A 72,089-nucleotide genomic window follows, 5' to 3' on the forward strand; every position below is an offset into this window, starting at 1 on the left:
TAATTGCAATTCTCCATTCTGCCACTCTCCTGAAAGTGAGACATTGGGTAGCTATTTAATTTCCACAATTCTTGAGTTTTCCCTATTAACACCCTATATTTGGAGATCACCCAACATGCATTCCCCCTTGCCTATGAGTCCTGGCTTTGTCCATCCACCCACCCTCTCCATGGAACCCAAGGGAAACTGATTCTGTTTCAAGCCCCAAATAGTTGATCCTGACTTGTCTAAAACAAATATAACACTCTCACACTTTCCTGCCAGCAATTGGTTTACAGCTAGCCACAGCCAAGACAGATCACTCAAATACAGAATGAACACATTGCCTAAACTAATCAGGAAAGGAGAAGGCCTTCTTTTCCATGGTTGAATGACAGTTTCCTTCTTACGAACTAGATTCAAACATTAAGATGAGTAGCCCCCATTTCTTTCTTTTATTTTAAGATCTTTGTTGTTGGAAAGGCAGATCAGATTTATGGAGGGGGGAAACAGAGACAAAGATCTTCCATCTGCTGGTTCACTTCCCAAGTGGCCACAAACAGCCAGGGTTGAGCTGATCCAAAACCAGGAGCCAGGAGCTTCTTCTGGGTCTCCCACATGGGTGCACTGTCCTAAGGCCTTGGGCCATCCTCTGGTGCTTTGCAAGGCCACAAGCAGGGAACTGGATGAGAAGAGGAGCAGCCAGGACACAAACTGGCTCCCTTACAGGATGCTAGGGCTTGCCAGGTTAGTATTTATCCATTGAGCCATTGCACTGGGCCCAGCTAGCCCCAGTTTCTACAGAGATCTGACTATCTTGACAAAGGGTGTCCACAGATACAGCTGATGCCATAAAGGACAAAGTGAAAAGGCAGCAATAGTTTAGGGCTTACCAATCTGCTAATTAGCAGTCCTGAGACTTCCATGGCTCTGTATTTAAAGATAAGACAATTATCTTTCCTTATTATTTAACACAGTTTGGGCCTACGCTGACTAAATCACAAGGCTGGAGTGATTATTTTATTAGATAACTTATATAAAAAAACATTTTGTACACTACAATTTTTACAAATGACAGCTTTTTCCAATTTTATGAAGTTTCAACTAATCTAGATTGAAGAGATTTTTAGAACAATCCCTTAGCTGTTTTAAGCCTCACCTTTTTTCTGTTGGGAAATACTTGCCCTGTCTCTTGGCCTCTAAGCAGGAATTGTATTTGGTACAACACCTAGTGCATTATCAACACTTAATAAATGCAAAATAATGTTGTGTTAACTAATAAATTGCCACCAGATGTTCTTAAGAATTTGGAACCTGCAGGTGAAACTGATTGTACAAAATAGTAGTTTAATTATTACATCATCCATCTCAGTAATGGTGAGCGTCTGTCTTAAGGCTGAAACCTCAAGTTAAACTGCTGCTGCAGTGTTTAAATGTTCAATATGTGGTCCCTAAAGGCAGATTTTGGGAAGAGCTAACACTCGGTTTCTTAATACATCACCATCTTGAATTATTTTGTTCAAAGACAAAGCTCAACATCCAAAACAAGACGTCAAATTAAAAAAAAAATTAAAAAAGATTTCAAAAAATGTTTCTGGTTAAAATAAAGTTTAAAAAAAATTACTCCTAGGAGTTTCAGACAAATGACCAGAAGCATTATTCATAAGTGGTTAATGAGAAGATAGGATGACAAGACTTTTGCATAGAAGAACTAAAAGGAATAACTTCCTCCAATAAAAAGCATAAGGAAAGGAACTGAATCCTGGCATCCTGAGAAGATGTGCGTACTAACCAGGGGTAGTCAACCCCGGTGTAGACTGCAGTCACCTGGGGAGCTTTGGGTGTTTGAGTTGTTGGGGGGTGTGGGAGTGTGAATAGATATTTTAGAATCATATACCTAAACCCCTGTCCAACTCATTACACCAGAATTATTGGAGAATGAGCATAAACTATATATGGACCAATGGTGTTAACATTTTCCAGGAACTTGCAACAAATTCAGAACCGTCAAAGCCTACTGTATCTGGACTTTCATTTTCACAAGATCTCAGGTGAATCTGCTGATATTTAAATTACTGAAACATAACCCTGGGAGATAAAGAAGCCATTCTTCCTCCCATAGCAATTCCAGACCAGGCAATCCAAGATGAAACCCAGCTCCAAACAATCTCTCAGGTATCCACATTCCTTCCTTCGTGTTCCTCAGTCATACTCCAGGACATAGCATCACGCCAGGGAAAAGGGATTACTATAGGGTTCCAATCATCAGCATGGAAGGAGACCATGGAAGACAACATTTTGTTGTCCTGAGGTCCAAGTAACATTTCTGCTCTGCAGGTAGTTTACAGGGACATACCTAAAGCAAAGGAGGCTGGGAAACATAGTCTAGTCCCATGTCTAGGCAGAAAGGAAAGAACAATTTCGGTCAGTCTCTAAACCAGACACAGAGTAAATACTCAACAAATGATAGATAGCTACTATTAATCCAGAAGTATACTTCACTAGTCATAGAACACAGTTTTATTTTACTAGTGAGTTGTTGAGACCCAAAGATCTTACACCAGAACATCTATAATTGCTTCCTTAAGGCCTTTCCCAATACCATGTCCTTACAATGTCTAACACTGCAGGGCCCCTCTCAGTTCTAAAGTGTCAATTATACTTCCAAGTGCCAGATAACAGACAAAAAGCTTCCATGACCCACCAGAACCACTGCTTTTGTGGCAATATCATAAGTGTACTGAACACTGATGCTACCCAGTCCGGTGACTGATAATGTTCACTATGGAGCTGTGAGGGATCATTACTATAATTAAGCAGCTTTGGGGTTAGTTACCTAGAAAATATTGGGAAAAATATAGAAAATTTAGAATGTTGTAAGTAAAACATTATACAGGATAGTCTGATGAAGGGTCAGAGGATAAAGAAACTAGGAAAGAGCTGAAGCATCCTAGACTAAACAGTTGTGAACAGAATGCTGATCGAAATATGGTAAATAAGGATCATGTGATTAGGTCTCTGGTGCAAAGGATTCTACTGGAAGTTGTACAAGAAGTTACCCTTCTTACAAGGTGGCACAGAATTTGACTGAACTGTGTCCATATCCCAGACCTCAAGAAAGGTCCAATTTAAAAGTCATGGGATGGAATACTCGGCACCAAAACACTTGGTTGCTTTAGTAGAATTTGAAAGTAATGGCATAATTAAAAAGGTAAGTAAAGCAAAAAGATTTGAAATTCTCATGAAAGAAAACCATGTTAAGAATTGGAAAACACTGTGTACAAACTGCCTTTGAAAGAGGTTAGCACAGGTAAAAGCAGCCATGTGCTAATTGGCAACACAATAAGAAAAGACAGGAACATCTCAGAAATCCTCAAGGTTGCCCTCCCATCACTAGAAGCACGAAAGTGTTTCTGAGATCTTACAGGGGCTGAATCCTTCCAAGGAGGAGTCATGGCATATCCTGCTCTCTCCAGGCCAGCGAAGTGCTACAAGGCCATTGCAGCTGTAGCTCAGATAGGGGCAGGTGCAGTTTCTACTGCCAGCAGACCTCAGTGTCATCCACATTGTGCCGGCATTTTTTTGTGCAAGTGAACAGAATGCAAGACTTAGGAGCCCATGGCAGCTTCCACAAAGATTTTCTAAAGCCTGGGAAGTCAAATAGAAGTATCCTTCAGAGTTGGCGGAAGTCTCTGCATAGAGCCCCAGTGGGGTGACATAGTGAAACTGTGGGAGTGAAGCTGATGTAGCACTACACTAGCCTTGGGGCAGCCATAACACAAAACAGTGCCCACATGAGATGCCAGTGATTGCAGGCAGATGATTAGCCAACTGAGCCATCATTCCAGTGTATCTTCACTTCCCTGAATGCTAGTCTCAATTGTACAGTTCATCTATGAGAATATATTTACCTACAAATCCATTTATCTTGTATTTTGCATGAAGTTTGCCTTATTGCAGAGAGAACATACAATATTTGTCCTTTTTCATTGGCTTATTTCACTGAGCATAATGGTCTCTAGCTGAAACCATTTTGCTGCAAATGGTAGTGTTCCATGGAGTGAGAAGTGAAGATACACTGCAGTATGCATCCTACTCCAAAATGAAAATAGGAATCCCAATGAAATGGCCAAATATACCTTAGCAATAGGATACTAGACTTTCTACCATATTTTATATCCACAATACCATGTAGAGTAAAATAGCAGAATGTTGGATTTGTGACTGTTACTGAAGGACTATACAAGGAGAAACAGTGGAAATGGGGTTGGAAGGGAAGAATCCCTGTGTCTGTGGAACTGTGTTGTGAAAAATAATTTTTATAAAAAGGAGAAAAAAATCTTCTAAAAATGTGAATTTTTAAAACACACACAAAAAAAGACTATTTTTCCCTCACCTATAGAAACATCACATCATGAGGAAATAACATGTTCACAAAGTCTGATCTTCATGCCAAGGATCAATTATTAGAAGGCAAATTAGACAGGAGCCTGGAAAGACCGACTCCCAAATCTGAAGTTTCTCCACTTTCTATCCCTCATACTTTGAATTATTAGTAATCAAAATAGTACTGTTTGTTGTTTTTTTTTTAAAGTGTCAATTTAACAAAACAGGAGCCAAGCTGCAGGATGGAAGAAGGGAAAGACTTATTGCCAGAAAAACCTGAGGTTTTTCTAGTTATGGCAATGGGGAGAACCCAAATGGCCTCCCATTTAATCAACACACAGGTTGATTTAAAAAAAAAAAAAAAAGTGCTTCAGGACAAGCCGAGGCTGATCTCAGCAACCACAATGCACGCTGAGTAAGATTCAGTCACTTGCAGAAGTAGTCTGAAAAGACAAGTCTGAAACAGAAAGATCTAGTTCTTCAAGTCAAATAAAAAACAGAAGATGCTTGCAAGAAAACACAGGACAAAACTTTCACATAAGATTTGGCAATAATTTCTCAGATAAGACATGATAGGGAAAAGGACAATAGACAAATTGGAGTTCAAAAAATGTAAGAATTTTGCACATCAAAAGAGTAAAATAGTACCCCATAGAATAGGAGAAAATGTTTGCAAATCACATATCTGATAAAGGGTTAAGAACCTAATTATATAGAAAATTCTTAAAACTCAGCAACAAGAAAATCTGATTTAAAAATTAGACAAAGGACCTGTATGACTGTTTCTCTAAAGAGGATCTAACAAATGGCCAATAATCACATGAAAAGATGCTCAACATTAGTAATCACCAGGAAAGTGCAAATCCTAAATATAAGATACCACCTTGTACCCATTACGAAAGAAATTTAAAAAAAGAAAAGAAAGAAAGAAAAAAGTGTTGGTAAGGATGTGGAAAAACTGGAGGAAATGGAAAATGAAACGGCATGGCATATCTCAAAACTTAAACAGAGTTACCATATAATGCAGTGATTCCACTTCTGGAAATATAGCCAATAGAATTTTGCCATATGCTACAACATGGATAAACCTTGAATACATTATATTCATTTAAATGAACCAGCACTAAAAGGCAAGCCCTGTACGATTCCACTTTCATGAGCTATGTAAAACCACCCATATCACAGAGACAGAAAGTAGAATGGTGGTTGTCAGGGACTGATGGAAGAGAAAATGGGGAGTAATGGTTTAATGGGTATGAGCTTCAGTTTTACAAGGAAAGTTATGAAGGTGGATGATGATGATGATGAATACATAACACTAGGATTCTATTTAACACCACTGTATTATAAGCTTAAAAATAATTAAGAATATACTTTTTATCGATTTTACTACAGTAAACAAAAATTGGGGGAAATAAATCTGATGGGCAAGATATCCCCAGTAAAATACATGGTACCAACCAAACATTCTGTCTATGGGAGAACTGCACCTATCCTAACTTTCCCTGGCAAACAGAAATTGACATTTTTTATCATTTTTGTCCTTGTCTATTCAGGATGCTATCACAAAACACCTTAAACTGGATAATTCACAAAAAATTGAAATGTATTCCACTGGTTGACGCAAGTGCCGAGTACGTGCTAGGCAGAACCAACCTAGTCTGCAACACCCACTGGTTCCAGAGCAACTCCAGTCCGAAAACAAAACCAGCCCAGGAATTGCACCTACAAGCTGATTGTGGCGATCACCAGCTGGACTCAGAACCCTAGCCAAGAAAAGACAGAGGACAGAACGGGTCAATCAACCATCTCAGATATATGCTGGCAGCGAAAACTGGGCGAAAGAAGACTCTATGATGGACAGTGTCAATCGGTGAACTCTGCAACGACCTCATCGAGCTGGGAGTGGCGAGACTGGCAGTGATTCATAACTAGAGAAATATTAAAACCACTAGGGGTTGATCGCAGCTAAATAGTCTCCCCAAGAAGCTGTTCAATCCATCTGGACAATGAGCAGCTGGACTATGTGCTTGGCATCTGTTTGCAAGGGAAGAATCTTGATTGAATTTGAACTGTAATGCTGCAACGGGGCAGGGGGTCCACCATGGGGGAGGGGTCTGGGGAGGGGTGGGGGGGAATCCCAGAGCCTATGAAACTGTCACATAATGCAAAATAATTAATTAAAAAAAAGAATGCCAACCAAAACAAAAATAGAAATGTATTGCTCACAAATTTGGAAACTGAGACATTAAATTTCAAAGCACCGACAGAACTGGTGTCTTGCAGGCTCACTCTCTGCTTCAGAGACGGCTCTTCCTCACTGCGTCCTCACACAGTGGAAACAGTAAAGGAACCTACTTAAGTGTCATATATAAGGGCACTCATCATATTCATGAGCAGAGTCCTCATAACTTAATCACATCCCAAAGGCATCCAATTTTAGCTGAGTCATAAACAGCAGACAGGTTTTCAAAAAAACATGGGAGGGTCAAGGAAGGCATAACAGACTCATCCACAAATGCACAAATACAGGAGGCTACCGAAGGCTCTAGGAAGCACACACAGCAGAGCACCCTGTTGGGCACCTATTGGGCATTAACAACCTCACTTTTAACAGTACTCATTATGGTGCACACTCATCTGACCTTTCACACAGCATTCCCTTTCACACGTGAGGGTGAAAAGTTAGAATAAATTAAGAACTTTTCCAGGGCCACAGCAGTACCAGTATCAAAAACTCACCTCTAGTTCTGGCCCACTTGTTCCCTCCTTCCGCAGTTCATGGAAAATGGATATGGAGGACTGGGAAGGGAATAGGACCCTCCCAGACAAAGCAACGTAAAGTCACAGAGATTTCATTAGAAACTTAATGACATGATCAGAACAATACTCTAAGAACATGATACTTCAAATTGTGAATAACTAATTAGTGGATCGTGCAATGTATTTAAAATGGTTTTTTTTTAAGATTTATTCATTTTATTACAGCCAGATATACAGAGAGGAGGAGAGACAGAGAGGAAGATCTTCATCCGATGATTCACTCCCCAAGTGAGCCACAACGGGCCAGTGCGCCGATCCGATGCCGGGAACCTGGAACCTCTTCTGGGTCTCCCACGCGGGTGCAGTGTCCCAATGCATTGGGCCGTCCTCAACTGCTTTCCCAGGCCACAAGCAGGGAGCTGGATGGGAAGTGGGGCTGCCGGGATCAGAGCCGGCGCCCATATGGGATCCCGGGGCTTTCAAGGCGAGGACTTTAGCCGCTAGGCCATGCCGCCGGGCCCTTAAAATGTTTTTGACTAACTTTTGTTCAAAGGAAAGGACAGAATACATTGGAAAAAATGAATAGAAATAAAATTCAATAGAGAAGACTATAATGAATGAAAAATATTAGATGCATCTCACATAAAAATAGTTTCATAGCATTTGTAGCTCTTTAGATAACATATAAATAAATAGACAATGATGCAGATATACATTCATGGATAGGTAGACATAACAGATGGATAAAAGATACATCGATTGTCTGACAGACACAGAGCTGGAACTATGGTTTCAACATCTCCCCAATTCCCAACACTGGAAATTTAATCCCCAATATAACAGTGCTCAGAGGTCAGACCTAACAGGTATTGAGTCTTGAGGACAGAGACGTCATGAATGGTTTAGTATAATTATCATCAGAGTGGGCAGGATATGCCTCATGGTAATGATTGTGTTGGTTATTCTGTTGTTCATAATAGTTTATCACACAGCTATGATTTTTGAGCTCTTTAAAACTTATTTTATATAACCATTATAGCTGAAGAAACAGATCCAGAGAGACAGTTATCTTCCCGTGTTCATATCAATTTACACTTGGATCTAACTGCAAAATTTAAATTCATTCTGATATTGTACTATATTTTACACATTATTTACTTTATTGTTATTATTTGTCTTCCTCATTTGACATAAACAATACAATAAAGCAAACTAAGGTGAGAGTGAGCTCTATTGGATTTTCTGATGACTTGAGAGGACTTGGCAGACACATTTACTCAATTAGACAACATAATTCTTAAGTTCTTATGTGTTTGTTTGGGGGCAGTGGACAGGAGGAAATCTTCCCAGGTCAAGTTGTGTGAGTGTAAGGTAAGCTTATAATGCTCTTGCCAGGGCTTAGCATGGTAGCCTAGTGCTTAAAGTCCTCGCCTTGCACAAAGCCGGAATCCCACATGGGCGCCGGTTCGAATCCTGGCAGCCCCACTTCCCATCCAGCTCCCTGCTTGTGGCCTGGGAAAGCAGTCGAGGACGCCCCAAAGCCTTGGGACCTGCACCCGCGTGGGAGACCCAGAAGAGCTCCTGGCTCCTGGCTTCAGATTGGCTCAGCTCCAGCCATTGCGGCCACTTGGGGAGTGAACCATCGGACTGAAGATCTTCCTCTCTGTCTCTCCTCCTCTCTGTATATCCACCTTTCCAATAAAAATAAAATAAATCTTTAAAAAGAAATAATGCTCTTGCCAGCTTGCCTTTTTATTCTACATTTATTGTGATTCTCCTCTGTGTGTACAAACTGTCAGTCTGTCCCAAAGTCCCCCAGTAACTTCCCTGTGTAGAGCAAAAATGAGGGGTGAGAGTGAAGGAGGATGCCAACAAGCTTGGCCAGTCGGAGGAGATTGAAAGTTTGTATTTCAGGGAATAAGTCATTCACTTGCTACATGTTGCTCTCTGCCTGAATTTCACACCAACATCCTTGCTCTAACTATAATCAGAGTAAAACCTTAAGACCTGAAGTTACTTAACCTACTTAACCTTCTGAGTGTTGGTTTTAGTTGTATACCTCTTTGTATCACAGTCTTGGATGAGACGTGGAGCCTTCTTGGTTTTGAGTTTCCTTGTTATAAACTGTAGCTAGCAAATGCTTGCTATGCTTACTGTGACTTAGCTTCCTACAGTCTAAGAAACTGATATAAATCTAAAAGTGATTGTTTTCTTAATCTAAAGGAAACAGCTTAATGAAAGGCAGTGCACTAATGGTGAACAAATGGCTTTAGAAATCACAAGAGTTGGATTTCAATCTCATTTTAACTGTTTATCTTCTCTGTCAGTTTCTTCAGCTGCTACAAATGAGCACAGAATTCAGGATTTGGCAACCATGCCATGAGGAGCTGGAGACAATAGAATTGAGGAGCTACGCAGAGAGAGTGAGCCAGGACGGCCTCTAACAATTCTCTTCAGAGGCAAAGGCCATCCTCAGGGCCTCGCACCTGCTCTGAGCATGCCAAATGCATTCTCACCCAAGCCAGGATGCTGCTATGGAGATTACTTTGCCAAGCACAGAGGAGTGGATCTCATTGTTTTTCCTTTCTTTCATTTTCTTTTCTTTCTTTTTAATAATTTATTTATTTATTTGAAAGGCAGTTACAGAGAGAAAGGAAGAGACCTCTAACTGACAACCACAGCCAGGCCTGTGTCAGGCCAAACCCAAGTCATGGGACTCCATCTGGGTCTCCCCAGTACTTGAGCCATCTTCCACTGCTTTTCTAGACACATCAGCAAGGAGCTGGATGAGAAAAAGAACAGCCGGAACTCAAACAGCATCCATGCTGGGATGGTGGTATTGCACACAGTGGCTTAACTCACAATGCCAGCCGCAGTTTGAATGCTTTGTTTGTTTGTTTGTTTGTTTAGAATATTTATATAGTTGGAAGTGATGCATGCCCATGTGGGTTTCCAGTTAGGGTGGGGAGGGTCAGGTATGAAGAAAGCTGGTTGGACAAATGTTTAAATTTTGTCCTCCTGTTTTCAGAGAGGAGGAAGGGAAGGGAACTGCTCCTTGCTGTCAAATCATACCAGCACTCAGAGACGTCAGTTGATGACGCCTTAGAGACCCTGATGTGAAGAATAGTTTTCTGAAGGCTTGAATGGTTGAACCTGAATGGTTTTGGTAGTTCTAAGATGTCATTGGCTTTGTTGTGCCAATGTTGAGAAAATCTTTGCAAGATCTACTTGCTACCCAAATCCACCTTAGTGCATTCACAGGCCCAAGAAAATATTACAAAGCCTGATCAAGAGAGTGGTCCAACCTGTAATGCTTGCCATCCTCTGAAGAAGTAGTCGACATCCTCTGCTGGCCTAGATCAGTTGGCTGCCATGTCCCTTGAGTGGGCTTGCTGTCCACTTCACAGACATCAGCAACTGAGCAGGCCCATCCCGACACAAGCACTCCAATGTCGGACCACATATATTGTGATTTTCCTTGTGGCTATGGTTTGAGTCCAGCAGTCTAGCTGAGGAATCCCCGAAGAAACCTCACCCCGGGTGATCTCAGACTTGACTCTTGTATGTTTCAGTCAGTGCAGAGTCAGGTTTGGTCTGTCACCTGCACCAGCCTACCCACATACCAGTGGATGCAGCTGCTTGTTCGGATCTGCATCTGTCCGCATCTCTCATGTGAACTGATGGGTGCTGTGGTCTAGCCCAGCCCAGCCTCCACAGACCTGGTCTTTCTGTACAAGAGTGGATGCTGTGGCCTAGTCAGGGTGACCCTCACCAGGCCTGCCCCCAGCACTGGTTTTTGTATGTGCCAGTATTTGCTCAGTCCATCCCATATTCTATCGGGCTCTTATACACACCCATGGGTGCTGCAGCTTAGTTCAGCCCAACCTGACCCAGACATGGCACACATATATACTGATGGGTGCTGCCACCTTGACCTGCTTTGCCTATCCCCAGCCCTGGCTCTCACGCTCACCAACAGTAGCTGCAGCCCAACAAGGCAGTGCCCACAGTTCTCCTACCAGGCTTGATCCCTGCTCCAGATACTGCGTCTGCCAGAGGATATGCTGCGGTCTAGCCTAACATGACTCACACCCACTCAAGCACTTGCCAGTGGGTGCTGTGGCCTAGCCTAACTGACCTGCACCCAGATCAGCATGCCACCAGTGCCAGCTTCCATCAGGATGCACCAACCTAGGCCAGCCTGGCTCACCCCCAGCTCTCCTGTGAACTAGCAAATGCTGTTGTCCAATCCAGCCTGGCCTGCACCTGTCTTGGCTGTTGGTTGTGCCATTTGTGCTGCTGCCTGGCCCAGCCCCATCTGCCCCCAGACCTACTCCACACAAATGTTGAGGAGTGCTACAACCTTGCCTGACCCTCCTCCAACCCCAGTTGGAATGCTTTCAATCAAATCTATACATCAAGACTTGCCTGAGCCTGAAAGACGAGTGTGAGATGGCACTGGAGTCCCCTGATATCTCTGATAGAGAGAGATCAGGTGGGCAAATGAGAAAGAGACCCTGTGGGACTCTACACTAAAGGCAGGGAGAAAAGGCAATTGCTGTTCTGCTACAGATTAGGTGAGCAGAAACTTGTATCAATGGCATAGAACTTTCCATTAAATGCCACTGATATCACTCCAGTACAAACTTGTGTCTGCCACCACATTTCACACATCTCTGGTAATTGGTCCCCCTGCCTCCAGAAACTGTCCCTCCAGTTGGATCTGTATGTCTGTGCTCCTGGTAATCTTCTTAGAGGCTTCCACACTGATCACCCACAACCCACAGCAAGAAATACACTTTAGAGGAAGATGTTTTACCTAGCAATTAAAACAGCTACATGCACACAAAAATATTCAGATTTGAGTTCTGCATCTGGTTCCTGATGCCAGCATTTCATATTAACGCAAACTCTGGGAGGCAGTGATGTTTCAAGTAGTTGGATTCCTGCCTCCCACCACAGGATACACAGGCATGTGCAGCTCTTGGATTCAGGCTCTGCTCCGTCCCCACTGCTCCCTCCCTTCCTTTCTTCCTTCCTTCCTTCTTTCTTCCTCCCTCCCTTCCTTTCTTCGTTCTTCCTTCCTTCTTTCCATCTCACTGTTCTCCAGAGACAATTATTGAAACGTGTGTAGATCCTGAGAGAGGGCATTTACTAGGAAATTGGCTCACTTGATTATGGAGGCTCTAACACATTCCTGCAGGCAAAATCAAACCTGAAGGCAAAGAAGCTTCTGTGTGAGAGAGAGTAAGAGGAGACAAGAGACAGTAGAACGGAGAAGGAGGAGAGAAGGAAGGGAGGGAAATGGAAGAGGGGAGAGGAAGAAGAGAGGTAGAAAGGGAGGATGGGAGAGAGGAGGGAGAGAAAAGAGAGAGGGGGGAAGGCTGGAGGGAGAGAGAGAAAAAAAGAGAGAGAAAGGAGAGAGGGGAGAGAGAGGAGGGAGATAGGGCATGAAGGGAAGAAAGATAGGATGGTGAGAAGAAGGGAAAGAGAAGGGAGGGAGACAGAGGGGAGAGAAAGGGGGCAGGAGAGAGAGAGGTAGGGGTAAGAAAGAGTAGAGAGGAGGAAGAGAGGGAGGGCAGATTTGTTTTCAGGACAGCCTGCCCACTCTGATGATAATTGCACTAAACCATTACTGCACCCATGTGGGAGATCTGGAAGAAGATTCTAATTCTGGCTTCAGATCAGGTCAAACAGGCTCAGCTCTCATTGTTGTGGCCATTTGGGTTGTGAACCAGTGGATGCAGAATCTTTATCTCTGTCTCCCCTTCTGTCTGTAGATCTGCCTTTATGATGAAAATAAGTAAATCTTAAAAAAATAAATGGCCTCCCAAAAATATATCCACACCAAATCCCTGAAATCAATAAATGTCACCTTATCTGGAAAAAGAAATCTTACAAACATGATTAAGAATCTCAAAAAGAGGCATTTATCATGAATATTCTGGCAAGGTCCTGAATGCAATCACTTGTATTCTTGTAAAATAAGCACACAGAGAAGAAAATAAGGGGAAGATGGAGGTAGAACTTGGAGTTCTGATACAGCTACCAAAAAGTTCACCATAGAGCCTTCAATTTTGCCCCAACAAAACTGTATTAAATACACTTTTTAAATTTATGTGTGTGTGTATAATCTTAAATTCTTAATTTTATTAGAAAGGTGAAGAGACAGAGATCTTCCATCTACTGGATCACTCTCCAAATGTCCACAACAGCCAAGGTTTGGCCAGGTCAAAGTCAGGAGCCCAAACTCAGTCCAGGTCTCCCACAAGGGTGCCAAGGACCCAAGAATTATGGTTGCCATCTGTTACCTCCCAAGGTGTACATTATCAGAAAGCTGCATGTGGGCCCGGCACAATAACGTAGTGGTTGAAGTCCTCGCCTTGCACACCAGGATCCCGTGTGGGCGCCGGTTCGAATCCTGGCAGCCCCACTTCCCATCCAGCTCCCTACTTGTGGTCTGCGAAAGCAGTTGAGGACAGCCCAAAGCCTTGGGACCCTGCACCCGCGTGGGAGACCCAGAAGAACTCTTGGCTCCTGGCTTCAGATTGGCTCAGCACCAGCCACTGCAGCCTCTTGGGGAGTGAATCATCGGATGGAAGATCCGTCTCTCCTCCTCTCTGTATATCCACCTTTCCAATAAAAATAAATAAATCTTAAAAAAAAAAAAAGAAAGCTGCATGGTAAATCGAGGCCTTAACATTCAAACCAGGCACTTGGCTATAGAATGAGAGGGTCCCAAGCAGCATCTTAACTGCTGCACCCGAGGCCACTCCCAATGCAGGGCCTCAGTTCGATATTCTCAAAAGCCATACCTTCTCCTAAACACTATCAGAAACACACACAACAGCCGCTCTTGTCACCTGCACCAGCCAGGGTCCTTAAGTATAATATAAGATACAGATAGGTTGCTAACGTACAGAGCCCTGGAGCCTAACAGTGACACCCTACATCAAAGTGGAGAGGAGGCGATGCCTTTCTACCAACATGGAAAGCATGGAAGGAGTCTAAAATATGGCAATTTTGAAGTTAAATTTCTGTCATCCATCTATGCCTCTAGAAATACCATTCTTTGAAATAACCAGCATGAAAGTAAGGCAATAAGTGGTGGCAATAAAAATCTCAGAATAATCAAAGAATTTCTAAATTATTTCCACCTTGCTAGCCTTTATCACATCACATATAAAATGAAACATTGGTTACATAACCACTGAAGTCCCTTCTAGCCACCAAATATGTTTTGGGCAATGCGTTGTAGGGTAGATAGCAACAAGTACCTCTTCCAGAGCCATACAGACTGGCTAGTATATGGAAAGGTTACTGAGGAACAGCATGATGTGGTCTACCCCACACCTTGGGAACCTCTGTAAAAGCCATGGGGCTAATGGAGGGAAAAGGAAGACAGGTAGGCTTGGAGACATTTGCAATCATTTCCATTACTTTGCTCTTACTTTGCTTTTATTGTAAGCCCTATTATTCCCCTCCCACATTTCTCCAACTGAACCGTTCTCTCTCTCTCTCTCTCTCTCTCTCTCTCTCTCTCTCTCTCTCTCTCAAATCAGGTTTAACTTTGCAGAGGTTAAAAATTACAGAGCAGGGCCCAGCAGAGTGGCCTAGTGGCTAAAAGTCCTCGCCCTGAATGCTCCGGGATCCCATAAGGGCGCCAGTTCTTGTCCCGGCTGCTCCACTTCCCATCCAGCTCCCTGCTTGTGGTCTGGAAAAGCAGTCGAGGACAGCCCAAAGCCTTGGGACCCTGCACCGGCGTGGGAGACCTGGAAGAGGTTCCTGGTTCCCGGCTTCGAATCGGCACAGCACCAGCCATTGCGGTCACTTGGGGAGTGAAATCATCGGACAGAAGATCTTCCTCTCTGCCTGTCCTCCTCTCTGTATATCCTACTTTGTAATGAAAATAAATAAATCTTTACAAAAAAAATTACAGAGCAAAAAAAAAAAATGATGTAAAACAAGGAGGAGGAAAGAAGATCATGGAAATGAAAGACACATTTTCACATGAAAGCCTCTGAAACGGGCTGGACTACTGCCCCGCAGAGGACTGATGGGTTTGAGCCACATACATTACAGACATTACCACTTGCTCCTTTGGCTGATCTGTTGGTTGGTTGCTATGTGGATGATGATAAAATATCCATCTGGGTGGGGTCAAAAATTAGACTGCACTCTCACAGCACATCTGTGAATCCTGCCTTTTGAACAAATGACTATAGTTCACAGGCCTCTTTGCTGTCAGAAGCCACTTCCCAAATACCAACTTTGAACCTATCCCTACCATATGGACACATGGGGTCAATGAAAAACGGATGTCTGAGGGGCCCCAAAACATGAGAAGGTCTGACACAAAGTGACAGGTTTTATCCAGGCTGCTGAAGAGAAATGTATTGAGACTGGAAAGACTAAGAGATGCACGCCTTCGGAACGTGTCTGTAGATGGAAACACACCCTAAGCAATGCCTGAGAGAGCCCCTGGTGGCTGTGTTAACCTTGGCATTGCTATCATTAAGAGGCTATGCTCATTTCTGGCACCTAACATCAGACACATTGACAGCAACGGGTTTGATGGAAGAGGAAAGAATCTGCTGTGCACTTTAAAAAAAAAAAAAAAGGAAAGTTCTCAGATTTCTCCAGCCATTTGAAATCATGCCAGAGAAATACTTGATTTCAGCATTCTTAAGCTCTCTGCGATGATGCCGCAAGTGGTGTCCCCCACATGTGATGATGTATTTCAGAGCCAGAGCTTTCTCAAGATGTTCCAAGCCTGCAGGCTCCTGATCCTTTTTCAAATTACCAAGATGATACTATCCCAGTGAGAGTTGTGATTAGTCTAAACTCTCCACAGCTGTGAGAGACGAATGTACAAATTCCAATAAAGAGTCCGCGTGTTCTGGACTGAATTTACCTACATGACATCGAGGCCTAACTCAGAGACTGCTACAGTGCTATTCCATTTCTTCCTTCAGCATCAGCTGCTGGCAGGCTTACAGCTGAGCCAGGAAGATGCCTCTGCTTGCCCCAGGGTCACTGCCCAGCAGTAGGGGATTTATTTAGAAGACCTGTGCCATGAGGGGAGAGCAACAAGGCTGGGAAAATCAAACCTAAGTACATGGGAATTCAAAGAAGCCTTGCAATTCATTATGTGAATAGGCAGGAGGATTATAAAACACCTTGTAACGGAGGGGTTGGCCTGGAGCTGCACTGGACAACAGAACCAGTTACATCCCCACCTCTGACTCATTTCTAAAAAGCCAGGCCCAGAGTATTCTTCAGTTGCTTGGAAAACCCAAGACTTTGTGTTTTTAATCTGAACACTTCTTCCCTAAAATATTTCCTGTGAATACTGACTCAACGTAAAAAAGACAGAGAATGCCTCCTTCTACCATGTTTAATAATTGTATCCCTTGTAGGCATTTGCCCCTTATTTGTAAACACCATACTTAGCACGCTTTCAGAAACTGAAATTTAGGGGATAAGGATTCACAATATTGTTGACACACATTAACAACTACAGAAATTTTTTAAAATCATTTCCTTTAGGAAGCAAATAGAAAATACCAACGAAATAATACAGCATGCTTTTAAAAACAGTATCTACTAATATGATTTGCATGAATGTAGAATAATCTAAAGCCACGTGTACTTTCATCATATAAACCCCCGGTATCACTCCTGACACAAGGGAATTTTCATAATGTTCTACCATTTTGTAGCTTAGCAAACAGCATGCAAATATGTGTCACCCTTAGGAGATGTATGGCATTTCGCCTTGTAGACTCTGAACTTCATTTTGTCAGAAGCAAACCAAAAGCAGAACATGAAGTCAGGAGAGACCCACTGGAGAGTTGAATGAGATTTACATCAAATTCTCCAAATAGAGTGCCACAGGTCTGAATGGTCTATGCATGAGTCTATCAAAGTGGAGGTAGGAACCAGAGGAGCGAATATGTTTCAATTTTTTTCCTAATATTCATTCAAGCTGCACACACACAAAAAAACCCACTTTTTCTTCTTTTATCTTTTTACAGTCTCTCAAATATATACACCAAGATTCTTACACCTCAGATTTCATCTTCTCTAGAGAAAAATCAAACCATTACGCTGACCCTATGAAACTCCTGACAACTGCCTTAATTCTGAAGCCGTTGTTTTGAAGGCAGCTTTTTCAAGACTTTCACCAGTCTTTCTGCAGGAGGCTAGCTCCCACAATGGCCAACCTAGGGAGGTGGGGGAGAAACTTTAAAAAAACTGATGCCTGGGAAGTCACACAAAATGCCAGGATTCTAACGGCTGAAACAAAGCTGCACGGCCTTTGCAGGTGTTTTCATAGTTGTTCTGGTGGTCAAATGAGTGTCTGTGCTGGTACACGACAACCAGTTGCGACAGAGTACGGGCCATCCTGGGCAGCTTTGCCATTGCGCAGGGAAAATCCCCACCCCGGGATGGACACACCATTGGGAAGCTGAGCGGGACGCACAACGATGTAGTATTTCAGATACCATCGGTCTCCATAACCTCAGCAGCAGGCACACAAATAAATTACTTTTGTTTTTAATATCATTGCACTGTAAGTTTACAGAATTAAAACCTAAATAGTGCTTGTGTTTAACAAACAGCTCCCAAACTTCACGAAAATTCGAAGCGGGGCTCTCGCGAGCCCCAACACTGACTCCAATACGCTACTGCAGGCTGTTCCTTGGGAACATTAAACACACATTCAGTAACTAAACTCCCCGAGTTTGAAAGGGTGCAGACCTCTTCCTTATCCGGCTTTGGAAACAAACCACAGGTGAGACCCGTGGAGAGAATTTACAGCAAGAACCACACTGCTGTGCCTGACATTTCTATCATGCATTCCACTTTTCCCAATAGTGTTTTCACAGCACCAGGGGACAGTCTCATCCTGCGTGGCAATTTAAATCTGTAGGCAACAATATTTTAATTCCTAGGCTTTGTCCTCAGAGCTGACTGCCAAGAGAACAAAAGAGGAAAGGTGGCCTGGTAGCTACGCCAGGAGGCCCGGAGGTCAGCTGGCCGCCCCTACCGTGCCCGGTTCCATCCTGGACACGGCTCCTCACCATGCAAGCAGCAGGTGTACGGCAGCTCCCGCTCCCTGGCTCGCTGTGGAAAGACCTCGAGTTTTTTTCTTTGTTTGCTTGTTTGTTTGTAATTGGATAAAAAGGACTGGACGAGATATGTTGAGTCCTTCAAACAACTAAATTCTTTATATTGTTAGATTCATAACATTCAAACGGATCTCCTCAGAGAAACAAGCTTAGCAACGTTTTTCTCCAGAGCCAATCTACCCATTTCCGCGGACGCTGCTGAGGAGTATACCCAGATTTTTCCAGCTAAAACCTCAGCAGTAGTCGTGGCCGAGTGGTTAAGGCGATGGACTAGAAATCCATTGGGGTCTCCCCGCGCAGGTTCGAATCCTGCCGACTACGGCGTGTAAAAATACTTTTGCCCTACACTTTTCCTTTAGAGCCTTATCCTCCCAACTCCCGCAATTATTTAACAAATTTATTACAGGTTAGAATGCAACGTGGGTCGAAATCGGAGCATTTGTTAAAAAAAAAAAAAAAGGAAGAAGAAGCAAGAGTGTGCTTGTGTTTACAACTCGGGTCCGGAAGGGGGAGATGAGAGGAAAACAACCAGATTACTTTGAAAGAAGACAAAAGCAAAGCGAAGCTGGGTCACACAGGGTCGGGGAGCTCTGAACCCTGCCTTGCGCACAGCCCCGTGTAACCCGGGCCCTCGCCGCGTCCTTTTACCAGAGCCGGTCAGCGCCCACCGACGAGTCCTCTCCGGCTTCTCAGGCCGCCATGAACGATGCGCGCCTGCGCGGAGAGGGCGGCGGCGCAGGCGCACGTGCGCCGGGGCCTCGCGTTGCTCTGGAAACCATCGTCCTCCTCCGCCAGATCCCAGGGAAGACGTGATGATTCAAGATGGCGAAAGACCTGGACGAACTCCTGGATGAAGTCGAATCCAAATTTTGCAGACCTGACCCCCTGAGACTGGGCATGGGCGAGGTGCCCAAAGGCTGCGGCGGGCTCACCCACAGCAGCGACCGGAACCGAGCCGAAGCGAAAGAGAATCTCAGGTTAACTGATGGAAGGGGTGGACTGTTGTGGGAGGGAGGAATGTACCGCTGCAAGTCCCAGAGCCGCCGTCCTCCTCTTTCCCGCACCCGAGAGAATCGGGCCGCGACCTGCTGGTCTTCTCCTCGCTGGGACGCTGACCCTCGGTTCCCCCAGCCCCCAGGACAGCGCCCGCCTCATCTGTCCTCCACCTTTCTGGCCGCTTGTCCCTCAACCCAGGCTCCGCCCCCTGGGGAAGCCCGGGAGAGCTGGCTGCCCAGCCTCGGAGTGCCCCCAGCCCTCACCCATCTCCATCCCCGCTTGGGCACCTGCCGCACCTAGTCCAGGGAGTGTTGATGGGGTGGGGAGGGCCGGAGAGGGGGAGCGGCTCCCGCTGGTGAGGGCCCGAGGTGGTCTCCGACCTGCTGCTGCCTGGGTTCTCCTCCACCTGCGTGGGGCCCTGACCCCACTGACCAGGGCAATCCTTGTTATAGAGAGAGAAAACTATTCTATTCTATGCAGAGATCAGATGCTGGCAGAAGGGTTTGTTATTGTGAGCCTCACCTGTTAGCCCAGCTACCCCATGGCTCTCCTGGATCGAGGACCCAGCAAATTTCAGGCATCTGTATGGAAACTTGGGGACATTTCTGAGGAACTACTTTTCTAATTTGCCCCCCTGTTTCTTCTTAGCAGCAATTAAATAACTGAGTCCCTCCCTTTACCTTTTCTTTTCCCCTTCCACTCTAAAACAAAATCCCAAAGTGTTAGCATCACCCTAAGTGATGTGTGCTAAAGTGAGAAAATCTGCAGCGACTCTTGGGAAAATCTTTTGGAAGTGGCCTTTTATCTAGACTATTTTGGAGACAGTTGTAAAAACTACACAGGGGAAGCTTCGGATCAGTCCCAGGCGCGTCCTTCTCATCCTCATTACGCCTTGGGCTACAATAGTGGTTTAATTTCATTTGAGGGGTTTTGTGTGTGTGTGTGTGTGTGTGTGTGTGTGGTTTCCTGGAAGTATATGACTCAACTCCACTGTTGTCCAGTTCATTGGACTTCCCTCCAATTACATTTGTTTACAAAAATTCACTGTCAGTGGCATGGTACGTTAGCCCTTGGCCTGTCAAGCCGGCATCTCAAATGGGCAAATAATTAGAACTCTGGCTACTACACTTCCAATCCACTTCTCTACTAACATCCTGGGAGTGCAGTGGAGAATGGGCCAAGTCCTTGGGGCCACCCATCCAGGTGAGAGACCTGGAGGAAGTTCCTGACTCCCAGCTTAGGACAGGCCCAGGTCTGGCCTTTACAAGGGGAGTGAACTAGTGCATGGAAAATTCTCTGTCTCTCATCTCTGTAATTCTACCTTTCAAATAAAAATAAAGTATGCTTTTTAAATTTTTTAATTTGCCTCTGAGAGATAAAAACATTGAAAGGATTCCAAAGGAGTTCAGATACACAACTTCCAAAAACTAAATCCTTAATCAACAGTTTTAAAAACAGAGACCCAATTAAAATTGCTACGTTGAAGTCACAGACGCTTATTTGGCTGAATGTTTATGTAAATAAGACATTTATTAACATATATGATTGTCTGAATGCTGGAATTCCTTATGTAACCACCCAACAGCCCTGTTCCACAACAATGTTTCTCTCTCTCTCTTTCTCTCTCTCTCTCTCTCTCAAATTTATTTGAAAGGCAAAGTTAGAGAAGGAGAAGGGCAGAGAGAGATCATCCCTCCACCAGTTTATATTCCCCAGATGGCTGCTATGGCCAGGGCTGAGCCAATCCTATAGCATAAGCCAGGAAATGCATTTTGGTTCTCCCACATGAGTCCTGGGACCCTAGTACTTGGTTCATCTTCTCCTGCTTTTCCAGGCACATTAGCAGGAGCATCTGGGATTCAAACAGTTGCTCATATGTGATGTCAGTGTTGTAGGTAGCAGCTTAACTCACTGCCCCACAACACTGGCCCCTGGAATCCTTTTGATTTTTCTTCCTTCCTTGTGTTAGGAATATATCATAGAGCTTTCCAGAGCCCATTTTAGGAGAACCAGCATGCAAAGGAACAGGGTTTCTTCAAGTAGATTGTGCAAAAGGGAAAAGACTGCTTTTGTGGGCCCTCTCCAAGCATGATTTATTGCATGCCTACTTTTGCAGCACTAAAAATTATCCATGTGGTTTCTAGTACTCCATCCTGCCTTAGTACATTAGATTTTTTACTGCTACATCTATGAAAACCATCAAGAACCAATACTGTTGGTTCATGTATGCTAAAACTTCACCTGACAGTGTAGTTATCAATTACAGAAGACTCGGCAACAAAATGATAGCAAATAGAGACCCTACCTGGTACATAATGTCATGCATTAAAATTTTGCCAGATCCAAAATTGACATTTCAAAGCTAGGAAAAGATTTATGTTGTAAATTTACTAATAGGTGATGATCTTGTGATTGTATAATAGTATAAACATACTGCTGAAAATGCTTCTTAAAATGATAGCTCTGCAAGTACCACACTGACTGGCTATGCTACTTCTGGGTACCAGGAGAACTGCTAATTCAGGCAGTCGACAAACACCTACATTTTTGTTTGTTGGAGTTTTCAAAATGATAGAGAAATATGTGATTCATTTTTATTAAAAGGCTGGTAGGGGTTCAGTGAGACTGCTATAGGAATAAAGTGTTTCAGGATGATATAGAGGGGAATATTTAAAGTAGTGTCATAATCTCAGACAATAGCTATAATAGTAATATTAAAAACAATAACCAACATTTATTGAGTACTTTCTGTTTGGTAAGTCTTTATATGTATAATTTCTTTTTTAAAACTAATTTATTTTTACTTTAAAGTTAGAGTTACAATGAGAGGGAAGACAGAAACGGAGCTCCTCCATCCACTGATTGACTCCCCAAAATGGCTGCAACAGCCAGAGTTGAGCTGGTCCAAAGCCAGGACCCAGATGCATCTTCTGGGTCTGCCATGTGGTCCAAGTGACACCCATTCAAGAGGTCCAAGTCCTTGAGCCATCTTCCTCTGCTTTCCCAGGCTATTAGCAAGGAACTGGATCAGAAATGGAACAGCTGGGACTTGAACAGCTGGGTGGGATGCTGATGCCACACAGAGGATTAGCATGCTCTGGCACCACACCAGCTGCTATGTGTGTAATTTCTTGAGCTCGATCCCTACAAGGTGAATACCATTATCGCCATTTCAATAACCAAAGCAAGGCTTAGAAAACTATTTACCCCAAGTCATATTTCCAGGTTTACCAAAAGGCAGTAGATCAAAATTTAAACTTTATATGTATTTGTGTATATACATTCTTTTTAAAGATTTATTTAGTTTAGTTTAAAAGAGTTACCAAGAGGCAGAGACAGAGAGAGATCTTCCATCTGCCGATTCATCCCCCAAATGCCCACAACAGCTAGAGCTGGGTCAGATCAAAGCCAGGAGCCAGGAGCCAGGAGCTTCTTTCTGGCCTCCCATATGGGTACAGGGTCCCAAAGACTTGGGCCATCCTGTGCTGCTTTCCCAGGTCATAAATAGGGAACTGCATTGGGCAGTGTTGCAGCTAGGACATAAACCAGTGCCCATGTAGTATTCTGGCACAAACAGACAGAGGATTAGTCTGTTACACTACCATGCTGGCCTGTGTATACATTTTTATATTTGATTGTGGGTTTCAAATGTTTAGATTATGTTTTGAATATACCTTTTATTTTCAGCAAAACTGTATATAAAGATTAGAATTTAAGCAGAGTTAGGAGCAAACATCTTAAAGCTCAAGATGATTACTTCATCGAAAGGCCAAAAAGAAGTATTTTACTGTGCTTTAAAACTCTTGAGTTCTCAGGGATAGGCAGTGTGGCACAGTAAGTTAGCCATCACTTGGGACTTCTGCATCCCATTCAGAGTGTATGCTCTGAGTCCTAATTGCTCCACTTCCCGTCTAGCGTCCTGTTCTTATGTGTCCTGGGAGCAAATGATGCTCTTGAGTCCATACCACTGGTGGGGGAGACCTGGATGAAGCCCCTGGCTTCCAGCTTCATTTGACCCAGTCCCATCTTACAAGCATTTGTTTTAGAGGGTCTCTCTCTCTTTCTCTTTCTTTCTGCCTTTCAAATACATAAAGAAAGATTTTTTTCAAAAAAAAAAAAACTTTTAAAAAAACTTTGTGTATTTGAAAGGTAGAGAGATTCTCTAAAATAAATGCTTATAATTATGAAGTTCTCAATGAAGTATTAGCATTCTTTTTTTTTTTTCATTACCATAGTAAAACATAAGCAGGTGTAGGTCTCATGAAATTGTGTGGCTTAATTACAGACCAGAAAGGCATAACAGACAGATAGTTACTGCCTGCATAATGGCATCCCACATGGGCACCCGTTCAAGTTTCAGCTGCTCCACTTCCAATCCAGCTCCCTGCTATTGCACCTGTCAGAAGCGGTGGAAAGTGGCCCAAGTGCTTGGACCCCTTCCCCCATGTGGGAGATACTGGAAAAAGCTACTGGCTCCTGGCTTCTGTCTGGCCCAGCCCTGGTCATGGCAGGCATCTGGGGAAGTAAGCCAGTACACAGACGCTGTTTCTCCCTCTCCCTTCCTGCTTTTCCTTCTCCCTGTCCTTCTGCCTCTCCCTCCTCCCACCTTTCTCTCTAACGCTGCCTTTCAAATAAAGAATTTTTTTTTAATAAAAAGTATGTGCAGTTAAGTTCTTAAAACACAAGGAAAGAATTTTCCAATGACAACTTGGTAACCTAGTATCATTTAAAGAAACTCTTATGTAATATTTTCAACTACTTCCAAAAGTTTAAAAAGGATTGGAATTGAGGAAGTCTTTTGAATATAACAGTTTGGGTGGCAGTGACCTGTGAGAAAAGCTTCACTAGATTTGAAGGATTTAGAAGCCACAGATAAAATATTATACCAGGAAGCAGTTGTAATAGGCATCTATATACCATTTTTTTTTACTTTATTTCTTTTTACTTTATTTAAAAGGTAGAGAAACAGAGACAGAGAGAGTCAAAGAGAGAAATGCCTTCCATCTACTGGTTTACCACCCCAGAGCCTGCAGTATCCAGAGATGGAATAGGCCAAAGCCAGTAGTCCAGTTCTCCCACCTGGGTGGCAGGGACTCACATATTGAGTCATCACCTGCTACTCTCTAGAGTGTTTGTTAGCAAGAAACTGGATTGCAAGTGGAGAAGCTGGGACTCAAACCAGTCCAAAGCAGCAACTTCAACTACTGCATCAAACACCAACCTCTAGACACTGTTTTCACAGATAAAATATCTTCAGGTAACTAAAGGAGGTAGCTCTCGACCCATGATGATTTTGCTGTGCAAGAGGCATTTTGGCAATGTCTAACATGTTTCACTGTCACAACTGGGAAAGAGTATACTGCTGACATTTAGTAGGGAGAAGCCAGGGATGCTGCAAAATGTCCCACAGTGCACAACAGCTTCCCCCAACACACAGCCATTTCAAAGTTATGTAGCCCAAAATGTCCAAAGGTACAAGGCTAAGAAACCTCAGCCTGGGCCACCAGCTGCTGCCAAATCTCATCTACTTGTGAATGGAGATTTAGTCTACTGAATAGTCTACTCTCAGTAGTGATAATAAAAGGTTTCAGGAGGGTCTTGAAGAAGAATGTCTTGAGCATACTGCTCACTTAGGGAGGAAGCCAGTATGCAATGAAAGCTGTGAAGGATAAAAAGTCAGAGAGGGCAACTGAAGAGCCCAGAGCTTGGTGCCATCACCCATAAAATGCTGGCAGCAGTATGCATTTTCTGACATCAGAGTAAACAATACGAAAATCCATATTCCTGATATCAATAATTCCCAGAGTAAATCTGTTTCTAAAATTAGAGTTTGACTAAAATTCTTGCCCTGTAAAACAACTATGTCCCCTACACAGGGGGACATGACAGCCAGCTCATCTAGGCCAGCAGAGGACATGGACTGCCTTGTCAGAAGATGGAATGCAAACAGGCTGGACAACTCTCCTGGCCAAGCTTTGCAGCAAGTGTCTGGATCTGTGGACATACCAAGCCAAAAGACCTTGAAAAACTGTCTCATCCCTAGTTCAAAGCAAACTGTGTCTCAGAACTATCAGAACCACTCAAGGAACACCCTCAGAACATTCTTCCTCACATCAGGGTCTCTAAGGTGTCATCAGTATCTTTCCACCATCCGTGGGTGCTGATATAATCTAACAGAAAGGATTGTTCCATCATCAGACACAGGAGGAAAAAAAAAAGCTGAACTATTTGTCCCACCCACCTTCCTCCATATCTTGACTTTCCCCACCCTAATCGGAGGACCACATGGGCATGCATCCCTCTGAACTATATAAACAATACTAAAAATGAAATATAAAGAGTTAATCTCATAGTCACTGTGAGGTGTGGGGACTCCCTAGATACAATTCCAAGCCATTTCTCCCACTCCTTGTGTGATCTTGGACAGATTTCTAAATGTCTCAGCTTTTTTTTTTTTTTTTTTGCATTTATAAAATTGGGATAACAAAGATATTCCCTGTGTAAAAGCAGTAACTGCCACCTGGTATGTATTCAGAAAATGTTAGCTGTTAAGCAAGAATTCCAAACAGTAATGTGGTGTTAGTAATGGCTCTGCTTACAGAAGATAAATAGCTATTTGAGATATTCTGTCACACAGCACTTTTTTTTTTTATTGTTGGGCATTTGATTACATAGCCTTTGGCTCCTATAATGAAGAGATATGGTTATATTTTATGTTGTCTAAATAGTTACTTGATGTAATTTAGGAAAGTTCATACCCAGTTTTCTTTTGAATATAAATACATGGCTGTAATTGTCATCCTAAGTATGTAATAGTTAAGTACCTAATAAACCATAAGAGGTCATCAAAAAGTTCATGGGAACTGTATATTGTACACAAATTTTTAGATTTCACACCAATATAAATTTATATTTTAATTCCAGTTTCTATAAACATTTTGTAGTGCTTTCATGGATGTGTATCACAGCAAACAGGCCATGTCTATGGCAAGAAAATAATTAACATCACATGTGTTTTCTTTACAGATCAACAGAAACATGTAAAAAAGAAGATGATCTTGACAGTCTTATTAAGGAAATATTTGAAGAGCCCAACTTTGACAAAAAACCGTTTGTAAGTCAAGTGTTAGAGATGTGCAATCACTGTTTCATTATTTCAAGAGATGTTTAAAATAGTCTTAAAAGAATATGCAGTAGCTGTCCATAGTCCTTTGAATTATAAGAAACGCAGTAAGTGACCAAATCATCCCATGTAAAGAATTCAGAAATAATAAATATTAGAACTTCTCAACATGTTTCTGTCTTGATTTCTCAGCAAAAACAAGGAAATGCATAAGTGCATTTTCTGACATCAGAGTAAACAATATGAAAACCCATATTCCTGATATCAATAATTCCCAGAGGAAGTCTGTTTCTAAAATTAGAGTTTGACTAAAATTAGTGTAAAAGTCAACTCACAAATCACGCTGGTTGCTTGTATTTGTACTAAGAACACTTTTCTAAAAGATCAGAAGCATTGAGCGTGGCATATCAGATACAAACACATTGTCCCATTAAGCAATGACTAGCTTGTTAATGCTTTGATGTTTTTTAAACATTTTAAAACATCTAAATATTTACATCTCCCTTAACTTAATAAAAACTTCATAAAATAATACAGCAGTCACCAAACAATTTGATGTGTTACCACAATTACTTCTCTGAGCTTTTTTTTTAAGATTTGTTTATTTATTTACTTGAAAGGCAGAATTACAGAGAGAAGGAGAGACAGAGAAAGAAAGAGATATTCATCCTCTGATTCACCCCTGAAATGGCCATAGCAGCCAGAGTTGAGCCAATCCAAAGCCAGTAGTCAGAAGTTTCATCCAGGTCTCCATACAGGTGTATCAGCCCAAGGACCTGAACCATCCTCTCTACTTTCCCAGGCCACAAGCAGAAAGCTTACTTGGAAGTGGAGCAGCTGGGACTTGAACTGGTACCCATATGGGATACTAGCACTACAGGCTTAGCCTGCTATTCCATGGCACCAGCCCCTCTTAAATACTTTGTGATAAATTAAATTTATACTTAGTATTTTGCTTTTTTTTTTTTCTTAAAGATGTGTTTATTTATTTGAAAGGCAGAATGACACACACAGAAACAGAGAAATAGTCCTTCAGTCTCAAATGCCCCAACAGTAAGTGCTGGGCCAGGCTGAATCCAGGAGCCAGGAACTCTATCCAGGTCTCCCATCTGGGTGCTGGGAACCTAAGTACTTGGGCCATTATTGGTGACTGCCAGGAGCACTAACAGGAAGCTGGATTGGAAGAAGAGGCAGGACTAATTCCAGACATTCCAATATGGGATATGGCTTAACCCACCATGCCATAATACTTGCCCCTGTGTATTTCTTTGAAAACTAACAAACACATTCCACAATCACCAAACTGGTATGAATTAAAGTATTTAAATTTTCACATGCCGCTGGTGAAGCCAGGAGCCCGGAGCTTTTCTAGATCTCCCATGTGCTTGTAGGGGCCCAAATGTTTGGGCCATCTTCCACTGCTTTCTCAGGCTTACTTACAGCGAATTGCATTGGAAGTGGAACAAATCGGAGTTGAATTGGTACCCATATGGAATGCCAGTACGGCAGTCAGCAGCTTTACTTACAAAACCAGCCCTTATAGTTAAAATTGCATATTGTTGTATATATGAGTATGTTTAGTTGTATATATTTAGCTTTTTAGTGATTTCATTGTATCCCGTTTTCAGCTTTGGGGGGAAAGAGCAGGACTGTGTAAAATATGTGTTGGGTGAGAAGCAACAGTTCATGGACAGTCCATGCCCACGTTTGTCGATAGAAGCCGTATCATACCCTGACAGTAACCACTATTCCATCCCATCCTTCAGCTCACCCATTAGACTGCATTTCTGACTTGCCAGACCTACACAGGAAGACCAGGAACCAATAACAGATATCACAGTAGGCCCCCTTAGAGTCATGAGCCTGGATGGTGCAGAAAACATAAGCCCCAAAACAAAAAGAAACTCACATTATTATTTTTCAGGCATGCACCAGAAACTTTTCCAGGTCTGTTTAACATCAAGTAAAGGAGTTAAGAAGAAGTAAAATGACATATTTTTGCCTCCCTTAAATTTCTTCTCCGACTAGGCAAAACGAAGACATGTCTTGCTATGTCTCACTTCCTCCCCTTGGCGGTGGTCTTAGGATGTGGTTGGGTTATGTTATTTGGTACTAAATTCTGGTTAACACCTAATAAATGCTCATTAATGATGATGATATTATGTAACTGTATAGGAACTACTGTATGGTTATGATTAGCTACCATTCCATAAAATCAGAATTAATATTTCTGAAGTTAGACAGGAGTTAGATTCGTTTATTTTTTGCTCAGATGAATACTGTTCCCAGCCTTTTAAAAAAGTGAGTCTGAGTGGTTTTTTTCCTTCCTCAATTGAATTTTTCCAGAATGAAGCTTTAAATAGCAGGTCTTTCATAATAAGTCACTGAACTCTGGTATTAACTGCAGAATTATAAAGTGACTCTAAATCATAACATGCTAATAATGGCAGTATATCAATTTCCAAGACTAAATGTTAGCAGAGTAACTGACAAATTCCTGCAGTTCTGCTTCCTTTTTGCCTTTAAAAGGCTTGATACTGATACCACTAAAACTAATTAATTTTGAAACATTCTTATTGTAAAATAAAGAATGTTAGCTTTCATGTTACCATTCTCTAAGTTGCCTTTTACTATTTTGTTTTAACAGAAAGTCAAACCTACATCTTCAGGGAAAACATCCATCAGAGCGTCCATCCAAGGTCTAGGGAAAAGGTAAACTATACATAGCAGTGAACAGATACTGCAAGCCAACTCTAGTAAATGTTGTTATCATTCAAACAACTGTGACATTTAACTACCTTGACCTTCAGAAGAGAAACCAATAGTAATGTCTTCTTGTGGTCTGTGACCCCTTAGCATAAAGGAAACTAAGCTGGAGATTATTACTATTATAAATAATTTTCTGCCATTTTGAAAAAATGTGTGAACAGTTACTCAGAATTAATGTTCTGCTATGTTCTTGAGTATTTACTTTGTCCCTTACATAGTTGGCGAGCGCATTTTGCTGTGGTTCATTTTAATTCCTTGAGTGTTCCTGAATGTGTGGGTTATAGGGAAAAAAGCAGTTTCTCTTGCTTTTCTTGATCCTGGAATAAATACTTCTGTGAAAGAGTTAGCTTAATAGGGAAAATAAACAATTCAGTTACAAGAACCTAGAGTCAGTGAAGTCATGTTTCTTATTTGTTGATATTTCGTTTTCCTCCATCTGTTGAATGCATTTAGTTGCAGTCCGGTATACCTTGGTGGAAGCAGCGTTCCTTTCGGAATTGGAACAAACACTTCACAGAGGTACAGTGTTAAAAATTGACTTTCTTACTAGGATTTTACAAATCGATGCCCTTTTGTTAAAATACAGTTCATATCAGCTTACATCAAATTTTTTATACTGAGGGGCCAGTGCAGTTGCTCAATTGGCTAATCTTCTACCTGCAAGCACCAGCATTCCATATGGGTATCGGTTCATGTCTCAGCCACTCCTCTTCCAATCCAGCTCCCTACATACGGCCTGCAAAGATGGTGAAGGATGGCCTAAGTCCTTGAGACCCTGCACCTACAAGGGAGACCCAGAAGAAACTCCTGCCTTCTGGTCAACCCAGTTCCAGCCACTGCATCCATTTGGGGAGTGAACCAGTGGAAGGAAGATCTTTCTCTCCTTCTCCCTGTAAATCTGTCTCTCTAGTATGTTTTATATATGTTTGTGATTAACCAATCTAGTCACATTTGGTTGACATGTGGATATGTATTCTTCATATATACCCATTTAAAAAATGGTATGTATTTGAAAGGTCCAATTAAAGAGAGGGAGTGCCAGAAGTGAAGAGAGAGACAGAGAGAGAGGGATCTTCCATCTGCTTATTCACTCTGAAAATGGCTAGAACCACCAGGGGCCCAAGCACTTGAGGCCCTCCTCTGCTACTCTCCTAGGCATATTAGCTGGGAACTGGATCAGAAGTGAGTCGCCGAGACCTGAACTAGTATACCTATGTGACGCTGGCACTGCATGCAGCAACTCAACTCACCAAGCCACAGCACCATCCCCTAAAAATACCCCTTTTTAAGCCCTAACTTGAATGCCTGATCACTCCTGTCATGGTTTCGTATCCACAGGACACCAGGAGACTGAATTTTCCTCCAGACGATGGGAGCCAGTGGCAAAAGCAGATGAGGCAGTGTGTCCATACTGCTACTTGATACTGTAGCCACACTGGCTTGATCAGTTAGCAGGAGACACTGAGTCCACTAGTCCAAGTTCTCCAGGACAAAGGCTTGATCTGACCCATTTACATGTTTTAAAAGCAGAAACCCACTGTTCTTTGTCTCTTCCTTGCCTGTCCTACACCCACTTCTCATTCGGCATTTCTTTGCAAGTAGTCCTATAATCATGATGCCACCTGCCCCAAACCTATATAGCTCCTACCACATTCCACACCCCCCCTTTCATAATATGGGGAGACAGATTGATCTTAAGCGAATGTTTATACATTGCTGCTATTTTGGAAAAGTAATAGCATTTTTGGCAAAGGCCTGCCTACCTAATTACTTTGTTTCTATTTTCTTTTTGTCTTGTTATTTTCCAAACACCTTTTTAATTTTGTTATTTTTTTATAAACAAGTTATATGATTGCATCTTGATTGTATTTCTGGAGGAATAACTGTTATATTAAGTAATGGAAGTGAGATCTAGGAAGATGCTGTTGGAAGGGCATGGCAGTGCTCACTTAGATCCAAGGAATCTAAGGAGGGAAGGACTGTGTGTGCAGGGAGGCCTCGTACAGGCAGCAGACAGGCTCAGAAGAATCGACTGGGGGTGGGGAAGAGGGTGCTTCCAGCTGCAAGCACCAGAAATGCATCATAGCATACTGGACACTGTTGTCATTTTATATGAGAGGAGACTATAATCTTGCTGCTGTCGATCCTATTACCTGTGCCTACTCAGTTGGACTCCTCTCAATCTTACCTAGTCCTTGTCGCTTCTGATCCAAGTCACCCTTGGAATACAATAAGAATTTCCCACTCATCATCCACTTCCATCTTCTCTGGGCTCACCCCCATACATCATTCACGATAATACTCCTGTTTGAGTGCTTCCCCATGCTGAGAAGGAGAAGCACAAATTCCATTTGTCTCATAGTAATTCAAAATTCACTGTTTGCCTTACAAAACTGTTGTTCTTTTATTTATTTATTTATTTATTTATTTATTCGAAAAGGAGAGTGACAGAGAAGGAGGGACAGAGAGAGAGAAAGAGGGATGTTGTATCTACTGATTTATTCCCTAAATGGCCGCATGGGCTAGCACTGGGTCAAACTGAAGCCAGGAGCCAGAAGCTTCGTCCTGGTCTCCAATGTGGGTACAGGGGCTCAAGCAGTTGGGCCATCTTCAGCTGATTCTCCAGGTACATTAGCAGAGAGAACAGCTAGGACTCGAACTGGTGCCCATATGGATAGCCAGCACTGCACGCAGCAGCCTTACCCATACGCCACAGCACCAGCCGCCAAATTGTTGTTCTTGGTCTTCCTGTTTTATCTGTAGTTCCTTCACCTCCAATTAGAGCTGACTCAGGTACTCTACTTCATCTGACCCTTTGCTGGCATTCTTGACTTTCACCTGTATTTTTCTGCCTCTGAGGATTTTTTGTTTCTATCTAGAATGTCACTCCTTCCAATGCATACCCCCTGCTATCTTCTTCACTCACATATTATGGATTTGGTTTCTCATTATGTTTGAACTTTCATCTTTTCCACATGCATCAAATTCCTCACTATATCCTAAACACCGCCAGTAGAAGAACACCTAGAGAGGCAAGTGGTAGCACCATGGCATGGAAAGGGAAGGCTCTAGTAACAGGTGTCTGAATAAAATCCCTGCCAGGCCAGTCAGGAGCTGTGAAGCTTTGGGAAAGGGATCTGATCTAAAGCCTGAGCTTCTTCACTCATACACACTAGGTAAACTTTGTGGAGACCCGGTGAGGATTAAATGGGATCGTAAATGAAAGCTGTACCTGTAGTACAAAAGGTAGCTAGCTACTGGAGGTGCGCGCTGCAATTTTTTATGCCTTTCTCATCGAGTAATCCTGCTTTCTTGCTGTGTTATATATCAAGGGCAAGAATGCTGTATTTTATTACTACTATTCTTTTTATCTCAGGAAATACAGATCAGTGTTTACATGTAGATACCTTTTCATTTTAAAACTAGTCATTAGGGGAAAAAATGCATTCCAGTTTACTTCCAAAGAGTAAATATTTAATTAAGATTTTCTTGGATATAATTTATTTTTGTATATACTTTGAGTTAGTACACCAAAAAAAGACTCTTGTTCCAGATAGAATTTCAGTTTTAAAAACACAGCCTATATTTGTACCTTGAGAGTCCTATCAAAGTATTGATTCACTAGGATACCAAAATCTAACGAACTCCACTACTTCTAACTTTCCACACCAGAAGGATGGCATGCATATAGTTGTACATGCCCGGGTAAACATTTATACTCAAAAGCCTTTCTCTCCCATCACAGAGCTGGGATGAGGGATAGTCATTAACTGTCATCAGCTGTCCCTTAGTGACACAGAAACTACCCATAGAAAGATGAACAAATATGTTTATGTACATGTAGAATATTTTATATGTGAAAAAACTACTGTATGCATTCTATCCATACCTTTTATTTTTTGAAAGCCCGAGAGAGGGGCCTACATGGTGGCATAGCAGCTAATCCTCTGCCTGCAAGTACCAGCATCCCACATGGGTGCCACTGTTTCATGTGCTGGCTGTTTCACTTACAGTCTAGCTTTCTGGGCCCAGTGAAATGGCTCAATGGCTAAATCCTCACCTCACAGGCGCCGGGATCCCATTTGGGTGCTGGTTCGTGTCTCAGCTGCTCCAGTTCCCATCCAGATCTATGTTTATGGCCTGGGAAAGTAGTAGAGGGTTGCCCAAAGCCTTGGAACCCTACACCTGCATGGGAGACTCAGAGGAAACTCAGCTCCAGCTGTTGCTGCCACTTGGGGAGTAAACCAGCAGATGAAAGATCTTTTTGTCTCTCCTTCTCTCTGTAAATATGATCTGCCTTTCCAATAATTAAAAAAAAAAATCTTTAAAATTGAAAAATCTAGCTCTCTGCTTGTGGCCTGGGAAAACAGAAGATGGCCCTAGGCCTTAGACCACTGTGCTCACATGAGAGGCCTGGAGGATCTTGACTCCCAGCTTCCAATCAGCTCAGCTCTGACCAGTGCAACCATTTGGGTAATGAACCAGTGATGGAAGACTTCTCCCTCTGTCTCTCCTTATGCCTTTACATAAAAATAAGTAATTAACTCTTCAGGGCAAAAAAAAAAAAGAAGAAGAAGAAATGAAGGAAAAGAAAAAGGCAAAGAGACAGCCCAGCTGCTGGTTCATATCCCAAATGCCTCGATAGCCAGAGTGGGCCGGGCCAGGCCAGGAGCCGGGAATTCATTCCATGTCTTGCACGTGGGTGCTGGGGACTCAACCACCTGAATCACCACCTGCTTGTTCCAAAGATGCTTGTTGGCAGGAAGCTGAACTTGGGAATAGAACCCAACCACTCCAACATGGGATGATGTCCCAGGCATGCTTAACTGCTATATCAAACATCTCCTTTTTTTTCTTCTTCTTCTTTTTTCAATATGAGAGACAGAAAGCAGACAACTTTCGTCTGCTGGGTTGTTCCCCAAATATCCACAATGTCCGGAGCTTAGGTTGAAGCTGAAGCCAGAAGCAGGAATGCAGTGCAGGTGTATGACATAGGTGGCAGAAACTTCATTACATGTCACCGCCTTCCAGGATCTTCACTTGCAGAAAGCTGGAGCCAAAGCAACATCAGACCAAGGCAATCCACTGTAAGGCACAAACTTTTTTTTTCTTTCTGGATAAAACTCTTGATGTTTGTTAAGTCAAATGTCGAGGTGGAAGAAACACATGAGCCTAAGTTTCTCATGTGAAAGGAATAAATGACTGTTTTTAATTTTTGAAATTGATACAAAGTTCTCAGTTTGCCTTTAAATATAAGAGTCATCACTAGTAATAAAGCAGAACATAAAGCAAGTAGAATAAATGTCAAATATTTTAAGAACCTTTCAGAGTATTTCAGAATAATAAAATCAATGCTAATGTGCTTCCAACTTATCACAGGTTAAAAGAGAAGCAAACTTATACATAATAATTCAATGAAAGGTATGCATACAATATCCATAATAGCATTAATTCATCATTATGAACATTAATATTAATACATTAAGATTAGGCTGATTGTAATAGCATTGTTACCATTATTAATACATTACTTCCTATTTGCTATAAATTAGTTGAACAGTGTTAAGTACTAGTGGATAATAAAATTTTACTATTAAAAAGAATTAAATGAGCAAATAAAATTTTTAATGATCAATAGCGTACATAAATCGATTATGATATAATTAGCATGCCCTCTTCTATACCAAAAACAATAATGAATAATGCAGAATAAAAAACTGTTAAGATACACAAGGGGGAAAAAATGATAGAAACAGAAACGTCCATGAAACATGAAGACAATATACAAATTTTCAATTGAAAGAGTACAGATCATACTGTTTAATCATGTCTACGAATACTAGACAAAAGTGCTAATTAAAAACCTGTCACATAATACTTGAATCAAAACAGAACTAGGGGAAGAAAAACAGAATTAGGTAAGAAATAACAAAGAAAGCACTGCATTTCAATGTTCTTACGGACCAGTCAGAGCTGTTCATACTCCAAGAAGTGTTTCTTCTAGTTATAAACATTTTCATTAACAAAAAAAAAAGAAAACAATCGTGTTTCTATTAGGTAGGAAGGAAAAACAGCATAAACTAAATCCTAGCAAAATAGGCAGCCTGGGAAGACGGCTAGATGGCAGACGTCAGGAGTTCACCTCCCTAGAAAATGCACCAAGAATCTCTCTCCTGCACCTAATTAGGAACCGTGGACTCTGCAGGCTTACGGCTTACAGCGGAGGGTGTGGACTGTAAATTGCCATTAATTTTGACCAATTTCAGCCCATAGAGAGTGGCTACTGCCTATCCTGTGCCCCTTAGCCCTGTAGCAGACTGCTGTGCTCATGTTATTGGAGCAGTTTGCACACAGGTATACCCAAGGTAGGCAAAAATGTCCCAAGGACACAGCGTCCTAACCACTAGGCTAAAGGCCCACTCTAGTGTCCAGGCTACATAATGTTCATAGCTTGTTCATTTCCCACTTTTTGAATATTCCTTATATGATAGATTATAAAATGTACCAAATTATCTTATTCTATCTCTATTTTCATGAACATTTTGAAGTGTCCTCATATGCATATTATGAATACATGTTGAATATACTCACATGCATATTACTGCAAGCATATTGGCTCACCTGATCCATTGGAGGAAAAAAAAACAAGATGCAGATAAAAGAATGTAAACTCCATTTTATACATGAGGAGATTGAGTAATTTGTGTTAGATGTATTAAACACATTAGCCACTATTAAAATCTTAAGAATTGAGTAAACAAATTGTGACAAATGGATACTTCCCTACCCTCTGTGAGCTTTTAATCTAGGTGAGAACATAGATTCTAAGTAGATGATTCCACAAATAAGCATTTCATTTCCATTTAATATGTGACATGGAGTACAGAATATATAGCATGCTGTCAGTGTAGGTAGTGTGCATTGTAACTAATTATGAAAAGGAAGGGAATCTCTTCCTAAGTGAACAGCATTTAATGAAACCACAATATGAAAGCTGTGAGTGAGGGGCAAGCAGGCAGAGGGGGCCATTAGAGCCAGAGGATGCACCATGTTAGAAGATCCCTGAGATGGGGGGAAGCGAGCGAATTTGGAGCAGCAGAGAACAGCCCAGGTGGGCTGAAACTTGGGAAATAGGGGAGACAGTGGCTCAGAATATCTCGTCTATTCAGGGAAGTCACTGGGCTTTTTTTCAGATTTATACTTCTGAAAACAAGTTAGGGGGGCAAGATGGGAAGAGGACAATGGGAGGTTAATCACCAGGCTGTCATTACAGTAGCTGTGGGAGAGAAATGATGATAGCCGCCATCTGAGCAGCAACAATAGGTCGAGTCGAGGTACGTAGTGTACAGAGTTGACGGAACTCAGTGAATGGCTGTGATAGCTAAGAAAGTTGTGAAGACGATTTCCAGGTAGTGTGTCTTTCCCAATGTCACGTCAGTTAATACAAAGCAAGGACTCCCCCTGGTTACTTAATTCCTAATTGCTTATGCTTTCTGGTATAATCAGCTTGCAGAAGGCCTTGTAAAGTAGATAAGAGGGTAGGTAAGTTGCTCTTGCAGCTGCTGTGATTTTCAAACTGCTGAAACCTCAAGCCTCCTTAGGTCCACTTGTGTAGACTTAATGAGATTCTACCAAACCAGAATCTAGATAGAAGTCTATATTGGGCTGTATTTGGGATAAATGTGCCATAAACATCTTTAAAATAGATGATTCCGTTTATTAACTGGACAAAAGAACAAGCCGTTTGTGGCTCTCTCTTTTGTATATTCATTAAACATTTTAGAGGAACCGCCTCGAGAATTTATCTTCCATTGCGATCATTTTATTTTTTAAAAAATCAGTTGATTTGAAAGGCACAATTTTGGGAGGCATTACAAAGAGGGAGAGATGGATTTTCTGTTCCCTGGTTCATTCCACAAATGGCTGCAGTGGCTGAGGCTAGACCAGGTCAAAACTGGGAACTCCATCCTAGTCTCCCATGTGAGTCGCAGAGGCCCAAGTATTTAGAGCATCTTCTTCTGCATTCCCAGCTACATTAGCAAGAAGCTGGATGTTGTAGCCATTTGGCATGCTAGAATCACAGGCAGTGGCTTAACCCCCTGCACCACAACGCCAACCTCTAGGTAGACTTTTATATATGAAAATCTGAAGATCCTTTACTTACCAAAGGTATTTGACTTACAACTTTGTAACTTTATAATAGTGTAACTTTATTCAGCAAAAGCCCTATTTTGAATTTTATTCTTTTTCCAAGTTAGCAATATGTGGCATACTGTTCTTTCTTGATGCTGGACAGCAGCCTTGGCAGCAGCCTTGGCAGCCACATGGTCACAAGATAGACAGACAGCTCTCTCCAGAGCAGTGTGTAGCTGAGCCCTGATAGTCGGCAAGTGAGGTACATTAAGTGCACTTTCAACCTAAAATAGTTTTATCAGGACATAACCCCATTGTAAGTCAAGGAGCATCTGTTTGTAGTTAGGCAAGAAAAATATATTAAAGTCCTAAAACTAAACGTTGAGTTTACGTGCCTGGGGCATAAAAGTAATGGAGTCTATTCTGCCTATTTGTTTTGTTTATCTGATTTCTGTACGAAGCTCTGTTCAGAGGACAATATTGTAAGACTTTAGAGCCTAAAGATTTGAGTCTTTTACCCAGTTAGTGGAAAGAACAAAGAGTAGTGGTTGAAAATGTGGTGGCATTAATAACTGGCATAGATAAAGCCACAGCGTTGTTTCAAGCCAATTGAATTTTACTCTCCTAATTATTTCTTAAATTACTTACAAGACTGGATTATTCCATAGACTGGTACTAATTATGATCTAATAGAGTGAATCATTAACAGTGGAGTGATTTCTTAGCTGCAAGTTTGTTTTATGTCCTCAAAGGACAGTGTTTGAAGGAAAATGTGGTAGTGTGAATAGAACTAAATAAACTACTAAATTTTAAATTAAATTGAGAAGCTGTATTTAACCTTATGGTTGAAATTCTACACATATAAACTGTCAGGAAATTCTAAATTATGGTTCCCGTAACAGCAGTAATTCAGCACAATTGCCAATGTGTATTAAGGCATTAAAGTTAACACTCTGCACAATCACGTAATAAATGACATACGCATAAGAAGGCACATTACGATAGCTGTGGGAACCATCATTTTGTACTTCCTGACTTGTACATTCAAAATCTGAATTCAGATGTGTATGAATGTAGTCATGTTGAATTTCCATATGAACTAATACAACTTCTTAAAGTATTAACAGTTTGAAAGAAAACAAAGAATTGCCTATGAAATGTTTATAGATTTTAAATGTTTTATTACTGTAATGGTTGATAATATTTTAGAAAATATAAAGCATTCTCAAAGAAAATTTTCAGGCAAGTTTGAAGTTAACGCATGTGAGGAAAATAAGTGAAGAAATGTAATGATATGTTTTTTTTATTTTTGACTGTAAAAGTACTATATGCTTATTAAAAAAAAGTTAGTGTATAAGAAAAAGATAATGTCCCTCCCACCCTTTTATTCTCACCAGTCCTGAGGCAGCCAGTTTTAGCTGCATAGTATATAACCTGCGTTTTACTCTATGTTCCTACAAATATTTATATATGTATAGAGTAACTTTTTTATTGTTACTTTTACAAAAAGAACATCATACCATAGTATGTGTTTTTGTGTACCTCTAGGTCAGCAAATAATTCTAATTAATTCTCTACTAATTCCATAGTGTTCTACAGTATAAATGTACTGCATGTTATTTAATCCTGCCTCCCCCCCTTTTTAAGACTTTTTTTCTTTGAAAGTCATATTTGCAGAGAAAAGGAGAGACAGAGAGAAAGGTCTTCCTTCCCAAATGGCCACAACAGCGGGAGCCTGAAGCTTAAAGCCAGAAATTTCTTCTGGGTCTGCAATGTGGGTGCAGGGCCCAACAACTTCTGCCATCCTCTGCTGTTTTCCCAAGCCATAAGCAGGGAGCTGGATCAAAAGTGGAGCAGCTGGGATACGAACTGGTGCTGTATGAGATGCTGGCACTAGCAGGCAGAAGGTTAGCCTGTTGAGCCACCACACCAGCCCCATCCCCTTTTTGCATTTAAAAGGAGGAATTAGAGAGAGGAAGAGAGACAGAAAAATCTTCCATCTGCTGGTTCGCTCCCCTGGTGGCTACAATGGCCAGTACTGGGATATGCCAAAACTAAGATCTTGGAACTCCATCCGGATCTCCCATGTGAGTGGCAGGGGCCCAAATACTTGGTCCATCTTCCATTACTTTCCCAAGCACATCATCAGGAAGCTGGGTCAGGAGTGGAGTGACAGGGACTCAAACCTGCACTCATTCGGCATGCCAGCATTGCAGCTGGCTGCTTAACGCACTAGCGCACAACACCGGCTCCAGTTCTCTTGCTTTTTGATAAATATTCATGTGGTATCCTCCTTTTATACTATAGTAAAAAGTCTTGAGATAATATGATTATGTACTGTTGCTTTGATTTATGTATAAAATGGGGTTGTTAATATAATGCTTAAGTATAATTTATTTGTAAATAATGCCCAGAAATTTCTGAAAATGTTGTAACAATTCATATACCCCATTATTAATATATGAAAGTGCCAATTTTTACTAAGTTAATTGGTTAAATATTTATCTCATGGTTGTGTTAAATTTCAAGTCTCTTTATAATAGTTTAATTTTTTTAAGAAACCATTATGTGCCTGGTATTGTTGTCGGCACTCTGCCAATATAACTCATTGTGTCCTCATAATAATTCTGTGAGGTGTGTAAGTACTCTTTATTATCTCCAGTTTACAAATAGGAAAAGTGAGTCCCAAGTTAAGTTACTTGGCCAGTTATATCGCTAATAAATAGTAAAGCCTGCTTTGAACCCAGGCAGTCTTATCCACTTGATGAATGCCTGGACTAGGGCCAGGCATGGTAGCCTAGTGGCTAAAGTCATCACCTTGAATGTGTCAGGATCCCATATCCTGGCTGCTCCACCTCCCTTCCAGCACCCTGCCTGTGGAATGAGAAAGCAGTAAAGGAAGGCCCGAAGCCTTGGGACCGTACATCCGTGTGGGAGACCCAGAGGAGGCTACAGGCTCTTGGTTTCAGATCAGATCTGCTCCAGCCATTGTGGCCACTTAAGGAGTGAACCAGAGGACTAAGGATCTTTTTCTGTGTGTCTCCTACTCTCTGTAGATTTGATTTTCCAATAAAAAATAAATCTTTAAAAAAAAATGCCTGAACTAATGAGATTGCACATTATATATTTTAATAGGCAAACAATTTTTAACAAATATTTGGCCATGTGTTAAAAGTATTGCTTCTATTCTGTTACAATATTTTTCATTTTTTTGTGTAGTTATCTTAACTTAATTTTTGATTTTTTTTTCTTTTATTTTTTACACAACAGCCTCCCCTACACCAAACCAGAGCCAGGAGTTGGGAACCTACCCAGTCTCTTGTGAGGGTGGCAGGACCCCATTGCTTGAGTTAGGATCAGCTTTGGCAGGAGCTGGAGTCAGGAACTGAACCTGAGCACTCTGGTGTGGGACACTGGCACCTTAACCACTAGGCCAAGGCCCTCTCCACCCTCCATAATTTTTTTAACTTCCTATATGTTATTTTATTCCTAAAGATACTATTCAGTCAATATGGAAGTACTTTGGAGAGTTCAGCTAGTTTATTTTGGTGCAAAAACTTTTAGAAATCCTTACATTATAAAAGATCTTCAAAATGTTTATAGCATAAAAAATATGCATGAGGAGCTGGCACACTAGCCCAGCTTGGTAATCTTCCACCTTCAAGTGCCAGCATCCCATATGGGCGCCAGTTCATGTTCTAGCTGCTCCACTTCCCATCCAGCTCCCTATTTATGACCTGGGAAAGCAGCACAGGATGGCCCAAAGCCTTGAGCCCCTGCACCCACATGGGAGGCCCAGAAGAAGCTCTTGGCTCCTGTGTTCAGATTGGCATAACTCTGGCCATCATGGTCATTTAGGGAGTGAATCAGTGGAAGGAAGATATTTCTGTAAAAATGCCTTTCTGATAAAAAAAATAAATCTTTTAAAAATGTATGCATGACTCGTAGGCTTTCAACAAGTAGGATTTTTTTTAAGTGGATGAATGGATGTATTATGCCAGGTCATGGGGAAACAGAACAAACAAAAACTATCTCAGCACTGAAGTAGGAGAGCCAGATTCATTTCAGTATAATGTGGCACATTCCCTGGTAAAGGGAGCCCTAAAACTTTCAACAAAAGGAGAGGCACTTACAGGATTTGGCTGAAATGAAGATCATCCTCAGACACAAGTCAGAAATCACTGGATGAAAGACTTACACACACGTCGTTTATATTTGTATGATAAATATGTGTGTATATGTCAGTGTGCAAGATCTTAGTAAAATTAGTAGATTTATGCAGAAATTTAAGTTTACACACATAAGTAATCCCTTAGTATAAGCACTTAAAATAATCTTACATTCAGTTGTTTTTTAGTAGTCTACAATGTGTTGCATTCTATAAATGAGTGACCTCGTTTTGATATTTAAACATACCAGTAATCTTTAATGTTCTTTCTCTGAACAGAGCATGTGACCATCTCCGTTGTGTAAGCTGTGATTTCAGGATAGTGAGCTACAATGACTGTATGTGGGACAAGTCCTGTGATTATCTGTTTTTCAGGTATGTTTCTAAAGAATTTCCTTTTGTAAAAATGTACCAAAAAAGCTAAATGTATCTTATTTTGTTGTACTGTCTGTTGGTGGACTTGGCCAGATCACTATCGCGTCTACGTATCTTTCATCCATCTCTTCCTTTCCATCTGTCTTAGTTCGTTTTCTGTTGCTATAACTGAATATACACATTGGGTCATTCATAAAGAAAAGAGATGATTCAGCTCATGGTTCTGGAAGTACAAGAGCCTGGAGCTAGCATCTGCTTGGTAGCTAGTGAGTGCCTTCTTACTGGTGGGGACTCTGCAGAATCCCAAGGTAGCTCAGAGCATCACATGTCAAGATGAAGTAAGCTAGCCACAGAGAATTCACTTTTATAATAAAGCTACTGGGCGATAACCCATTAATCCTTGAATCATTCATGAGGGCAGAGGCACTACCCTCTCACAGGTCCCATCTGGTCTCTCTCATTGCCTCACAGAATATTAAATTAAACATGTGTTTTGGTGGGGCCGTTACAGCATTGCACTGTCTGTCTGCTTAGGTACACTTTTGTTACTTCCGGATGAGAAATTCCTCACTGATACTTCCATCTGCAGTCTGTTCATTCAGACCATCCTTTCCTTGCTCAAAATTAATATAAATCTGAGTTTGCTGTTCTTTTGCCTATTATTTTTCCTGTTTATGAGATGATATCCAGATTCCTCAGTGTATCATTCAAGACCCCCTGCGATCCAACCTCCATCCATCCATCACCCAGCCTTGCTCTCCCCCGTATACTTGTCACCTCCATGAGATTTTCGCCATTCCGTGCTTCCATTCCCTGTCACTTTATGTATGTTTTTCCCCTCCTGGGACACCTTCCCACCATTTGATCTGCCTGAACCCTTCCTATGCTTCGGAGTACAATTTTTATTGTGCGTCTTCCATGATTCCCTACCACTGTGTGAGTTGGAAGGCAAATGCTTCCTTTTCTTTGTGTCTACCGTACTGCATTTACAGTGCACTATATTACAGCATTTACTGTAGTACAGAACTGGACTACAGGTGGCTGGTACACTGCCACCTTTCTTCCTGTGGTCAGGATAGGATATTATGCATAGTTCTATAATTTGTATATTCTTACACATTTGATAATATATATCTTTAAATAAAAATGAAGAACTGAAAATTAATAAGTGTTTGTTTCATGGCGGTTTTGAATGCCAACTTCTGTGCTTAAACAAAGACCATATTTTTTTGCCTGTATGTCTTTTTTTTATTATTGATGTGTTCTCTTTTTTAATTTTTTTTTTTAATTATTGATTACATTGCATTATGTGACACAGTTTTATAGGCACTGGGATTACCCACCCCACCCCTCCCCCGATAAACAAAGACTGTTTTCAGATGCAAGTATAAGAGTATGTTGGGCCACTTTTCAATAGTTCATACTATTCTCTCTTTTGCACAATTCTGTTTATACTCTTCTTCATGGAACAGGGTGAGAGACTTCTTCTGTGACCATTCTCAGGTAAATCTATAAAACTGTCCTCTAATTTAGAAACTTTAATTTGAGATGCCTCACAGTTCTTAATAGAGCCTAGTACAGTTCCAAAATCCTAGATCGGGGAGTATGTATTATTAAACACAGAGATATGAAGCCATGTGCCATGTCTGAGGAGTTACAGTTGGTTTGAACTTTGTAAATTTTTGGATACAAGGGCAAGAGATGGCAAGAGGTAAAGCAGAAAAAAGACAAAAAAAGCAGAAAATCAGTGCTGTGTGTGATGAGGTAACACATTTGAAGGACAAGGTTGTATGCTCATTTACAGGAGGTGCTGAAACTGTGTTCTATGGCTCATATAGGAAATGTAGTATGTCCCGTGGCAGTTGAAGCCATGAGGGTGATGCCATGCTATAGGCACACAATGTGAAAGACAGTGAATGCGGAGTTGAGGGCTCATCTTGTTAAGGCTCATCTTGTGATACCTGGATGTTTCCATTGTGAGGGATGAAGCCAACCTGGAAGTCAGGGAATGTGTAGGTAGGTACCTCTACGTATCCTGCGAGCTGATGGAAAATGAGCTTTGATATGCAAGGAAGAGAGAGAGAGCTAGGAGACAAGCTCTTTGCATCTCATGACCCATAGTTGAGAATGTGGATGTAATCTGCCAGACTTAAGAGAGTAGTATGTAAATCAAACACTGGAGATGGGGAATAATCACTGGAGGAAACCAAAAAAGAACAGTGAGCAGAGGCAAGTGGAAAGGTCAACAGACTGCCACTTGAAGTCCTGCAGAACATAGGGACCATTTATTTTGGTGGTATCAAGGTGCATATTTATTACACAATGAATAATAAAGTAATTGTCTATTTTATTGTCCTTATTTTACAAATGAGAGAAATAAGTGTACCTTACTATAGACAAGTTTTAGAAATTTCTAAATTTTTAAAGTATTTACATGTTTCTAAAAAAGTATTTGAAATATTTTATTTCGTTCCCTAGCTATTCATTATTTCTATTACTAAAATCTCTAAGGATATGGTCAAGTGTAAGATACTAAGTTTGTCCAAATACATTGCAATTAAATGAAGAACATTTTATCTCATTTACCTACCTAATTTTGTTTTTTTTTTCCTAAAAAGACATATTTTTTAGTTCTCCCCCTAGTTCATTGTAATGTTAACAGACTCACTTAGCTAGCCAGTGCCTCAGTTTCCTAAACTCAGACATTAGTCTGAAAAATTTCTCAGGCTTTGTCCGGATCTGACCTGGGAAATTGTGCCCTCAGTTTGTACAACATAGTGCTGCATGTGGTGCCCACTGACCACCAGAGGGCACTTTGTAACCTGCCTTCTCTTGGCAGAGATAGCCACCCATTATGGAAGGCACTCTACTTTTTTTAGTGCTTACACTGTATTTCATCATTTCACTTTGTAATTTTTTTCATTATTTTAGTTTTCATTTTTATGTTTTTCTATACTATGAGATGCTTACATAAACTCAGTACATGTGCTGTCATGAAAATCATTTGTTTTCTTAATTAAACTGAAATTAACTTCCATGTTATTTTTATAATAGCATCAAACCTAGTGATAATTGTCTTTTACCATGATTCTGTTCATTGACTTAAAATCTGTAACCTTTTTTTAGGATTGACCTTGATTTTGTCCCTGAGCATGTAACTAAATAAGCAGAGCATTTAAACAAATGAAAGATATTAAATGGGGTCAACTATTAGAAATAATAGGAGTTTATTAATAAAAATTATCTTTAATTAATTTGTCAGAAGCCCTTTATCTTCTTATTTATGCTTTCCATTTGCCATGTTGCAGGCTTGTAGAATGTGACCCAAGTGAGTATCTCAGGAAGGAGCTGAATCACCATCTTTTTGCCCACCCTGACATCGTCTCTGATAAGACAAATCAATAACTCTTCTGTTCTTTAGGCCATTGTGTCCTAACAGATCTAGAAGACCACCATTAAAGAGTCCTGGACGTCAGTGCTGTCACCAGAACGAGAACAGGCCTTCCTTCTGTTGTTAGTGTGAGGGAACATAGGGGTTCTTAGCATTCATATATTGTCAAGATAGGGGAGACAGAGTTCGTCAAGCCTTGAGCAAAGCCACTGTGCTAAAACTTTCCTGTTGTACCAACAGGAACAACATGCCAGAATTTCACAAGTTAAAAGCAAAGTTGGTGAAAAAGAAAGGAACCCGAGCCTATGCCTGCCAGTGTAGCTGGAGAACTATTGAAGAATTGACTGACCTTCAGACGGATCATCTGCTGCGTTGGGTTTGTGGCAAACATTAAGAAATCAAGCTCTTCCTGTTCAGACCAATGCCTCCGTGGGAGCAGTCTCCAGTAATCATAACATTTTAGGTAAAGTCCCAATATTAGGCCCTTTGGAAAAAGACAGTGAATTTCATTTAATATAATCACACACTTTTTGAAGAATGAATAGACTTGGAAAGATAATGTGCTATAACATTTTGGAAGTATTCCTCTCTGATATGTGGATGTTTCCATTAGAAAGTATGCCAGAAGTAGCCAGAAATATACTTACGGAATTTCACATAACAATATAACTTTACATTCATAAATACGATATTGACTGGTAATGCACTTAGTGTAAATATTACTGTTTTAGAGCAAATACAGGGCATAAGACTGGCCCAGGAAGAGACCTTTATAAAGGTGTCTACATCATCTCCTCCAGTGAGATCTGATGTTGCCAGGGATCATAACGTAGACATGGTAGAAACCAGCTAACTGAATGCTTAAATGCACTGGCTCATATCTGACCATACCTCACCAGCTCAAAGCAATCTTATGCACAGTAATGATAAATGTATGTTAACAGTTTGGGCCCGTCTTCTTCCATTTGTTTATTTATGTACCAGAAGTTATTAAGATTGATATTTTACCAAATATCTATAAAAAAAGCTTTTGTTATACATCTGAAACCACAAAAACACTCATACAAATTGTTAAGTTTTGTATTTTTTAAGGCCATCTATGGACGTTTCTAGCAAGATCAACTTGACACAGTATTTACTAGATAAAGACATGAAAGGAAAAACAAGCCTAACAACCAGCAGGTAACCTGTTGGGCTTTCTATATATCACTAAGACTTAAAGACCTTACAATGTATTTTTTTTAAAAAATGACTTAAATTTTTTTGAAAGGCAGAGAGACAGGAAGATATCTTCTCTCTACTGGTTCACTTCCCATAGCAGCCAGGGTTGGCGAGAGCCAAAGCCATCCCTGTTTCCCGCATGTGTAACAGGGACCCAAATACTTGGACTGTCATCCACTGCTTTCCCAGGTGCATCAGCAGGAAGCTGGATCAGAGGTGGAGGAAACAGGACTCAAACCACTTCTTCAGTATTGGATGCCAATGTCCCCTAACCTGCTGCCACACAAGGCCCGCCACGCCCAAAACCCTTTGTCACATGTGTCCACTCTGTGGTTCAAATGTGTGACACCGAGCACCTGGAACAGGAGTCATTGAAGCAAAGTTATGATCACCATCAGCTTGTGCTGAAGCCCTTCCCGACACCCAACCAAAGGAAGGAACATTAACATCCCTTCCTAGCCATGGTGCATCTGCATGTTTATAAAACTTAACTCTGGTAAGTCAGGCACTGCAGCAGAACAGATCTCATGGGCTGATGCCCACACTTTTATATAAAAAATGTTTGTAGATTTTATTTTGCAAATAAATATTTTTTACTCCCTGAAATATATCTCCATGTAACTGTCTCAGAAATGTAGGGGTTTTGGACATAAGTCAGCTATTCCAGAAAATAGCAGAGCAAGCAAAATCCAAACATATGGAACATCGTGGATTTTGGCATATTAGTAGCAATCAGATTTTGGTTTTTTATTTCAATGACCAAGTTATTTTGAAACTTTTTAACCTATTTTGTCTCTGTTTTAGAAGAATAAAATTCTCTTTTGATTTCGTTTAATTTTTATTATTTTGTTATCACTATACTGAATCATAGACACACTGCCTATGTTTGATATTCCATAACATAATAATTGTAATCCCTGTTGTCAAAAGTACATATATGAGTTCCCATTTTTATAGACAATTGATTTTGTAGGATTTTAAATATTGTACTGTTTTTATATAAGAGTTAGAATATGTTTATATACAAATTATTAATAGTTGTAATTTAAGCCAAAATGCACCTATTTTCTTTTTTTTTTTTTTTTTTAGAATCTATTTTATTGTATTGTTGTTGACAATCTTTACATAGTTAATTACGGTAAAAAAAAAAAAGGTTCAGGTGGTATAGGGAAGTGGGTAATAGTATTATGTCCATATTGTTTCCATCATGTATCTGAGGTAAAGGGGGATGTTGACGGAGAAGCCCCACCCAGTTTCCCACCCACCCCAAGTCCCAGATGTGCGGCATGCTCTGAGATCCTTGCTCAAATGGTTTTAATAGTTCTCCAGTTATGAATCGCTGCCAGTTTCGCTCGATGAGGTCGTCCACTGCTTGACATGGTCCATCATAAAGTCTCCGTTTGCCCCATATTTCACTGCCAACATATAGCTAAGATGAATGATTGACCTGTTCTGTCTTCTGTGTTTTCCTGGTTAGAGTTCTGAGTCCAGCAGTTCGATTGGGGAGATCTCCAAAGAAACTTTGAGGTATTCCCAGACTAGTTTCTTGTATGTTCTAGCAAGCACAGGGCCCGGCACAGTCCATCACCCCGATCAGTTGGTGGTTTCAATTGCTGTGTTGGTTCTGTTTTCAGTCCCGAGTTGCACTGGAACCAATGGGTGTTGCAGTCCAGTCTGGTTCGGCCCTCACATCAACCAGTGGGAGCTGCAGCCTAGTCGGGGCGACCCACAACGACCCCCACCAGCCCACCCCCTACCCTGGTTTGCCAGTATGTGTAGCAGAAGACCAGTCTGTCCCTCATCCCATTGGGCTCTTGTTCTTGTCAATGGATATTAAAGCTTAGTTCTATCTAACCAACTCAACCATCCAGCCCTCACGGATGTTGTTGAGTGCCTCTCTATCTAGCCATCCCAGTTCCCGTGCTAGTTTTCATGCCCTCCCACGGGAATAGTGACCCAAGAAGGGGGAACCCACTTTTTCCCTCCCAGGTCTCTCTCAGTCCCGGTTTATGCACTCTTTAGGTGGTTTTGTGATTTGACTTGACAGAATTAGTCCCCAATGCCAGCTTCTGCCAGCTGGAATGCACCTATTTTCATATCAGTGTACAAAAAAAGCAGTTTCTAACCAACCATACTTTTAACATATGAAGTCTAATAAACTTTTGCAATGTTATGCACATTTGTTTTCAATGTTTATAATATTTTTTAGTTTTAGCAAGCATCTGTTGTCAAGACAGATTTTTCCTTGAGCTATATTATACCCTCAGCTGCTTATTCTTCATGGAAATAAGTAAATAATAAGCAGCTTTACTTGAATTTTGTTATTTATTACATTGGATAATAAAATATTCCTGTGAGCCTTTCTTTGAGATAGTTTTGACAAATTTTTCTTAATGTCAACAGCAACAAAAACATCTCCAGCCATTCGCTTGGACAGAGAATGTATTCATTTCCCTCTAGGAAAAGCCTTGCATAAGTTTAAGGGTGTGTGTGTGTGTGTGTACATACGTATATAAAAGAAGGTGGCTAGAGAAGCAGATCCAAGTTCAGGAAGAACTACCTGTGCTGTTATGGTGGGCACATCCAGGCCGTGTTTGTTGATGTCAGTAAACCTGGCACTCTTCCTCCCTGACCAAAGAAGATGGCTTCAGAATTTGAATCTGATGACTTTCCCTCTTTTTCTTACCAGTGTAATATCTGTTTTCGTTTCAAGTTTTGTTTGTTTATTTGAAAGGCAAAGCAACAGAGAAAGAAAGATTTTCCATCCGATAATTCACTTCCCAGATGCCCACAGCAGCTAGGGCTAGGCCAGTGCTCCATCCCTGTGTCCTGCATGACGACAGATTTTGCAGTGTCTGAGCCATCACCTGCTGCCTCTCAGGAAGCATATTAGCATGAAGCCAGATCAGGAGAGTCAGAACTCTAGCCCAAATACTCCAGTGTGGGATGTGAATCGTCCCTTAATACCACCATAAGTCTCAGGAGAAAAGAGTTGAAGTACTAGGGTCTGGCACTATGGCTCAATAAGCTAATGTTCTACCTGCTAGCACCAGCTTTCAGTATAAACCCCAGTTCAGGTTCATAATGAACTGCTCCACTTCTGATCCAGGTCCCTGTGTGTGGCCAGAAAGCAGCAGAGAATGGCTCCAAGCCTTGGACCATGCACCCACGTGGGAGGCTCCAAAAAAGCTCCTGGCTTCAGATCAGGTCAGGCCCGGCCATTGTGGCCATTTGGGGAATAAACAAGCAGATGCAAGATCTGTCTCTCTGTCTCTCTCTATCTGTCTCTCTCTGTCTCTCACTAACTCTGATTTTCAAGTGGAAGAAATAAATCTTAAAACAAAAAAATTGGACCAGTACGAAGGCATTTGAGCCTCTCAGAATGTCTTTAGCTTCATCTGCCTCTGCTCACCTCCTCCTTCAGCCAACCCTTCTACTCACTGTCCCTTAGATTTTTCTCACACTTCATCATGTCTTACTGTCCTCATTCATCTGCTCCTACCAAAGTCCAACTCATGTTTCAAAGTCAGTATCTGTTTACCAGTAGTTCTCAAAGTGAGGTACACTCTGGGGAGTCCCAAAGAATCTTTCACAAAGTTCACAGGATCAAATGAATTTTCATAACACAGAGATGTTAATTTCCTATTTCATTGTGTTGACATTAATGACCCAAATGGTAAATTAAATTTCTAGTACCTTTACTTAGCACTTTTCAAAGTAGTGACCTGAGGAGTGAACCAGTTGATGAGAGATCTATCTCTCTCGATAACAATGCCTTTTTTTTTTTTTAAAGATTTATTTTATTTTTATTACAGAGTCAGATATACTGAGAGGAGGAGAGATAGAGAGGAAGTGGAGCTGCCGGGATTAGAACCAGCAGCCATATGGGATCAAGGCGAGGACCTTAGCCACTAGGCCACGCTGCCAAGCCCAACAATGCCTTTTAAAGTAACTTTTATTAGGGAAAAAAAAAAAAGACAGCAGAATCTGCTTTCGTTTAAGAATGCCCGTGATGGGGCAAGTGTTTGGCACGTTGATTCCTTGTAATGGTACCTGGGTCCAGCCCCACTTCCTGTCCAGACTCCTGTTCAGCCATCCGCTGGGTAACAGCAGTGATGGCTTAGGTACTTGAGTCTCTGCCATCCACATGGGATGCCAGGTTGAGTTCCTGGCTTCTGGCTTCAGCCTGACTCATCTCTGGGTATTGCAGGCATTTGAGGAGTTAATGATCTAGCTCTGTGTCTCTCACATAAAAGAAAGTAAATAAATTGCAGTCTCTTCTACAAAAACAGAATGTCCTTGATAAACGCAGTAAAACAATTATTACTTTTACTAAACTCAGCCTTCAAAACCATCATTTTAATATTTCCCATGACTCAGTGGGAAGTATCCATAAAACACTTGTGCAATTTTCTGAGTTGTGAGCTGAGCAGACTACTTATTTTGCAGAATTCATATTTGCTTGAAGTAGTGACGAACAAACTGTGAGTATTCAGAACATTAATATAGTATGCCATTTCCAGGAAAACAACTGGCAGCATTCTAAGTGAAAATTAAAATTTTGGGACATTTTTACCTACCTACTATCTTATGAGCAAGATAGTTTCCTCAATGTTTAAATTACTTTCCTTTTTTTTTTAAAGATTTATTTATTTTATTTGAAAGGCAGATTTACAGAGAAGAGACAGAGAGAGATCTTCAGTCTGCTGGTTCACTCCCAAAATGGCCACAGTGCCCAGAGCTGAGCTGATCCAAAGCCAGTAGCTTCTTCTAAGTCTCCCACGTGGGTACAGGGGCCCAAAGCCTTGAGCCATCCTCCACTGCTTTCCCAGGTCATAAGCAGGGAACTAGATTGGAAGTGGAATAGCTGAGACACAAACTGGTGCCCCTGTGGAATGCTGGTGCTAGCAGGCAGACAGTTAGCCTGTTGAGCCACAGCACCAGCCTCCAATACTTAAATTCTTTCTTAATGAGACTAGTGGTGGTATCAACAAGTGATACCTTTTTTTGATACTTTGTAATGAAATTTGATAATATTTAGAAGATCATCAAGCTAATACTGCCAAATGATCATTACATGATATGACAAAATTACTCATTTAAAGTGGAAGATAGACCAGTGGATTTTGACAGAGTACTAAAAGCTATTATTATCTCAGTTTCTACACTGCAACTAATTTTCTAAAACCTAGCACTTGTTAAGTTTTGATACAGTATAGAAAAGGCACAGTCTGAAGAGACTATGAAAATACTCTCCTCTTTTGCAACTACATGTTTGCATAAACCAGATAAAATTCTAAGATTTCAGTCAAAACAATCTGTTTCAAGATAGAGGAAAAAATAGTAGATATGAGAATCCAGCTGCCTTCTATTAAGCTTCAAGATTAAAGAGATTGGCAAAAATGTAAAACAAATGGCGCTCTTTCCACTACATTTGTTTTGGAAGACAGGCATTTTCATAAAGTTTTGCTAATGTATTATAGGCTTCTTGTTTTTAAACATATATGTTGTAATGTTCTCAATTTTAGTTTCTAATAATTGAAACAGTTATAAACACACACACCAAAACAAGTTCTTTGGAGTTCACAGTCATTGTCAAGGCTGCAAAAAGGTCCTGAGACCAGAATGGTTGAGAACTGTGGAACACAACCCTAATCACCCTCTCACCCATCCCCCACCCTAGCTGAAGATGTGGCCTCTCCCCCTCTCATCCACTTTCCTTCTACTTCCCATGTAACTCCACCTTGTGCTGTGATTACCTATGTGCTCATTGTAACCGTCTCAGAGATTTCTTTGAAGGTTCTTGGGGTCTAAGGGAAACTAGATGGGAGCGTGATGCCACCAGCTTCCTAAGGCACCGACAGCCACTGTGTCTTTGGACTTATCTGAAAAATGAGTCTCTCTAGGTTGAAAATTATATGGATGCTATTTCTCTAAATGTACCCTGGTGGGATCAATGATATGCCCACTATCCAGACACTGGGAGACATGGTCTGTGTGGTGAGGAAAAAGCCCAGATTCTAAAGTCAGTGGTTCGTGGATTTTAAAATAGCATCATCTGTGTTGTGTGAAAGCTCTCAGTCAATGGAGCATGAAAGTGCACCATTTACTACCACAGTGGGTCATGAGTGCTCCCGGAGGGACATAAATGGGTCTGCACCGAGGACTGGCATCTAAATCAGGGTGGGAAAGAAGGCGTTTTCTTCCTCCTTATAGGAGATGAGGTAGTGCAGAACAGCATGCACTGAGGCAACGCACAGCTTGATGTGTTTGAGGAACTACAGTTGATCCTGCCTGCTTTTTACAGTCAGTATTGTAGGATGTAGGCTAACACTGGAGAGATTAGTAGACTGAGTTAAACATGTCCCATATAGTTAGCCTCATGGGATAGAAAGTGAACCAAGTGGCAGAAGTTGTGAAACAAGAAAAATGACAAGCACTTTTTCCAAGTGACATTGTGTGTGTGTGTGTGTGCAAAATTAACTCTCACCTCCTCTCCTTCCAAGAGAATTGTACTTCCTCACTTGTTGAACTCAGGAGGAAAAGATTGACAGCCTGTGAGAATGCAAGGACCTCAGGAATACTGCCCCAAGAAAACTATTTCCAGTCTTAACAAGGTCAGGGCATAAGGATTCATTTATCATGGCATGACATGCCATAGTCAATGGGAATGGTCAAAAGGCAGCAGCGAGGGGAAAGTGGGAAGGAAGGGTAAGGAATGCAAGAGATGGGAAAGGAGGACTGAGAAATATTAGGAGAGAGCTCCAGGGAACTTACTCTGGGGTGAATGACCTGTTTTAAGGATGGAACTGAAACTGATGTGCATTAGAAATAAAGTGGTTCCCACAGATGACATAGCCTCAGATGTTGGCCCTGATGGTGACCCAGGCTGCCAGACTACTGGATGTTCTGCATCCTTTGCTCTCATGAGTTGATTTAAATAGGATCTAAATCATTAAGAAACTACACAGTCACCTCTAGGTAGAAATACAGCGTGTCCCAAGAACGCAGGTTGTTGAAGTGTATGATCCTTGTTTCAGAAGCCATTTACAGGCACTGAATGCTTGGTATGGAGGCCCAAGAGCTAACATCCCAAGGACCTGTTCATCAGGCCAAGTTCATTTCAGTGCTGAGAGGATTAGTATGCAGACAAATCAAGAAGATTGGAAAAGACTGAAGGTCCAGGCCTCAGCTTTGCTGGAGATCCATACCAAATGGCAACCAGGGAGGGTGGGCCTGTGAGATCACTTCTTCATTCTCATTTACAGATGAGGAAACTGAGGCATGAAGAATTTTCCTGAGGTCACTTAAGCTGTAAATAGCAGAGGAGCAGTCAGACCTGGATCCTTCTAACTCACATCTGTACGTAAGGGGAAGAAGTAGCTTTCTGTGAGAGATGCTAGGGTAGAATGTCAGTTGAGTAACATGTGCTTGCCCTCTGGTATTCCCCTGCAGAGTCCTGAGAGCCTCACTGGTGAATACCCAGGGCTGTGAGAATATACATGCCCAGTTTTTCCAGAGTAACAACTTTCAGAAATTGTCTGTGGTTTTTGCTTCAAGGAAGCAAGGGGCAGTGTCAGATGCAGTGTCCATGTTTCTCTGACTTTCAGGTTGCCTCCCAATGCTTGTGGAAAGGTGGGAGCTTCCAAGAACAGTGTAAGAAGGGCAGGCTGGGCACAGAAAGAGAGTACGCAACTCCATCAGCTATGAGTTAGTCTGCCATGGACTCCAAGAGAGGGAAGGAGAACGTGTTATAGATTCCACTAACCCTGGCACACGGTATGGACCTGGGTTCTTCTCTAGCTTACTGGTTGTCAACCTTCACTTTAGATTGCATCAGTTGAAGAGCTTTAAAAAGTGCTAGTACCCAGGCCCAAATCCAGAAAGTTTAATTAATGTGTCTGCAGTAAAACCCAAGCACTGGTACTTTTTAGAAACGTCCAGTTGTTCTAGAGTGTAGCTAAGCCACTAATGCCCAATAAGACCTTGAGTGCATCACTTTCCTCTTTGGGCCTCATTATCATCAGCTGTACATATTTCCTCTCCAAAAGCTCCTCTTGCTAGTATAAAGACCATAAGATGTGGCACTAAGTGATTCTTTTTAAAGAATTAATATTTACTGGGTCCTGCAGCGTGGCCTAGCGCTAGTCCTCGCCCTGAATGCCCCGGGATCCCATATGGGCGCCGGTTCTAATCCCGGCAGCCCTGCTTCCCATCCAGCTCCCTGCTTGTGGCCTGGGAAAGCAGTCGAGGATGACCCAAAGCTTTGAGACCCTGCACCCATGTGGGAGACCTGGAAGAGGTTCCTGGTTCGGATAGGCACAGCACCAGCCATTGCGGCTCACTTGGGGAGTAAATCATCGGATGGAAGATCTTCCTCTCTGTATATCTGACTTTGTAATAAAAATAAATAAATCTTAAAAAAAAAGAAAGAATTAGTATTTACTTGTGAGACAGGTAAGTGAGAGGAAGGTGAGGTCAGAAAAGACCACTTTAGTCTACTGGTTTATTCCCCAAATGCCATTGGGTGAACCAAGAGTCAGGAGCCAGGAACTCAGTGCTGAGTTTCCTATGTGGGATGGCAAGAACTCAATTACTTGAGCCATCCCCACTGCCTCCCAGAGCCTGCATCAGCAAAAAGCTGGAGACATAGGCCAGAGACGAGTTCTGAACCCCAGGCACTCTGACACGGTGATCTTAACTACAGGGCCAAATGTCTACCTCACTCCAAGTAATCGTTAATGTTCCTTCCAGGATGGAATGTTTGTGAATCTTTTACCATGGTGTAATTTTTAGAAAAAAAAAATTATTTTCATTAGTATTCAGTGTGTTTTATCATTAGCATTTCGCTTAGTCCCTAGAATCAGCATAGTGTTACTGCCAAACTCAAATTTTGAGTCCCATAATGATCCATCCACCTTGTACACAAACTCCAGATCTGGGCAATGCAAATCCTTCCCCACTAGGAGAAGTGTGTGGGCTTCTAGAACGTGAGGCATCGGCTCCATCTTCCCTGGCAACAAATGGTACTTGGTCATAATACAATGTAAAAAGCTTTAAGTCAGTAGAGAAACTTAGCATAACCAAGAAGCCAGTGTAAGTTCTTATATGTAAGACTTTAAATTGAGATTGACAAAGAGTAAGGGGAAAATTAAAGACCTGCTCCCAAGAAATACAATGCTTTGTTTTTACATTTTTCTTGAGCAAAGGAGGTGTATACAATATTTTCCCTCGTGTTTTGAGGCATATCCTGTTTATTTTTTTTTTAATTTTCTGCCAAATAATCTGTGTTTTTTTTGTAAGATTTACTTATTTTATTACAAAGTCAGATATACAGAGAGGAGGAGAGACAGAGAGGAAGATCCTCCATCCGATGATGCACTCCCAAGTGAGTGCAACGGTCAGTGCTGCACCGATCCGAAGCCGGGAACCAGGAACCTCTTCCGAGTCTCCCACGTGGGTGCAGGGTCCCAAAGCATTGGGCCATCCTCGACTGCTTTCCCAGGCCACAAGCAGGGAGCTGGATGGGAAGCAGGGCTGCCGGGATTAGAACTGGCACCCATATGGGATCCCGGGGCATTCAAGGCGAGGACTTTAGCCGCTAGGCCACGCTGCCGGGCCCAAGGCATATCCTGTTATAGACATCTGGAGCCACAATATCTGAAGCTAGAAGGACCTAAGAATGCTTTCCAGTCCCTGCTCTCCATCCTTGTTTTCCCCCAAAACACCCCCTGAGCTTATTTCCAGTCAGCTTTTGTGTATGTGTTTTAGATATTTAGTTACCAGTGTAGATTTATTCTATGCACAAAACACCCCCTGAGCTTATTTCCAGTCAGCTTTGTGTATGTGTTTTAGATATTTAGTTACCAGTGTAGATTTATTCTGAAATGTCACAAGTAGAGTGATGACCCCAACGGAAGGCTTTGTCTTTCCTGTGACCTGACCTGTAGATACTTGGATAAGGAATGCATGCGTGAGGCTCTATCCCTTGTCCTCGCAAGGGAGCTGCATGCCACTTGTTGGCTTTCAGCAGCAGCTTCTCACCCAAAAGTAGCTGCATGAAGTGAGACCAGGAGCCAGGACCTGGAGTCAGACTGCTCCAATCCGATGACCACTTACCCCACTAAGTTTCTCCTCCTCAACCTATGCAACAGTCATCAACAAAAATTTTTACTTCATAGAGATTAGTGCTGGAGGAAGTAGATAAAAATGACTCACGTAAGACGTTTAGCAAAGTTCTGGGTACGTAGTAACTGCTAAATAAGTGTGCCTGACTTGCTGAGCTTTCTGTTCAGTGTAAAAAATGTACACCTTAAAATGATGTATGCCATGACTCTAGAAAAGTTTATTCCTTCAGTATTCTTGCTGCTTTGCCAGAAGCATTGTTTCATAGCACCAAGCTTGATCTTATAACCATTGACCCAGTGTGACTCATTTATTTCACCTAAATGCCCAGTGCCAGATGTGAGTGACAACAGGGCCCAGAGCTGCTAATTTTGAGACAAGAGTAGGGGATTTGTAAAACATGGGTCATTTCCTAAAGAATGGTAATAATTGGTCTTTTAAGTCAGGCAAGTTCTGTGATCAGTTCTGGACATCAAAACCTATATGCCAAGTTGGTGCATTGAGGCTGTTTCACAACCCAGTGAAATTCAACACTGGGCATCCCCTGTTGCTCGTCATGGATTATAATGTGACCAAACTGGAAATGTGTGTGTCTATGCTTGTGCTGGAAGTAAGTACACTCTGCTCCCAGCTAAGAAAAAGGAAAGCACGTCAACTTAAACTTCCCTTTTTACTGTCTGAAACTCTTACTGTGATTCGGGTAAGCTGTTGAGTCATCAGGCTACAGTCTAAGCCATCCCTAAGGCCTGAGGGACACAGGCAAAGAGGGAGGGCCTGAAGCAGGCCTCACAGGGTAGAGCTGTTAGAACAGAGGGTCAAGTATGTCTCCAAGGACTTGATAAGACATACTACTCTGATCCCTGTAGATTAAGTGAAACTACAGATCCAGAATCTAGCCCCTAGGGGGCAGACCTGCACTAAAGACCAAACCTCTTCGTTGGTCTTTACTATCCCAGGAAAAGCTTCCAGAGCAGTTTTCTGAAACATCTGTTCCATTTTTCATCCAAATGTGCCTCCTTTTGTTAGCAATAAACCACAGTGGAGGAATTAAGTGGTTTTTTTCTCCCCCTCTGGCTGAAAATAGAAATCCTCCTTCATCTAATCCACCTGCCCTTGTTTTCAGACCAGAGGACAGGAACAAATTCGTGACTCTTAGAGAGGTTAGTAAACCTTTCTACACAGGAGCAATTTGTCTTTTTGAGCTTGTAGTCACACCTTGGGGGAAAAAACTGGAACATTTTCTAGTTCAGCTGCAAAATGGTTATCTTGAGCACTTCAAGGAATCTAAGTGTATATAAAGAAGAGCAATGAGATGACCCCTCAACTATAAGCAAATGATTTAAAATCAAGATGGCACTCTTGGCAGAACCCAGGGAGGAAACTGAAAGGGTGAGTGAGTTTGCGCTGACAGGCACTTTGAGGCCGGGAAACCATATCTTCCATGACCTTTGAGCTTGATTGTTCAGCACAAATATTTTCAGAGCACAGAGATTTGCTTTTGATGTTAAGAGGACTTGCCCACTAAAACATGTAAAAAACAAAGATATTTCATACTCACATTTCTGTGCATGCAATATATTTTAAAAATAGAAACCTCTCTACCCTGCTAAAAGATAAACACTGGTCATTCCTGTTGATCCTTGTTGAAATTTTGGGGGTGGGTAGACAATAGAACTATTTGTTTACCTTCTTGACTGAGACCAGCTATATATGTGGTTTGTATGTATGTGTGTGTTCTATCATTTGTCTCTTGTTTTGACTAAACAACGTCATGGACATAATTCCAGACCAGTATCCATATATTTAGCTCATTTTTCATCATGACTCGATAGGATTCATGATACAGATGTTCCATGATTTCTTTTAGCCATTCTTCCATTTATGGAGATTTGTTTTTAATATTTTTCTGTTACAAATAATGCTTCAGGGAGTGTGTGTGTGTGTGTGTGTACAGATACTTGCTAGTATTTCCCAGATTGTTAAAAATGAAATCGCTCGTCTGAGGGTCTGCATTTCTAACAAACTCTTCCTGCATGGTAACTACCCTGCTGATCTGTAGACCATATTCTGAGCAGCAAGCCCATGGATATGGTTCATGGGTAACAAATCCAACTAATCCTAGATCAAGGGGATAAAAAGGCCATGGGTGGGCACTATAGTTGATGATGCCAAATGAGCCTGACCTTTAAAACATGAGTGATGCCACCTTGGACTGACTAGAGCTGCTCTTCTGCCATCTAAATATCAGAGAATGACCAGCTTATGAACAGGAATGTTACCCAGGAAAGCCCATCTGAATTCATGAGCCACAAATTAGGAGATACAAGGAAACAGTGGTTCATTAAAGCCCCCAAAGTGGAATTGCTTGCTCATAGCATAAGCACATTTTTTTTTTAAAGACTTATCAATTAAAAGGCAGATTACACAGAAAAGAGAGAATTCTTCCATCTGCTGGTACACTCACCAAATGGGCTAAACAGCCAGGGTTGTACCAACCCAAAGCCAGGAGCCAAGATCATTCCATCTCCCACGTGGATACAGGAGCCTTTGGACTCAGGTCATCTTCTACTGCTTTTCCAGAAGCATTACCAGAGAGTTGGGTCAGATGTGTGGAGTATCCAGGACTTAAACCTGTGCCCTTGTGGGATTTCAGAACTGCAGGACATTGCTTAACCTGACTGCCACAATGGTGGCCCCACGTATGCATGTTTATGTTAGATGGCATTGCCACATTACCATTTCACAAGATTACACCCATTTATGTGACTACAAACTATGGATGACAGCAACTAGCCTTTTCCATAAACAGACAGAAGAATGTATTTGTCAGCCATTGGTGGCTTTTTTCAAACTTATTTTTATTATGATACTTCAAACATTCAAGAAACTGTAAGGACTAAGATAACATAGTTGTTTGTAATGCTTCTTGAGTCAAATTCAATAGTAATTTTCCTACAGTAAGTTATACACTTTGACTAAACTGGTAAGTTGAAATTTTAACCCAAATTTGTTTAACTTCAAGGCCCAGATTCATTTTGTTTACAAATTTCCCTTCTGATATAGTGTAACTCATACTGTAGATACATGGTATTTTGCAGGAAGTCCAAAGCTGTGGGTGAGTTGCCAGAGTAACTTCTGAAGATCACAGAACTAAAACGGAAAAGAGAAAAAAAAAAAAAAACAAATACATGGCCTCTGTCCCTGACTCCCATCTCATCTATGCCTGCCATGACTTAAGTGTCTCAGCCCCATACCCTTTGGTCTTGTAGACAAGCTAGTAAGCCACAACCTCAATCAGCCAAGACTTGTGCCAAGAGCTTTACAGAAAGCAGGGAGGGAGAAAGTGAATGTCTTACGAGATTCCTATTGGCAGGGACTGAAATTGGGCTGGAGGCAGGGGGAGCAAAAGGAAAATGTCTGAGAAGCAGAATAAGAAGAATCAAAGTCAGCTCTCAAACCAATGGGTGAGTTCTGATGTTCTGGATAGAGAGAGTTCTGGCAACCCTGCCCCACCTGCCTGATTTAGCCCAGTGCTCCTCTCCTCACCCTGGGCATCTGAGGGGCAGAGGTGAGGAGTAAGTGACAAGCCCTGTGCCCAGGATGCCAGAAGGCAGCAGGCATTCCAGCTCCCTGGGATACCCACCCTGCCCACTCAAGGAGGGTTCCCCAGAGCCAGCCATTTCCCCAGAGATCCTCCAGTGAAGACAAGCTTATGCCATCACTCCATCTGTGCCTCCCAGTTGCGTTTAAAATGTTTTAACACCAGGTCACAAAAATGTGGGTATTATTTAAGCTGTTATATAGAGTAAATATATAAACAACAGAAGTACAGGACACATGATAAGGTAATGATAGAGTTCATAACAATGTCATAAATTAAATGTCTTCAAAGACTTCATGGAAATGCATATTATGAAAAAATATGCATAGATTCTAACAGTATTTTGCATCCAAATATCTTTCAATTCCATTTTTCACTGACTGTTGTACCCTTGCAGTACTCCTGTAGGTAACAGAGTACATACAGCAAGAGTGCAGTTCTGTGTTGTACCAATGCATTGCAAGAGGTGGGGTCTACAGGAGTTGAAAGGTATCTCTCCTACACTCTATGTGTAGCATCAGCTGCTGCTGTTGTCCTGCCTTAAGGGCTAGGGACCAGGAGCTAACACCCATAGTTGGTGTGATGATCATGAACATCATTCAATCTTCTCACTAAATCCCTGTGTCTACATTTCTTGTCTCCTTTGCTGTAAAATCCAAATCTAAACCTGAAGCCTTTGTTGAGTGTCCAGCTGGGCCCCCTGCCTTCCTGCTTTAACCGACCTCATGACCCAGGACCCAAGCCTGGCTGCTCCATCCAAACTAGAAAAATGAAATGCTGATCCCTGTACATTGACTGCTGATCACAGTCATTACCTCCACAGTCTACCTAATGTGCTTCCTGCACAGGGAGCACTGCTGGGGCCAGAGGCAGCAGCCTTTCCAGGAGCATAGTCTCCAGCACAGGTGTTCCAGTCTATCTGCCAAAGCCTCCCGGCCAGTGAAGGACCTTGCTGCACAAAGATGTTATTGAGACCACAGGAGAACCCCAGAGTGTGTGAGTGAATGGAACAGGAAATACAACTGCATGCTTGGCTGACACCCCACCTGCTGTGTTCCCTAACCTCAATGAGTGATCTAAACACGAGAGGGAACCAAACGCCCTAACTTCTCGTCCATTTTGAAGACTTGGATGTCACAAAGTCACATGATGGGTTGCTCAGTTATGAATTTTCCATCTTTCCTGAACAGACCGGGAGAAGATGCTATCCTAGAATAAAAGCACCAGCGTGGAAGGTCTTTAGGCAGCATTGTTATTCCAGTGGCTGAGTCAGGAGGCTCAGATCACTGGAAGGATATGCCTGTAGACTCCGAGGATGGGTGGGAGGGACTTTTTTTTTTAAAGATACATTTCTAGTTGAAAGGCAGAGTTAAACAGACACAAGGAGAGACAGCTTCTCCATTCACTGGTTCACTCCCCAAATGGTCACAATGGCCAGGGCTGAGGCATTCCAAAACCAGGAACCACGAAACTCCTCCGGGTCTCTCACACGGGTTCAGGGGCCCAAGGACTTGAACCGCCATCTGCTACCTTCCCTGGCTCATAAGCAGGGAGCTGAGTCAGACATGGAGCAACCAGGACTGGAACTAGTCTCTACATGGGGTACTGGTGCTGCAGACAGAAGTTTAGCCTACTGTGCCATGACACCGACCTGTAACTTTTTTTAATGTAAGAGGGCTCTAGGGAATTACCAAGTCGAATCAGGGGCAGGTGGGTCCCTGAAAAAAAAAAAATCTTCGATGCCTCATTTGGATTTACCTGTTTCTTCTCCCCCTCACCGTATTAGGTGTGGTAACCTGCCCAAGCCGGACCTCCCCAGGTTCCCTAGGCTCTGTCGCTCTTTCTGCCTTCCTTCCCTCACCCAAACAGGCTGCTCCTATTTTGCATATTAGGTCCTCCACAGGTGGAAAACGAGCTGAGGGATAAACATCCTCCCCATGCCACCACACGTTGTAAAGGACCAATAATGACTGTTAGTGGCTCTGCACTCTTGGGACACATCTTTCATTTTAATATTTACAAAGGCGCCACATTCAGATGGCTCAAAATTCCAAACAGGCTAAGAATTCCCAGCCTTGTGCCTGGCGCAATGGCTCACTGGCTAAATCCTCACCTTGCAAGCCCGGGATCCCCATATGGGCACCAGTTCATGTCCCAGTTGCTTCACTTCCCATCTAGCTCCCTGCTTGTGGCCTGGGAAGGCAGTAGAGGATGGCCCAAGTCCTTGGGACCCTGCACCCACGTGGGAGACCTGGAAGAAGCTCCTAGTTCCTGGCTTTCAATCGGTTTAGCTCTCGCCATTGGCAGACATTTCAGGAAGATCTTTCTCTCTCTCTGCTTCTCTCTCTAAATCTGCCTTTCCAATGAAATTTTAAAAAACTTAGGAAAGGGCCCGGTGCTGTGGCCTAGCGGCTAAAGTCCTCGCCTTGAAAGCCCCGGGATCCCATATGGGCGCCGGTTCTAATCCCGGCAGCTCCACTTCCCATCCAGCTCCCTGCTTGTGGCCTGGGAAAGCAGTTGAGGACGGCCCAGTGCAATGGGACCCTGCACCCGTGTGGGAGACCTGGAAGAGGTTCCAGCTTCCTGGCTTCGGATCGGCACGCAGTTCTCAAGCTACTCACATGGTGGCTCAGACAGCTTTGGAGTCACATCATCACCATCTTAGAGAAGAACTGAAACAAAAACCTGGGAATGGCATATCCTTCTCCTTTTTTAGGGAGTGCTTATTGAGATCAGCTTCCCGTTCTTGATCATCAAAACCAAGGTGGTAGCTTGTACCAACACTTAGCCTGGGTCACATGCCTCACTCCTGGATCCCAGGGATTGGGAGCTTTACTCAAAGTACAGAGGTTGAGATGGAGGAAGACAGGCCCTCCCAAAAGCAAAGCCAGGAGGATATGGTAGTCATGCACAGCCCCTACCTATATGAGGTAAGGGTTTCAAAAAGCTTGTAAGATGCCTTGTGTTCCTGGCCCAGGATGGGACTTCAGAAGCGTTCCCTACGGAAGGAACAGGCATCACCAAATGAAGGTTGCCAGTTCCTGGAAGACACAGATGTCCTGAAGGACACAGAGGTAGGGGAGAAAGAGCTGCCTCTTGACTGGAGCTCGAGTGTAGGCTGCTAGAAGGATGGAGACCAGGGGGAGTGACATGGACAAAGTGGGAACCTCAGATGAGCAAAGAGCCCACTACCTCCAATCAGAGCTGAATTCTGCTGCCAAGCCCCACAAATAATGAATTCCCTGGAGGGCTGACTGGGAGTCCATTGCCCAGTGCTGCACCTGGGACCCAGTACTTGGAATGAGAATCAGATCCAAGCAGGCCATGTCCCTGCCTGCCACACAGACTGCCACATTTGCAGCATGGCCTTCAGAGCCCTACCCACACCCTGGCTTCCGGTCTAGCCTCAGCCTTGTCTTCTCCCTCCCTCCCTCTGCTGCCATCACAACCCAAAGCCCACAAAGTGCTACTTGCCATTGCGGCCACCATGACAAAAGAGGTCCTCAGGGAAAAGAAACAGGAGCTGCCGGAAACCCCAGCTTAAGTCACAGGGTATGTGTTTGTTTTCCCATCCTGTTGGAGCCAGCAGAATGCTGGCCAGGGATGATGGGACCAATGAGGATGCCAGCTGTGGGCCCAACCTCAGAACCTTGTTATTAGCAGCAAGCCTTTCTGCCCATTTCTGGCACAAAGGGGGCAGTGTTAGCCAGGGCCAGGACCCATATCCTCACCACCCGAGGCCAATGGAAACAAGAACAAAAATAAGGAGAGGAGCAGCACAGGGCCCATGAGGCCCAAGAAGGAATGCCCTGTCTCTGCACAGGGAGTGCTGCCCACAGTTGCAGACTCCAGCTGCGAACTCCTGTGGAAATATTTTATAGGCTCTACAGTGATCCCTGGGATGTGGGACTTCACTCCAGTCATGCATAGGGATACAAGGGTGAGGAAAGCAAGAGAAGAGGGGCAGAATTCTGTGTAATGCCTTGGATCCCTTGTTTTAGGTTCTACGCAGAATGGTCTCTCACTTCTTTTCTGGGTACACCTGTGTGTGTGTTTGAAAGACAGGAAAAGACCCAGAGCTCTAATCCACTGGTGCACTCCCTAGACACCCCCAACAACTGGGTCTCGGCCAATTTGAAACCAGAAGACGGGAGCCAGAAAGACAATCCAGATCTCTGACATGGTTGGCAGGAACCCAACAAATTGAGCAATACATGCAGCCTCCCAAGGTACTTATGAGCATGAAGGTAGAATCAAGAACAGAGCCAGGACTCAAACCCAGGAACTCTAACGTAGGATGCAGGAATCCCAAATGCTGTTTCCCATGCCAGGCCACATGCTTGCCTCTGTATTTATTTTCATTATTTTAGAAAGCTTACTTTCTAAAGTTCTTATCTGAAAGACAGTTAAAGAGAGAAGGAAAGACAGACAAAAAGATTTTCCCACCCATTGGTTCATTCTCCCAAATGGCCACAATGGCCATAGCTGAACCAGGCTAAAGCCAGGATCAGGATATTCATCTGTGTCTCACATGGACTTAGACCATCTTTCACTATTTTCCCAAGCACATTAGCAGGGAGCTAGATTGCAAGTAGAGTAGTCGGGACACAAACCAGCACCCATATGGGATGCTGGAGCTGCAGATGGCAGCATAACATGCAAAGCCACAGAGCCAGCCCTACATGTGTGTTTTTAATTAAATGTTGCCTCCATTGTTTTCTGCAGGTCAATTAATCAATAAATATTATGTAAAAGCATTTGTGATTCCACACAGCCACTGTGATGTGTAAAATACTTTGTTACAGATCAACTCCAGCCCTCAAACATCTTCCGGCATTTCCTTTCTCTTAAGTCTGTGCTGCCTGAGCAGAATCACAGCTAAGAGCGGCCAGTCAGCTTCCTCTGGTTAATCATCTACTCCTTAGCACACAATATACAGCTTTCTGCTGACAGCTCCACGGGTGTGACTACAGCTGCAAACACACATCTGTGTGGAGCTAACAAGCCTGGCCAGGCTCATACCAATCATCTCTTCTATGTATGAAGACTTGAAAAGTGGATAAAATGCCCACAGGGCCTCAGTGTCTTCCTGAATGTGGCTTATGTGCAGTCATTGCCATCTGCATTGGCTCAGAGTGAGCTCCTTTGCAGCTACTCTTAGACTCTAACCACAAAGAGCAGCCACGGCCATGTCCACCCTCCCACCCTCCCCCGCCCCACTCCAGTGGCTGCAACTCCGGTGCCCGCCAGCTGCTTCTCCATTTCTGCACAATGGAGTCGCTCTCAAGTTTCTGTTTCTTAACAACTGAAGCATGTAAAGCCAGCACAGTACTCCTAGCCCTCTAAGGCTATAACCAGCATTCCACAGGGGAAGCTGCCCTGCTGCAGGCCAGTCTATGTGGGGTCCAGAGCCAAACAAAGCTGGAGACCACTTCATTAGGATATCAGCCCCAATCTTTGGCCTCCTTTTGCTCATTTGCCTCTTTTATTTTTTTCCCCAGAATATTTCAGGGTACATTATGGAAATGGCTATGAATTCTTAGGCAGAACTTAACCTTTCTAAATGTCCATGTGACCACTGAGGGGTCAGCCTAGCCCTTCCTTCCCCACCCTTAACTGCAACTAAGCATACATGCAAGGATGAAGTAGGGAAGGAGAACCCCAAATCTTTGATCTTAGCCTCCATCCTAGGCACCTGCTATGTCCTTTTACAATAGAAATACTGAGCCATCTAACACACAAAGTCATGTTTGAAACAGCTACCTTCGTTGCTAGGAATCTGGACCAGGTTCCTCCATGGCATCTTACAGGATGGGAGAGTCAGGCAGGGCTCCAAGCCACTGCCATGAAACAGAGCTGGGCTCCAGGACATAGCAGCATAAACTGTTAGGCTTGTCTGTCAGCACTTCTGGGGCAGGAGGCACAATACCTCTGATCTCACTTCCCTGGAAACTGGTCAGACCCAGTGCCAGCCCTTTGGTGGTGGGACAGGGGTTCATCTCCAAGACCTCTTTCCAAATACACACTTTCCAGCTGCTGTCTCAGAACTCAGTGCCATTACCACTCTGAGAAGTCTGCCCAGGCTCTCAAGCAAGCTCAACGGCTTTAGGCCCCAATGTCTCACAAAGTGGGGCATGCTCAACTCTGTAAACACTAAGTGGGCATCTGGGTTATGCTCTGCAACCATGCAGGATGCACCTGTGTGCCTGATCTCATTTTATTCTTGAGTTTATTCTCATCTCGCAGCTATGAAACCAGAAACCAAAGAGAAGTAGGATTTAATTCACTCTAGTCACGCTACTTCTTAACCACAAGATTATCAGGAGCGGGGGATATCAAGAGAGAAAGCTAGTCTGGAGTGAGACAGAGTGGGATTCAACTGATTCCCACAATGAAGCATTTTCCCCAAGCATCGGGAGCCTGGAATTAAACATATATATCACACCAGTGAGCTACCCAAGGTAGTGTTTCTCCGCTTCTGTCTCCATCCGCCATTAGGGAAGTCCAGCACCCTGCAAACACACTGCAGGGGCCTCGGGGGGCGAGGGGAAGCTTGTTCTATGTGTATAGGGTTTGCAGGGAGTATGTGCTGACTTCTTGATCTTTCAGAAGTTATTGAATGAGAACTTCTGCCACCACGTGGTAGTGATTGCTCCCCCTGCTCACTGTAGTAATGTCTTGAGCCACCCAAGACTCAAAGCCAAGTATGGCTTGGCTCTCAGTCGAGGAGCCACCAACTGTGGTCTTAACCCATGGGGACCCAAACCCACTGCCAAGAGTGTTGGCTGTATGGAAAAGGAACAAACATACCACAAGCAGATAAAGTGTGACCATGGTTAAATGTGGTTCCTCAACAAACCAGAAAGATCCAACCCCTCTGTCGTCCCACAGTTCCCAAGCCCCGCCCACATCCAGGTCTGCCCTCAGGTAGGGGCTAACTCTCTTGTCCTTTCCCCGTTAATGATAGCAGCATCATTGTCACCTCCAACACAAATACCATCACCACTGTCACCACGAATGTTCCCAGCATCTCCACACGTGGAAATCCAGGCCTCACAGACACCCTAGCTCCAGTCCCAACCTGACTTTCTTCCTAATCCGGCATTAGTGTCTCTACAGTGCTGCATGCTGGGGACATCAAATTTATTTGAGAGGTGGATAGAATTCACCTGCTGTGCTGCTGTGGCTTGGGTGTGTCCACAAGAGTTGGCGCTTTAGAAACTCATTCTCCAAATTCCTACGTCGATGGCATTTGGAAATGGGGCCTTTGGGGACTAAGTAGATAGGGGTAGACAAGAGGATGATGGGATGAGTGGCTTTAGCAGAAGAGGAAGAGGGACAGGCAGGGACGCTCTGGACCATGTGACGTGCTACACCAATGCAGTAAGAAGACCTCACCCACTGCAATCCCTTCAGGCTTGGACTTTCCCACCTGTGGCACCATGGCAAATCTATCTCTTTCCATGATGCATTGCCTGGCCTCAGGCATCCTGTTGTAGGGACATACAACAGGCTGAAACAACGCCCACACTGAGCAACCTGGAGCCGAAGCTCAAAAAGACAGGAAGATCCAGAGCCTGGGGTATTCACCCTTAAACTGCATCATCTCTGTGTCCCCCAGTAGTCAATCCCATTGGTACAGTTCAAGGACGGGTAGCAGATTCTAAACCCAGTCTCACCACCCCACACAATTCCCAGCCCTGCCGGGTCCATGGCTTAGGTTACTGCAGTGGGTTCTCCTGTTTCCACCCTTGGCCTCTTCTCATCACAGAAGTCTGAGAGAACCCCTTCAGACATCAGCCAGCCCTTGTCACTCTGCTGCTCAAAACTCTTCCCCTTCTTCTGCCCTCACAGTCAAATCCAAGTCCTTGCAAAGCTTACAGCACCCCACCCACCTACACCTGCGCTGGCCTTGCCTTTGGTCATTCCTAATTCACCCTGCTTCCTTCAGGCAACAAGCAAAGAATCATGGTGGTCCTCTCCTCTCAAAAACAAGATCTCAGAAAATGTGAAGGTCCCAGTGGCTCCTATTGATGGCATATGAATCAGGCAGCTTCCTGGTTAAAGATTTACTCAAGGGGCTCCAGTAAGCTGGGCAAGGAGGGGGATTTACAGACAGCCATGGGCTGAGGGACCAAAAACCAGAGACAGGTGCAGCCTGGTGACTTCACGGTGACTTTCCAGACAGTAGCTTGCTGACTTAAGACAACTGGGACCCTTCTGACTGGCTGCTGTGAAACTTCCTTTTTTTTTTTTTTTTTTTTTCAGAAACTGGCCCACTTTTCTTGTTGCTATGTGACTGCGTGACAACCTAGCATGAGGGACTGCGTTTCGGCTTGGTCCAAGCTGTTGGATCTGGGGTAGGGGATCAGTCCAAAGCGATGGCCTCTGCTTGAGTTTCATTTAACAGGGCCTCAGCACATGCTATCCCTCAACCTCAGACCCTCTCCCCACACTGAGCCATCCTCACACAGCCCTTCCATCTTTGTTCAAATGTTACCCTCTTTGTGGCTGCCCTCACTCAAATGTCAACACCCTCCCATGCACACACACACACACACACACACACACTGCCTGTCACTTCACTCCTCCGCACTTCTCACAATGTATCTCACCTGTCTTGGTGAGGTCTGTCTATATAAAGGCCAGAACTTGTCTCATTTGTTCCCTGCAGTATCCCCATAGTGTCACAAACCTGTGCTGAATGAATGACTGACAGAGAAAAAAGGAACGAAGCAACAGCCTGGTTCCTTCCCAAAACCTGCCCAGTGCCCTCACAAACAGACCAAGGCAGGTGCATTCACCAGGCCCCCAGCTAGGACTGGGCCAGCCTAGCTTCCATCCAAGCAGAAGGGGCTGCTGGGAGGGAGGGGGCAGTGGCAGAGCCAGATATAAGAGACCCCTGTGGGACTCGGGGCTCTGAGAAGGGAAGGGCCACCCTAAGACTCCCAGAGGATAAGAGCTAGCACCTGGGGACAGAGAAGGGTGACTTGAAAAAGATGAGAGAGGGGAAGGGAGAATGTGAGCCTGGGCATGCTGACAGGTCTCCAGTACTGAAGAACCCTTGTGGGGAGCAACCTTGGCCCCACTGCCAGGAACTGCTGAGACCAGGAGCCAACCAGGAGAGGGAAGAAACCAGAGTGCAGCCAAGAAGTGTAGAAATGGAATATCGACAACTTTCTCAACACACCTGGCTGTGAAATGTTTCTACAGGCCGAGTTAGAATGGGATGCACCTGAGGCTTTTAAAACTTGGAATACAGTCTCATGCTCCATGCAGGGAGGAAGACACTAATGGAGAAGACAAGGTAAAAGGGGCAATAATCCCAAGCAGACAGGAAGATAAGGAGGTCATTGCCTGGGCCCACAGCTCCCTGTGGGCAGGGAGAACAGCTGAAGAGTCCTGATGGTTGCAAGATGAGTCAGGAGCCATGGTCAGTCACGAGCGTGCCAGGTGGCTGATCACAACAAAGATCTTGAATCAGGACAGAGATCAGAAAGAAGTGCCCTGGGGCAGGCATTTGCCATGGTAGGCAAGAAGAGGCCCACAGGCCATGTCTGGGCTCAAGTGCTGGCCCCGTTCCTGATTCTAGCTCCCTGCCAAGACAGACTGTAAGAGGCAGGTGCGGATGAAGGTTCCATACTTGGATAACTGCCACCCAGCTAGGAGACCTGGCTGGAGCTCCTGTTTCCTGGCTGGTGGTGGGAGGAGGGCAGGGAAGGGAGGCTGCCCTCTTCTGCAGTGCCATGGCCAGCTTGCTGGGGAGCAGGGGTGTGGCCTGGGGTTGAGAAACCTTGCTGTGGGGAAACCCTTCTCCTTCCCTGTGTCCTCGTCTCAGTCTTAGGTTTCCCACTGGTCTTTCCTTGACCACTTTCATCTTAGTTTTCTAACCCAACCTCCCTCTTAACTTCAGATGGCTCTACTGCGCATCTGTGTTTCAAAGGACAGAAGCTATCCAAGTTGAAAATTCAGGTGCTGGGCCCAGTGTGTGGGTCCCAAAGAGGAATACAGCACATGTAGCAGCCTGCTCCAGGGCAAAACCAGCCAGGAAGAGGGAGAACAGCCTCCCTTTGCAGGCAGTGGGCAAGAACTTGGTGTAAAGCCAAGAGGACCAGCACTAGGGATTCACACCCACCAAGACAGACTCATCACTTAGTGAACTCGAGGGCCCCACGTGAGAAGGGAGCAGGGTCTCTGCTCAGGGCCTCAGCCCAGGCATGCAGTGGACGTGCCGAGATTCACATGGCAGACCCAGGACAAAGTCCAAAGTCTGGCCACAGGGCTGAGCAGCTTCCCATCCAGAAATCGCTATTACCACACATACTCTCTGCAGAGGGGTGGGGCTGGCCCCCGGGAGCAGATATGAGGAGGTGAGGAGAGGGCTGGCAGAGGAGGTCAAGGATCAGGCCCCAGCCTGCCACAGCCACAAACCCAGCTCCAAAACCTGCATTTCTCCTCCCTCTGTGAACTCCAGCTGGAGGAATTTAGTCCAGCTGCCTGCCAGTGTGAGCTGCCACACAAGCACCAGGCAGGGGACCCAATGAGAAGTAAACAGCCTCATTAATGGAGATCCCAGATCAAAAAACACATATCAGAGGCATCTGGTGCACCATCCACAGGCATAGCCTGATGCTCAGGCCACACCAGCCAATAAAATGAGAACACCTAGCGGGGCAGAATGAGGCTCTGCAGGTGTTCTCAGAGTGCAGCCAAGCTTAAAAACTGAACTTGGCCCCACTCCCCTACGCAGTGGCCTAATGCCCAGAGTCCTCACCTCGAATGCACCAGGATCCCATATGGCCCCTTGTGTCCCAACAGTCTGGCTTTCTTTCCAGCTACCTGCTTGTGGCCTGGGAAAGCAGTGAGGACGGCCCAAAGCCTTGGGACCCTGCACCCATGTGGGAGACCTGGAGGAAGTTCCTGACTCCTGACTTCAGGTCGGCACAGTTCCGGCCATTGCGGTCCCTTGGGGAGTGAATCATCGGATGGAAGATCTTCCTCTCTGTCTCTCCTCCTTTCTGTATATCTGACTTTGCAATAGAAGCAAATAAATCTTAAAAAAAAAAAAAAAAAAAGGAAGAAGAAGAAGCTGAACTTTTACTCTGGCTCAGCCCTTCACCAGCTGTGCGGCTCTGGCTAGCTCTCTCCAATTGTGCTTCCCCCTTCTCTTGCCCTGAGTACTGTCCTGAGTATGGCCTATGGGGTTCTTAAACAGTTGAAGATGCTTAGGCAAGGCCTGGCATGCACAGCTCTTCCACAAGTGCCAGCGTATGGCAGGAAGCGTTCAATTTGCAAACCCAAACCTTTCTTTGCCCCTTTTGAGATTTGTCTCATCTCAGCCTCCTGAATTGCAGAGTAATGAATGACAGTCTTCTGGGATCCCCACGGCTGAGGGCCCATGGGAACTTCTAAACAGGACAGGGTAGCAGGGAAACCAATCCTGCTTGGGGTGATAATTATGTCTTAAAATGGAAGCCTACCTTTCCAGAAAGTCATCCACTTTTCCACATGAAAATATTTTTCAAGAGTTTCACTGACGTATCATTGACAGACATACAATTTACTCATTTAAAGTGTACAATTCAAACTGGTATCATGACACAACAGGTTGAGTCACCACCTGTGACTCCAGCAACCCATATATACACCAATTCAGTTCAGCTGGTTTTCCAGCTGTTCCAGGTCCACCTCTGCTAGCGCACCTGGGAAAGGAGACCTAGACGGAGTTCATGGCTCCTGGCTCCAGCCTGGTCCAGCCGCAGCCATTATGGTCATCTGGGGAGCAGAAAGAGCATAAAACATACATTCTCATTCTCTCTCTCCCCACCCTTTTCTCCCCTACCCTTCTCTTCCTCTCTCCACTCCCCTACACCCATCTCTAACTCTACCTTTCAAATACAATTTTTTTGAAGTGTACAATTCAG

At 43.0% G+C, this 72,089-nt stretch overlaps 1 protein-coding gene and 1 non-coding gene across 3 annotated transcripts; both read left to right on the top strand.

Annotated features, from left to right (window-relative positions):
* The first annotated feature begins 18,502 nt into the window (after positions 1 to 18,502).
* On the top strand, positions 18,503 to 18,584 carry TRNAS-AGA (transfer RNA serine (anticodon AGA)). Its single transcript has one exon. It is a non-coding gene; the product is annotated as a tRNA-Ser (tRNA).
* A 433-nt stretch (positions 18,585 to 19,017) lies between these two features.
* CFAP418 (cilia and flagella associated protein 418) lies at positions 19,018 to 47,151 on the top strand. 2 transcript variants are annotated; one of them, XR_009246067.1, is made up of 7 exons: positions 19,018 to 19,240; positions 26,286 to 26,373; positions 29,030 to 29,094; positions 29,605 to 29,670; positions 41,732 to 41,827; positions 45,459 to 45,681; positions 46,629 to 47,151. XR_009246067.1 is itself a non-coding variant. In XM_004580614.3 (6 exons), exons 1-6 carry the CDS (start codon positions 19,086 to 19,088, stop codon positions 45,610 to 45,612), a joined length of 624 nt encoding a protein of 207 aa, XP_004580671.2. In that variant the 5' UTR covers positions 19,018 to 19,085; the 3' UTR covers positions 45,613 to 46,304. The 2 variants fall into 2 exon arrangements, 1 of the variants encoding a protein (XP_004580671.2); XM_004580614.3 differs by lacking the exon at positions 46,629 to 47,151 and having other exon boundaries at positions 45,459 to 46,304.
* The last annotated feature ends 24,938 nt before the right edge of the window (positions 47,152 to 72,089 follow it).

Source organism: Ochotona princeps, chromosome 9 (assembly GCF_030435755.1).
Source record: "Ochotona princeps isolate mOchPri1 chromosome 9, mOchPri1.hap1, whole genome shotgun sequence".
In the NCBI taxonomy this organism is placed as follows: Eukaryota; Metazoa; Chordata; class Mammalia; order Lagomorpha; family Ochotonidae; genus Ochotona; species Ochotona princeps.

Coding starts and splice junctions, on each gene's coding strand:
- CFAP418 (XM_004580614.3), top strand. CDS start 19,086: ATGGCGAAAGACCTGGACGAACTCCTGGATGAAGTCGAATCCAAATTT. Junction 29,095..29,604: donor ATCCAAGGTCTAGGGAAAAG/GTAAACTATACA, acceptor GAATGCATTTAG/TTGCAGTCCGGTATACCTTG. Junction 29,671..41,731: donor GGAACAAACACTTCACAGAG/GTACAGTGTTAA, acceptor TTCTCTGAACAG/AGCATGTGACCATCTCCGTT.